The 72,089-nt window shown below is 45.9% G+C and overlaps 1 protein-coding gene and 1 long non-coding RNA gene across 2 annotated transcripts; one reads left to right on the top strand and one right to left on the bottom strand.

Annotated features, from left to right (window-relative positions):
• The first annotated feature begins 12,246 nt into the window (after positions 1-12,246).
• LOC132832726 (nuclear factor 7, brain-like) lies at positions 12,247-33,647 on the top strand. Its single transcript, XM_060850837.1, has 6 exons — positions 12,247-12,672; positions 12,759-12,854; positions 12,946-13,179; positions 14,873-14,895; positions 14,998-15,101; positions 32,953-33,647. Exons 1-6 carry the CDS (start codon positions 12,262-12,264, stop codon positions 33,477-33,479), a joined length of 1,395 nt encoding a protein of 464 aa, XP_060706820.1. The 5' UTR covers positions 12,247-12,261; the 3' UTR covers positions 33,480-33,647.
• Positions 33,648-38,559: 4,912 nt separating this feature from the next.
• Positions 38,560-54,275, bottom strand: LOC132832447 (uncharacterized). The gene is made up of 3 exons (XR_009646941.1): positions 54,214-54,275; positions 53,626-53,721; positions 38,560-40,977 (listed from the first exon to the last, which is right to left on the bottom strand). It is a non-coding gene; the product is annotated as an uncharacterized LOC132832447 (long non-coding RNA).
• Between the last annotated feature and the right edge of the window lie 17,814 nt (positions 54,276-72,089).

The following is a 72,089-nucleotide window of genomic DNA, read 5'->3' as shown; positions in this document are numbered from 1 at the left end:
TTCAAGTTTCACAACATCATTCTGATAGGAATTGCATGCAATATTCCAAAAGTGGCCTTACCCATTTCCTGTACAGCAACAAAACCTCCTCAATACTCTGACCAATAAAGGAAAGCATACCAAACCATGCCTTCACTATCCTGTCTACCTCCGACTCCACTTTCAAGGTGCTATGAGCCTGCACTCAAAGGTCTGTTTGTTCAGTGACATTCCGTAGGACCTTACCATTAAGTGTATAAGTCCTGCTAAGATTTGCTTTCCCAAAATGCAGCACCTCGAATTTATCTAATTTAATCTCCATCTGCCACTTCTCAGCCCATTGGTCCATCTGGTCAAGATCCCATTGTAATCTGAAGTAAACTTCTTTGCTGTCCACTACACCTCCAATTTTCTGAAATGATTCCTGTTTGACTTTTGTTTTATACTGCTCCTGTTGATGAGAACTGGCTGACTATGCAAGTGAAATATTCCCCATTTGGGAGCATTTCTCCATTGACCTTAACAGAGAATGAACTGGAACTTCCTTTGGAATTATATTAGAGGTCGTTGTACACAAAATACATTGCTGTTCTGGTCAGATATTAATTGTAAAGGAAATGTATAAAGTACACAGGATTTCACCGAAAATGATGCCACGTTCTGGTAAGTTCCAGTCTTATTTTCCATACATAGCGATATTCATCAATATTTAATTCTCACGAATAAGGTCATAAGACTGAAGAGGAGATTGTAGACCACTGAACTCCCAGAATCAGTGCCGCCATTTGATGAAATGAATAAATAATCTATCTGGAAAGATAGACTGAAACATGTTCTGTTGCCACAATCCGGTATCAATTTGAAAGAGTAAAAATAAAGTATAGTCATAGAGTCATGAAACATGGAAACAGATCTTTTGGTCCAACCAGTCCATGCCAGGCATAATCCCAAACTAAACTCACCACCCCTGCCTGCTCGTTATCCATATCCCACCAGTTTGTATTCATAAACTTATCTAAGGACTTAAACAGAGTTCATCTTCATTGGCTGAGTTCACAAACACAGCTTCAGGACTTAGACAAAGTCTCTGCAAGTTCCCCTTTCTAGATAGAATGCAGCCAGAAATCTTGTTCTGCCATCGCTACAGCTGCTGCTTCACCAACAATTCCAGGAGTCCATGTGTTGGGCCTACAATGCCAGGATACCCCACACAAGTCACTGATGACCCCACTCTGGCCTGCTTGCGATCTCAGGAAGAAGAAACAAAGTCACAAGGAGAGAGAGAGTTAAAGGAGGTGGCCGGTCTAGAGCAGTCAGGCCTACCTTGAAAAGCTGGGCTCGCTGTCCCCTCCATGCTGCCTGGCTCACCAGTACTTCCAGTGCTTTTGGAATACTGTGTTTTCAATTCTGGTCTCCCTGCTACAGAACAAATATTGTGAATCTTGAAAGGATTCAGAAAATATTTACAAGAATGTTGCCAGTTTGAGCTACTGGGAGAAGCTAAATAGCTGAGGCTATTTTCCCTGGACTGTCGGAGTCTGATGGGTGACCTTTTAGATGTTTGTAATATCATGAGTGACAAGGATACAACGAGTAGACAAGATCTTTTCCCCAGGATGGGAAGCCCAAAAGTAGAGGGCGTAGGTTCAAGGTGAGAGGGGAAATATTTAAAAGGGACCTAAGGGGCAACTGTTCCATGAAGAGAATGGTGTGTGTATGGAATGAGTTGCCAGAGGAACTGGAGGCTGGTACTCTTACAACATTTAGAAGGCATCTGGGATGGGTATATGAACAACAAGGGTTTAGAGGGAAATGGTGGAAAAAGCTGGCAAATGGGACTAGATTAATGTCAAATATCTCGTTGGCATGGACAAGTTGGATAGAAGGGTCTGAGCTGTACATGTTTCTGACAAACATCTGAAACAATAATTGACCATTCTTTGTGCGTTTCTTGGGTCCAGCTTCTCATTATAAGGCACAAATTCTCTTTGTTTCTCTAAATTGTGAATGTTCGGGATGTTCAGAAGTATACACTTATGATCTAAAAGTAAGTGAACAAGCAGTGATGGATTCTTTGTGAAACTGTTTTTTTTGCACTTTAATCTTCTATTACTGATACAATAATTTTCAGATTCACTCTTTTGCCACAACCCTGGATTCCCGTACTGACTAACAGTCTGCCTTTCATTTTACATGACTCAGACTTAAAAAGCACTTTGTGGGAAAGAATTTTACAGATTCAATTCTGTGTTCTCAATGATCCCCATTCACACTTGATCTGCTTGGCCCACCACATTTCCAAGAGTCTGGATGAAGATTGGATCCTTTCTTGTTGGACAGGATGCATACTCATGTCAAAAATTCTCATTCACACAGTCCAGGAATGCTTATCCTTCACATTACACACTGTTAGTGTCCCATGGGGCCGGGCTGGATCTGGGATGGGAACGGCTGAATTGGGGGTTGAGGCTGCGATTGTTTGCCACAATATTGTTTGGAATTGTTACTGCTGTAATTTGGTTTAATGCCTGTCCTGAGATATGTCTCAGTCCATTCTGGAGGTAAGAAATAGGAGCAGCAGTGGCCATTTGGTCCCCTGAGCCTGCTCCACCATGTAATAAGATTGTGGCTCATCTTTTTGTTGACTTAGCTTCTCTTTCCCTCTCTCACTCCATAACCCTCAATTACTTTACTATTCAAAATTCTATCTATCTTTGCCTTAAAAACATTCAAGGTCAGAGACAAAAACACTGCAGATATTTTCCAAGGAAAACAAGCAGGAGGCTGGAAGAACACAGCAAGCGGGGCAGCATCAGAACATGGAGAAGTCAGCATTTTGGATACTCGAAACGTTGACTTTTCAACGTCCTGATGCTGCCTGGCTTGCTGTGTTCTTCCAGTCTCCTGTTCGTCTACATTAAAAACAGTCAATGCTGTAGCTTCAACTGCTTCACTGGGCAGGGAATTGCACAGAGGTACCACTGAAGTATTAGAGGTGTCCTGGGAATAGAATATGCTACTTCATTGGTTAGTTGCATATTGCAGATAAAATCTCTAAAGTGCAGAGAAATTCACAGTAAAAAATGCCACATGATGTTTTGAAGTGTTGTTTGAGAGTAAGTTTTGGGAGTTTCATGCTTAATTTTTTGATATTGTGAAACCCATCAGCAGAAAACCCTCATTATTGAAACATCTTATTTCTCTGAGAAACATGGTGGTTGTCTTGTCTTTTTAAACAGCTGTAATTCCATGATGTTTAGTTACATCCACAGTGCTGTTAGGATGTTTTCAGTGAAAGTGAGAGAATTGTTAGATATTTCAAGGGAGTGTCATTGGAGGGTCTTCCACTGATTTACTTTCACCCCAAAGGTGAATGTTTGGCTGACTGTTTTCATAGAGTCCCTACATTGTGAAAACAGGCCAATTGGCCCAACAAGTCCACACTCATCCTCTGATGAGTAACCCACCCAGACCTATTCCCCTACCCTATTGCTCTACATTTACCATTGACTAATGCACCTAGCCTCGACATAGCTGAATATTATGGGCAATTTAGTTTGGCCAGTTCACCTAACCGAGCCACAGTGCTGTCCGAATGTTTTCAAGTAGTCCGAAAGTTGCATTCTAACCATTCACTGCAACCAAAGTTCAGCAAACATGTTCCCAGGATGGTGAGACTGACTAATGAAGAGAGTTTGGACAAGTTGATTTATGTCCTGTAACGTTTCAAGGATGAAGAGGGGGGCTTCTAGAAATGTATGTATTATTTAAAGGCGATAGACAGGTTAGATACAGGTAAGTTATTTCCACTGATTGGGGAGTCTAGAACCAGGGGGCACAGTTTAAAAATTAGGGGCTGTCACTCAGGTCTGAGGTTAAACCTTTACTTATTATTCAGAGATTTGTGAACCATTGGAATTGCCTACTGTAGAGAGCTTTGGAGACTTGGTTTTGGAGCATGTTTAGGGTTGGTAGATTTCCACACTCAAAACTGAATGCACATATTATGTGCAACAGAAATCAGGAGTTTACAAACAAATTTTATTCAAGCACAAATTACTTGATTTCCTTTTACATGTTATCATTTAAACAAATCCAAGGCTTACAGTCAATTAAGTTGCATATGTAATTAGGTCATGCAAATTCACAAATGGATATTATGATGTTTACTCCAAACCAGCCCTTGTAAATATTGAGCCTATTATTAATTTGGTGTTAATGGCACAATGTTGCTCTTTGACAAATTACACAACAAAAAGATGTGAGCAACAGAATGTCCAAGATGCAGCAGATCCCTGTGAAGGCGGTCATTGACAAATCCTGATGCACAAGGACTGAACAGGAACTGGACTTTCATCCTATCGAGCCCATTCAACACACTCCTGAGAACCTGATGTTTGCATTTTAAATCTCTAGTCACTTGGGACAAAATAGAATGTATTATCTGAATGTAAAATTATTTTATGGTGGGGGCAAAACTGTTTTTGCAGTAAAAGAAACAACTTGTCCAGGAATATTTTCAGTTAATTAACTGCTAATCACTATGGGAAACATAGCAGCCAATTCTCACACAGCAAGCTCCTATAAACAGCAATGTGAGAATGACTTATTAATTATTTAGTGTGACATTTGTTGTGGGATAGCTATTGACCAGGGAACTGGGAACTATCCAGGATCTCCTAACACTTCTTCATGCGTTCAGAATGATTGTCATTTCCAGCTCATTTCCCCATGGTGTGGAATATCTGATTTCCTCGTTTTCCTCTGGCCCTCCTGGGTAACACATCAGTTCCCAGTGATGAGCCATCATGCACAAACAGGCCATTCAGCCGATCAAGTCTGCACAAACCTCAGAAGAACATCCCACTCAGATGCAACCCATCGCCATGGGGTTTTTACCACGGCTAATCTATCTAACCTGCACATGTTTGGACTGCGGGAGGAAGCCAGAGCACCCAGGGCAACTCACATGCTGAAAGTGGGAAGGCCAGTGACCAGCATGCCCAAAGTAAGGACACCAGCAGCCTGGGTGAATGGGGGGGCAGCAGTCCAATGCAGAACCTGGCAGCTCCCATGAACAGACCACATGGAGTCCCCTGCATTGGTCTGCTATGGAGAGCCCTTGGGGAGTGTCTGTGATGTTTGTCCTTTTAACTTCTTGTTTTCTTGGCCTATGGTTATACTGTGTAAAGGTGTAATGTAACTTAATTTTCTTCATTTTTCAATTGTGTCACTCAGGATTGTACTGAGGTACTTTGTAGCTAAGATGGTGTGTGTGTTAGTGACATTGTTGCACTGTGATCATTTTTTTTATTTCAATAATATAAATATACATAAAATATTTTGATGATCGGTACAATTGGTGGTGCCATTCATAGGTGCACCTTGCATTTCTTTATATACAGAGATCGAAATTAATAATTTATATATACAGGTCTGTACGTTTATCATCCATATATTTAGCTGAGGCTTCAGTGGAGCCCACTTACTGAGTGGGCCCCCTGTTCTTCTTTTGCCAGGCAGACGTTACACGGTGGTCTTTCCCCACTGCGCCTTGGCAGCAGCTGACCCAAGTTTCAGCGCATTCCTCAACACGTAGTCCTGGACCTTGGAATGTGCCAGTCCGCAATATTCAGTCGGAGTCAGCTCATTCAGCTGCAAGATCAACAGGTTTTGGAGAGACCAAAGAGCGAGTTGATGATACAGTTGATGTTGGTCTCGGTGTGCGTCCCGGGGAACAGACCGTAGAGCACGGAGTCCCCTGTCAAGGAGCTGCTTGGGAGGAACCTCGATAAACACCACTGCATTCGTCTCCAGATTTCCTTTGTGTTGGCACATTCCAGAAGGAGGTGTATGACAGTCTTATCCCCTCCACAGCCGCTTCGAGAGCAGCGTGGGGTGTGGCAAAGAGTCCAGGTGTGCGTAAAGGATCTCACAGGCAGAGCCCTTCTCACCACCAGCCAAGCCAAGCCAAGCCATGTCCTGGTGCTTGTTGGAAAGTTCTGGCAATGAGGCATTTTGCCAAATGACTTTGACAGTCTGCCCAGGGAACCGCTCGACAGGATCCGCCCTCTTCTTTTCCCGAAGGGTCTCAAGGACACTTCGTGCTGACCACTTGCTGATGGACTTGTGGTCAAAGGTGTTTTTCTTCATAAATTTCTCCACGAAGAACAGGTGATACGGAACGGTCCAACTGAGTTTAAGAAGTAACAAAGAAGATTGCTGAGGGTAGAGCAGTAGATGTGATCTATTTGGACTTCAGTAAGGCGTTCAACAAGGTTCCCCATGGGAGACTGATTAACAAGGTTAGCTCTCATGGAATACAGGGAGAACTAGCCATTTGGATAAAGAACTGGCTCAAAGGTAGAAGACAGAAGGTGGTGGTGGAGGGTTGTTTTTTTAGACTGGAGCCCTGTGACCAGTGGAGTGCCACAAGAATCGGTGCTGGGTCCTCTACTTTTTGCCATTTACATAAATGATTTGGATGTGAGCATAAGAGGTACAGTTAGTAAATTTGCACATGACACCAAAATTGGTGGTGTAGTGGACAGCGAAGAGGGTTACCTCAGATTACAACAGGACCTGGACCAGATGGGCCAATGGGCTGAGAAGTGGCTGATGGAGTTTAATTCAGATAAATGCGTGGTGCTGCATTTTGGGAAAGCAAATCTTAGCAGGACTTTTACACTTAATGGTAAGGTCCTAGGGAGTGTTGCTGAACAAAGAGATCTTGGAGTGCAGGTTCATAGCTCCTTGAAAGTGGAGTCGCAGGTAGATAGGATAATGAAGAAGGCATTTGGTATGCTTTCATTTATTGGTCAGAGTATTGAATACAGGAGTTGGGAGGTCATGTCGCGGCTATACAGGACACTGGTTAGGCCACTAGTGGAATTTTGCATGCAATTCTGGTCTTCTTCCTATAGGAAAGATGTTGTGAAACTTGAAAGGATTCAGAAAAGATTTACAAGGATGTTGCCAGAGTTGGAGAATCTGAGCTACAGGGAGAGGCTGAACAGGCTGGGGCTGTTTTCCCTGCAGGCTGAGGGGTGACCTTATAGAGGTTTACAAAATTGAGGGGCATGGATAGGATAAATAGACAAAGTCTCTGGAGTGGGGGAGTCCAGAACTAGACGGCATAGGCTTAGGGTGAGAGGAGAAAGATAAAAAAGAGACCTCTGAGGCAACCTTTTCACGCAGCGGGTGGTACGTGTATGGAATGAGCTGCCAGAGGATGTAGTGGAGGCTGGTACAATTGCAACATTTAAGAGGCATTTGGATGGGTATATGAATAGAAAGGGTTTGGAGGGGTATGAGCCAGGTACTGGCAGGCGCGAGTAGATTGGGTTGGCATATCTGGTTGGCATGGACGGGTTGGACCGAAGGGTTTGTTTCCATGCTGTACATCTCTATGACTCTAACTACTTGGAACGTTCCGCGGCAGCGAGGCCAGGCCCATCCTTCGCAGCACCGGGCACAGGTAGAACCTCAGTACGTAGTGAAACTTGGTGTTTGCGTACCTGGGATCCACGTATAGCTTGATGCAGCCACACACAAAGGTGGCCGTCAGGGTGAGGGTTACATTGGGTGTGTTCTTTCTCCGGTTGCCCTCATCTTTATACATTGAGTCTCTTCGGACCCGGTCCATCTTTGATCTCCATATAAAATGGAAGATGGCCCAGGTGACTGCGACAGCACAGGTTCTGGGAGTAGGCAGGACCTGTGCCACATCTACCAATGCTGACAGTGCCTCATACCTGATGACCAGGTTTTTTTCCCGCGATGGAGAGCGACTGTAGCTTCCATCTGCCCAGTTTCTGCCTCACTTTCCTGATACGCTCCTCCCAAGACTTGGCACACCCTCCAAACCAAATACCCTGCACCTTCAGGTGGTCAGTCCTGATGGTGAAGGGGATGGAACATTGGTTGGCCCAGTTCTCCAAGAGCATGGCCTCGCTCTTGCCTCAATTTACCTTGGCCCCCGAGACCCTTTCGAACTGGTCACATAAGCACATGAGTCTGTGCACAGACAGTGGATCTGAGCAGAAAATGGCAGCGTCATCCATTTACAGGAAGCCTTAACCTGTAGTTCCCCACTGCCAGGAATAGTCACCCCTCGCATCCTTTCTGATGGACTCGGCAAATGGCTTTATGCAGCACACAAGCATGGCAGGAGAGAGGGGGCAGCCCTGCCTAACTCTAGATCTGACTGGGAAGCTATCTGATTCCTACCCATTGATTGAGACTGCACTGACAATATTGGTGTAGAGCAGTCTGATCCAATTGCAGATTCCCTCCCCAAAGCCCCTTTTGGAGAGAACATCTCTCATATATGTATGTGATATCCTGTCAAAGGCTTTCTCCTGGTCCAGGCTGATGAGGCAGGTGTCCAACCTCCTGTCCTGCACGTAGGCGATTGTATCCCTGAGGAATGTGAGACTCTCAGCGATCTTCCTGTCCAGTACAGCACAGGTTTGGTCAGGGTGGATCACTGATCCCAGAGCAGACCTGACCCAGTTGACGACGACAAGATTTTGTAATCCGCAATCAATAGTGAGATTGGTGTCCAATTTCTGATTTCCTCCCTCTCCCCTTCCATTGTTACACTGTAATCTTGTCAGTGAACTGTACCAAGGCACCTTTGTACCTAAAATGGTACTATCAGTGATGATTTTTAAACTTTTCACTGAACTTGTTTGAGTACATGTGATAATAAAACAAATTCAGTTCAACATGCAAACTTCTTACAGTCTCGCAAAGCTGGAATCGAACCTGGGTCCCTGACATTGTAATGCAGCAATGCTTATCACTGAGTCATCAGGTAATGGGACTCACTGGGGAATTGTTCCTCCAGGAAATGATTACATTTGAACCAACCAAATGCAACAGCGGAAAAGAGAACACCAATTCTCATCACTCACCGTCTCTGACCTTAAACCCAACCTGGAATTTGAGATCTAATCCTGAAAAAAGCCCCTAATTTGTTATGAACCAGACCAAAGCCCCTCAAAACATCTCAAGAAGATAGTTTACACCCTCACATTTTCTTATTTTAAAGGTCAGTGTATAGCATTGCTTTCTGGATGCAATTTGATTAGTCAAAACCAACTTTATTCTTACACTAAAGTTAACATACAGACAAAATAAAAGAATTGGCTTAACTTAACTCAATCAAAACACTTACCAAAATAATGTTTATATTAACTATTACTAATTGATTGTTCAACGTAACAGGTTACTATAAACATCCTTGGCAAAGACAAATTCAGGAGAACTCAGAAACACAATCCAAGCAGTATGACAGAACATCAGGTTTTGCAGAGAGAGAGAGCTGTGTCTTCATCCAAAATACCATCTTCAACTGAAAAGCAAAACCTGCAAAGCCCTGCATCTATGTGTTTTTAGCCCCTTCTGCTCATGTTTCTTTAGTCTGTGTAAAAAGAAAACAAAGCTATCTCGACTGCTGAACAGACAGTTTGACTCTTAAGTTTACAAGATTTGTTTTCAAAAGAAGCATAACAGAACAAAACCTTCTTGAAGACATATTTTGTCACCGTCGTTTTCACCTTATTTTCTCAAGAGGAAACTCTGCCATCAAGTGAAATATATTGATTCCCCCTTTTCTTCTTGCCCTCCAGGATCACACATCAGTTCCCAGTTGATGAGGCATCGTGCAAAAACTGACCCAGATAACAGCATCCCTCTCAGACCCAACCTTCTTTGCACATATAACTTTGTATTCCTCACTCTGTTCAATCACCCCATGATCTTTGCATCTTTGTTTGGCACGATACGCATGTACTGTGTGTAAATCAAAAGTTTACACTGTACTTAGGTACATGACAATAAATAAATCAAATCAAATCAAAATGATTGAAAGTGACTAATGTCTGGGAATGAGCTGAATTGCATTAGTCCTGTTTGATTTTGAATGATGTATTTACTTTCCTGTTGTGTAGCTCCATTTATTCATTGCACATTCAGTTCCAGGTCATGTCTAGTCCCTCCTCCACCCTCCTTTACTGTTTCCTTTAGACTTACACTGGGTTTCCATTTCACTTTTGACAGCTCCTTCCCACCAGATGAAATGAGTTGAATGTTGCCAGGTTCCATTCAGCTACCCCATTAAAGGAAGACCATATTGTCATCACACACAGTCTGGGTGATCTAAGGAATGACTTCTCTCCAAGCTGTAGGAATGTTTCTAGAGGACTGCTCCTAAGACACATCCAGCAGCTGCCAGGAAGATGTTGAGCAAGCTCAGCCACAGAGAACCAGTCACCCCCAGCACAGTCACTGGGAGACAGTTCCTTGGGATGGAAATCATAGTAATCTGTTTTTCTATTCAATCTAAATACCTCAAAACCAGAGGAAGTGGTGGAGGCTGGTACAAGTACAGCATTTAAAAGGCATCTGGATGGGTATATGCATAGGAAGTGTTTAGAGGGATATGGGCCAAGTGCTGGCAAAAGGGACTAGATTAGGTTAGGAAAACTAGTCAGCATGGACAAGTTGGAATGATAGGTCTGCTTCCGTGCTGTACATCTCTTTGATTCTATGACTCTCTCCATCTCAAGATCAGGAAAAGCTTGTGTCAAATCTGGCCAGTTTGTTGCAGGAATGGTGATCTGCTTCGGAAGCAATGCATAAAGTGATTTGATATTCTGACAAACTCATGGACAAGTGAAAAGAATCTTCTTTTCAGAAGGGGGTGGACTGGGATGTGGAATTCGCCTTCCAGCTCTGAGAACTGGATTGAATCTCACTCCAGGTAAATGGGAGATACATATTTCCTGGCTCCAAGGTAATGGGACTCCAATGAGGAGGATTAGTTTTGGGGCTGGAGCACAGCCAGCTCCCATCGTGGGCTGCTGGTTTTCTGAAAGGTTTCTCATGGGCCTATTCAGTGGGAGGAGAGTCAATAGGATCCACAGCACTAATCTCTTGGGAACTGAGCCCATGTCTGGGAAAAGCTGCTGTGCTGAATGGAGGGATTGAGACTGGGCTATCCTGGACTCTGAGATTTGATATTGGCTCGATGGTAAATTGAGGGGCAGCACGGTGGTTCAGCGGTTGCACTGCTGCCTGACAGTGCCAGGGATCCAGGTTCGGTTCCCACCTTGGGTGATTCTGCGTGGAGTTTGTACCTCCTCCCTCTGTCTGCATGGGTTTCCTCCGGCTGCTCCGGTTTCCTCTCACAATCCAAAGATGTGCAGGTTAGGTGAATTGGCCATGCTATATTGTCCATAGTGCTAGGTGTATTAGTGAGGGGTAAATATAGGGTAGGGGAATGAGCCTGGGTCACTCTTTAGAGGGTCGGTGTAGACTTGTTGGGCCGAAGGGCCTGTTTCAATAGTGTAGGTATTCTAATCAATCTAATCTAATCCTGGGTGATCATTGATCTATAAGTCTTTGCTGCTGAAACTGGATCCTCTTTCAGCCAGAGAACACAATTAGATGGCGAGGTGAGAATGCGGTGCCCACTGAAGTGAAGAAGACTGGGTCTGATGGAGAACTCATGTCCTCCGAAGTCCTCCTCCTGCCCCTTCTCTGAGAGGGGGACATACACTCTGAGGGAGAATTGCTGTTGTGGGTACAGTTTGGTTGGGGTTGAATGTTCTGGGGGGGGGGAGAAGCTATTCCCTGGACTGTCCGCTGTATTTAGTGGAAATCAGCAGCGAGCCCAATGACATGGTGGAAAGGGCACCAGCAAGATTCCCTCTGGCCTCCCGCCCAAGATGCAGCTAATTCTGAGCCCACCCTTTTGTAAGGGTGCCAAGGCTGAACGGCTGGTACAAGGGGAGATTTCCCATAACGGGACCAGGGATGAGGCTCTTCAGTTCTGTGCAGTGACTCCCAAAGTGAGGATTGAGAGGATCCTGGTGGATTGTAGGAGAGAGATGAGGAGGCGCTGGGCAATATGTTTCAGTTTGTGTTTCCCACAAAGTCAGCTTGGCCATTCGTGCCTGGGGCTGCATTTGGGACTGAAGGATATGAAGGAGAGCAGCAGGCTGCCAGTCACTCCCAGGAAAACATCCCCGCCCCCAAACTAACCCACGTTCCCCCTCATCTCCCGGCTTCAGTGCCGCTGCTCTAACACTGTTTATTCCTCCTTCTGCTCTGGGAGTTGTCTCCGCCTCTCAGAGTGGGCGGGAGAGAAACAAGAATTCACCAATGATATTTTGCAGCGAACGCGCTGAGGGAGTGACTGAGTTGAATGTCTTCAGCAGTGCGGGAACCCTGAAAGTGAAAGCGGTTCGAATCAGCCAGGTGCTGAGGGTGAAGATGGCTTCCAGACAGCAGGTGCACAGTTTGACCGAGGAGGTAATCTGTCCCATTTGTCTGGATTTCTTCACTGATCCGGTTATACTGGATTGTGAACACAACTTCTGCCGCTCCTGTATCACCCGGAGTTGGGGAGATAGAGAGAGAAACTCCTGCCCGGAATGTAGACAGGAGATTCCGGACAGAAACCTCAGAGGAAACCGGGCCTTAGCGAATCTGGCCGAGAAAGCTCGAAGATTAAGTCTGAATCCAGAAGAGAAGGAAAGTAAACATCACTGTGAGGAACATCAGGAAGAACTGAAGCTGTTTTGTGAAACTGACAAGAAATTGATGTGTGTGATTTGTGTAGTTTCACCGGAACACAAATCTCACAACTTCCTGCCGATTAAAGACGCTGTTGGAATCTACAAGGTAAAAGGAGATTTCACCCACTGATTATTTCATCACATTTTCATGGTCTCACACTTTTATTTTCTGACTTTCTCTCCCAATCCCAGGATCAGGTGAAATCTTCCTTGGATTCTCTGACAGGGAAGAAATGGGCGACTCTCAAAATGCAGCAGCAGCAGAAACAGAAGATTTCCCAAATTCGGGTAAAATCTCCCTGAGCTCAGCTTCAGCATTTGATTGGGTCATTTGTTGTCTTTTTGCAGAAACATATTGTGTTAACATTTCTCCTGATAGGAAGAATCCAGCCGTGTGCAGACCGACATCAAATCCGAGTTTGTCAAAATGCATCAGATGCTGACTGAGAGAGAGCAGAGTTTACTCCGAGATATCCGGGAACAAGAGGAAAACATTCTCAAAACAATGGAGCAAAACCTTTATGTAATTCAAAAGCATTTAAATTCTCTTCAGCAGAAACTTTCCAAGTTAGAAAAACAGTTGGAACAAAAGGATGGAGTGATATTTCTGAAGGTGAGAGATTATATTTCAGTTCAGTTCAGTGAAAGTATGACTGTGAACTGTCCTAACATGAGTAAAAAATGAGGTCTGCAGATGCTGGAGATCACAGCTGCAAATGTGTTGCTGGTCAAAGCACAGCAGGCCAGGCAGCATCTCAGGAATAGAGAATTCGACGTTTCGAGCATAAGCCCTTCATCAGGAATAAACGTCGAATTCTCTATTCCTGAGATGCTGCCTGGCCTGCTGTGCTTTGACCAGCAACACATTTGCAGCTGTCCTAACATGATGCAGAGACCCATCCTCCTTCATTCCCCCTGTCACTATCTCCCTCTGCTCCTTTCTCCATCATGGGATTCTCTACTTTCCTGTTCAGTATATTTTCCTCAAATTACAGTGCGAGACAGTGGATTGTACATTCTCATCACTTTCTTGATAATTGCCTTTTTCCTGAACTCCCCATTTTATTTATGTGTAACTGGATGATGTTCACAGACTCATTTTCAGATTCCTTGGAAGGACATTGGTAAGTCCTTTTCTGGAATACTGTGTCCAGTTCTGGTCAGCAAGTTTTTGGAAGCATTTTATTAAACTGGAGAGGGTCCAGAAGAGATTTACCATGCCGTTGCCGGGTATGGAAGCTTTGAGTTATAAAGGAAGGTTGGATAGGCTCGGACATTTGCCACGGGACTGTGGGAAGTTGAGAGACAGCCTGATAGAAACTTATAAAATAGTGAGATGTATAGAGTTAATGAAAGTTGTCTTTTCCCTAGGATGGGGGGATTTGAAGGCTGGGGGCACATTTTTAAGGTGAGAGGAGAGAGATGTAGAAAAGACGAGAGGCAATTTGCTACACGGGATGCGGAATGAACTTCCCGAAGAAATATTGAATGTGGGTCCAATGACAATGTCTAAAAACAATGACTAAGAAAGGTTTAGAGGGATATGTGCCAGGAGCAGGCAGGTGGGACTAATTTAGTTTGACAATAGACAATAGGTGCAGGAGTAGGCCATTCTGCCCTTCGAGCCTGCACCACCATTCATTATGATCATGGCTGATCATCCTCCATCAGTATCCTGTTCCTGCCTTATCTCCATAACCCTTGATTCCATTATCCTTGAAAACTCTATCCAACCCTTTCTTAAATGAATCCGGAGATTGGGCCTCCACTGCCTTCTGGGGCAGAGCATTCAACACAACCACCACTCTCTGGGTGCAGAAGTTTCTCCTCAGCTCTGTCCTAAATGGCCTACCCCTTATTTTTAAGCTGTGTCTTCTGGTTCGGGACTCACCCATCAGCGGAAACGTGTTTCCTGCCTCCAGAGTCTCCAATCCTTTATGTTCGGTATGGACTGGTTGGAAAAAAGGGTCTGTTTCCATGCTGGATGACTCTGTGACTCAAAACTATCTTTATCTTCATTGAATCTATCAGTTTGCCCTCTTACTTAAGTATAAACATCTTAGACAGATCTTTCCCCCAGTAAAATGTATTCATGTTTCCTTCAATCTTTTGCAGTAGCTGAGACATTTTTTATAGTAGCTACAGGTCTTTGAGGTCCTTTGTGACACATCCTCTTTCTATTCCATGTCTGCAACAATCAGAATTGGCAATTCTCAGCAGCCTGTAACAATGTGGGTGTAATTGCTGCTTTCTGGATGTAGACAGTCAGTCTCTGTCAACTCAGATTGGTGTTTTGTTTATTTCAGGAGGAAGCGTTTCAGAAGAGGAGGTAGGACATGCACTTTTACTGAAATTCAGTGCAAGTTTGTGGATTTACTCAGCTTATGGTGTTTATGGTGAATTTATAATTAATCAATGTTTATTATTTTAGGATTAATGACATGACTCACGAACTGTCAATTACAGATGGTATTCTGTCCACTGAAAAATTTGAAAACCTTTTCCCGTTTGCTGTGTGGAATACCACTAAACCTGGTAAAGTTCAGTTAAGTTCCTTTTTCCTGATCTATATTTTGAGCTGGTGTGTGTGCAAGTATCAAAGATGGTAGAATGAACCACGTAGCTATCAAGAAAACTGGTTAAGAGTGGCTGTGATTGTCCTTGACATTGACACAGCATTTGACTTAGTGTAGCATAAAGGAGCCCTCGCTAAATTGGAGTCAATAGGAACTGGGGGAAACTTTCCACTGGTTAGAGTCAAACCGAGCACAAAGGAAGATGGTTGTGATTGTTTAAGCTCAGTGATCTCAGCTCCAGGACATTTCTGTAGGAGCTTGTCAGAGTAGTGTCATTGGCCGAAAGGGGGTGATAGGGGTACATACTGATGATTGTGCAATATTCAGCACCATTTACAACTCCTCAGATACTGAAACATTGTGCGTATAGTTTCAGCAACTATCACCATCCTGGATGTTTCCAGAAACTGAGCTTACCAGCAGAGGCACTTTACAGCTACAAGAGGCTGAATGGTCTGCAGCCAGTAACTTACCCATGATTCCCCTCTGCTTATTCCCCATTTACAAAATGCAAATCAGAAGACTCTCCACTTGCCTGCATAAGTGCAGCCCCAACAATACTCAAACACAATCCAGGACAAGACAGATTGCTTCAATGGTACCCCATCTTTCAACTCTGAATTTCACTCCCTGCACCAGCAACACACAGTTACAGAAATGTGTACCAGTTACAAAAAATACAGAAACTCACCAAGGCTCCTTTGGTAACAACTTCCAAATCTGCAAGCTGAACCATCTAAAAGGGCAGGGATAGCAGATAGATATGGACACCACCACCTGCACATTGTTCTTTAAGCCATATACCATGCTGAATTGGGTCAAATGTTTGGAAATCATCCTCACCTCTGTCTTAAATGTGTAACTCCTTATTCTGAGATTATGCCCTTGATTGTCTCACAATGGGAAACAATCTTTCCACAAGTAATTTGTTGAGTTCTTCAAGAATCCTAATGAAGGGCTTATGCTCGAAACATCGCTTCTCTTGCTCCTTGGATGCTGCCTGACCTGCTGTGCTTTTCCAGCACCAAACTCTTGACTCTGTTCTCTAGCATTTGCAGTCCTCACTTTCTCCTCTTCAAGAATCTTTCATGGTTCAATAATGTCACGTCGAATTCTTCGATATTCCAACAAGTATCGGCTGAATCTACACAACCATACCTCATAACATAGTCTGTCCATCCCTGAAACAACCCTAGTGAACCTTCTCTGGACTCCCTCCAATGCCACTGTATCTTTCTCTTGATAAGGCATCAAAACTGCTCACAGTATTCCACCTGTGGTCTGAGTAGTGCCTTGTGCAATTTCAGCAAAAGCTTCCCACTTCTCCATTTCATTCCCTTTGAAATAAAGGCCAATATTCCATTAGCCTTCCATGTAACCCTCTGAACCTGGATGCTATTTTATTGTGATTCATGGATGAAGATTCCCAAATCCCTGAGTTCCATAGCCTCCTACAGTCTTTCTCCATTTAAATCATATCCAGATCCTCTATCCTTCCTGCCAAATTCCAACACCTCAAGTTCCTACATTAACCTGTCAAGACTTTGCCAGCATATTTAACCTGACTATATCCCTCTGCAGATTCTTTATGTCACTCTCTCCTACCCATCCAATTACTGCAAACTTGGAATTCACTTTCCTCAACTGAGTCATTCAGATATTTTGTGAATAATTGTGACCCACCTCTGATTCGTTTGGGCTCACTAATAGTTATTGCTGTCCTGAAAATGTCCATTCATCAAAATTCACAGTATTTTATTAGTTAGACAATCATCTCTCCATTTTAATAAACCATCTCCAGCCTCACAGGCTGTTATCGCACCTTGCCAAATGCCTTCAGAAAATCCAAATATATTCCATCCTCCACTTTCTCCTTCATCTATTCTTATTATCTTTTCAAATATTTTAAATAAATTTGTCAGACGTGATTTCTCCTTCCTGACTCTTCTTTGTAATATTAAACACTGTGCTATTGCATCCCTTGTAATGGATTTGAACATTTTCTCAAGAACTGACATTAACCGAATTGTCTGAGATTTCCTGTCTTCTTTTTTCTTTAGCATAGTCTTATTGAAAAAATATATTCTTTAATATTACAACCATTACAAAACAATACAATTCAAAACAGTACAAAAAAAAGAAAATAAAACCCTAACCCACCCTCATGTACACAATGTATAAACATATATAGAAAAATATAGAATATAAAAAAAAAACCAAACTAGCTATTGAACTAAATAAATAAATAATAATCAACAACAAACTAATAAATAGTAATAACCCAACTCATCCAGACAAGACACTCATACATTCACAGTTCCTCCTGTCTGGATATTGGACTTGTGAAACACAATCGTTATGGTTACATAAAAGCCCTTGTTAGTGTGGCAGCTAAATCTGTGTCCAGGTATTCCAAAAAGGGCTGCCATGTCTTATAAAAATTCTCAGCTTTGTGGTGTATCCTATTTGTGAGAAATTCCAAGGAAATATGTTTCATAACAATCTTCCACTAACCCGACAGGCCCGGGAGACATTTGGATACCCAACCTAGCAAGATATTCTTTCTTGTGCAGAAAGTGAGGATATTGAAAACTTTTTTCTTCTGCACATCTGCAGGGAACACAGTGGTCAGGCCCAGAAGTAGAGAGATAGGGTCCTTCTCCATCCTTAGTTGCAAAATCTTCTCTGTTGCACACGCCACAGCACTCCAATATGTTTGAAGCCTACCACAAGATCAGAGACAATGGGTAAGAGTGCTCGTACAGACCTTGAACTTGAGAGTTGTTGCAGATACCCCAGGTTTAAATTTTGAAGGTTTAAATTCTTATTTTGAAAGTTTAAATTCTGGAGCCAAGTGGACCCTATGGAGAATCTTCAACTAAGAAGCATGGGTCCTCTTGCAAATTGATATCTTTCTTGCATTTTCCCAAATATCTTCCCAGGCCTCTGAGGAAACTTCAACATCTTTGAATTTAACTTTTTTTACAGGGCGGCACGGTGGCACAGTGGTTAGCACTGTTGCCTCACAGCGCCAGAGACCCGGGTTCAATTCCCGACTCAGGCGACTGACTGTGTGGAGTTTGCACGCTCTCCCCGTGTCTGCGTGGGTTTCCTCCGGGTGCTCCGGTTTCCTCCCACAGTCCAAAGATGTGCAGGTCAGGTGAATTGGCCATGCTAAATTGCCCGTAGTGTTAGGTAAGGGGTAAATGTAAGGGTATGGGTGGGTTGCGCTTCGGTGGGTCGATGTGGACTTGTTGGGCCGAAGGGCCTGTTTCCACACTGTAAGTAATTTAATCACCTAGTTCTCTTTCCCATCCCCCAAATGCAAGTGCATTCTCAGCATTGAGCATTCCCCCTCTCTATGTCATATTAGTAGTCAAAAGTGAAGTCATTTTTTGAATAAAATCCCTAACTTGAAAAAAACAAAAGAGATAGCTCATATTTCTGTACTATCTGATCAAAGGACATCATTGTGTCTCCCTCAAATAAATTGCCCATGCAAGACACACCCCTAGCTGCCCAGCATTTAAATCCTGAATCTACCATCCCTGGTTGAAAACCCAGCATATCCACTAAAGCCCTAAAGGAAGATGTTTTGTCAATATTGCCTTCCCTCTGCTGAATTGCTCTCCATGCTTTAGCAGTGTTGATGACTATTGGGTTATGGCAGTATTCCCTATCTGTCCTCATTTTGTCCAAGAACAGCAAGCTGGTAAGGGGGCACCTTGCCTGGGAGGCTTTGATATCTAACCATACGGAAAGAGGATCCCCACAAGCCCAATCACGTCGGATAAAAGCGAGCTCAGTTGGTAATTTTCAATGTCCGGAAGGTCCACGCCCCCAATCTGTGAGGCAGTTGCAGTTTAGATAATTTAATGAGGGGCCGCGTATGATGCCAAATAAAGGAGCTGAACTAGCCGTTCAGTCTCCTGAATGTTTGCTTACTGAAAATCAGGGGGAAGAATTTGTACAGGGTGTAGCAAACGGGGGGAGAATATTCATCTTAATAAGCGCTATCCCACCCAGCCACGAGAGTGGAGGTGCTTCCCATCTTTGAAGGTCTTGTTTAATTTTTTCAAATAATTGAACAAAATTGGCTTTGAACAATCAATCCAGACTGGAGTAATGAATATGCCCAAATACATAAAACCCCCCCATTTGACCATCAAAATGGGAATCGATATTCACCCTCAAGATCTAGCTCCTTTGTAAGACCATCCATAGCCTCCGATTTCGCAAAATTCATCTTATACTGTGAAAAAGTGCCAAACACGCAGATGCATTGTATCAGGCGAGCCTGAAACTGCTGGATTTGATGAAAAAGTTAGGACATTATCCACATGCAATTAAATCTTATGCAATTTTGACCCCACTTCTGGAGCTAATATGTTGAGATCCCCACAAATTATCTCCGTCAATCGTTTAATCATCAGTCCCTGTATTGACTGTTGGTGACATGCTTAAATTACGTTAGGCAGCCTCCTAACATTATTGGAGGATCTGTGGTCCTTTATGAAGCTTGTCTGATACTCTTTAATGATAGAAGGTAACACAGTCTCCAGCCCTAATGCGAGAGTCTTAGAGAGGATTTTAAAGTCCACATTTAAGAATGAAATGGGCCTGTACAAAACACAGTCTTCCGTGATCTTCCCTTTTTTAAGAATAAGTGGAATATTGGCCTCTCTCAGAGATGGCGGGAACAATCATGACTATGAATCATCAAACATATTGAGCATTGGGCCTGACAGTATGCTTATACATCCCTTATAGAATTTGCTGGGAAGTCCATCAGGATTGGGTGCCTTTCCACTCGGAAACTGCATCACAGTTTTCTGCACTTGCTGCTCTGATAAATGAGCATTGGGAAAGGATTCTTGTTCAGGCATCTTGCCTGAGAGCTTCAGATCCTTAAAAAATTATTCAATTTTGACCTGCCCCTCTTCACAGTCCTCAGATTGGTATAACTTAGAGTAAAATCTCTGGAAAGCCAAATTAATCTTCTTAGAGTCACATGTTCAGTTGCCAGACCCTTCACTCATCACTGTAATGGCTTGTGGGGCACTCCTTTTCCCAGAAAGACATGCTAAGTATTTGCCTGGCCTGTCACAATGCTCATATAATCTTTGCTTTGCAAACGCAAGCTCCTTCTCTGCTGTCTGCGTGAGCACGGAATTCAATGCAGACGGCAGCACCGTAATCCTCTGTAGTTTGACCAAAGAGGGTCTGTCAAAGTTAGTTTTCTCGGCTGCCTTCAACCGTGCTTCATGGAGACGTTGCTGCTCACCTTTTTGCTGCTCCCTACTGGTGGAATAGGAAATAACAAACCCCCTAGCATAGGCTTTGGCAAGTTCCCAAAGGATGGATAGACTACCAACTGAGTGTAAGTTAATGTCTAGGAACGTCCAGAATTCCCTAGAGAAATACTCCACGAACTTATTATCCTTGGGGATAAAGGGATCCATTTGTCAGTGCCTCGAACACACTGTAACATCCTTAATCCTAACCAACGGGTACACTGGAGCATGATCAGAGATGGTAATATTACCAATCATACAAGATGCCTCCAAGTTCAGGGTTGCCACAGGGGTCAGCATAAAATCAATCCTGATGTGACATCTATATGGATTGGAGAAAAATGTAAAATCCCTGCCTGTAGGGTGGAGACGCCGCCAGGTGTCCACCAACCCTAACCCCCCACATAGATCCACTAACTGTTTAGCTTTTACAGTGGGTATCGAGGGACATTTGGGCAACATTTCTACTGTGGGATCCATGAGACAGTTAAAATCTCCCCCTATGATAATGTGCTGGGACTCGAGACTTATCAGTTTAGAAAACGTGAAGATCTCAACCCCTGGGAGGGATCTCTCGGTTCTGAGGTATTCAAATAAACAACAGGAGTATGGTCTGCTTAGGTAAGATTTCACACTTTATTTAATATCATCTGGGCACAGATTTGTCCAGCAACACAGAAGTTAAAAGCTTCTGTGTTCCTTGGAGAAACTGCGCAATTCATTTAGAAGAAAGGCAATTTTTATATGTTTCTTAAGAAATAGTACAGCCTTAATTGTAAAATATAACCAATAAAGTATAATAAAATGACATAATGGACAGCAGGTGAACCCAGTGATATTTCCTGGAAAACAGCACGGTGGCTCAGTGGTTAGCACTGCTGCCTCACAGCGCCTGAGGCCCGGGTTCAATTCCCAACTCAGGCGACTGACTGTGTGGAGTTTGCACGTTCTCCCCATGGCTGCATGGGTTTCCTCCGGGTGCTCTGGTTTCCTCCCACAGTCCAAAGATGTGCGGGTCAGGTGAATTGGCCAAGCTAAATTGCCCGTAGTGTTAGGTAAGGGGTAAATGTAAGGGTATGGGTGGGTTGCGCTTCGGCGGGTCGGTGTGGACTTGTTGGGCCGAAGGGCCTGTTTCCACACTGTAAGTAATCTAATCTAATATTGTTTTTCTTCACATCTCTCTGCACCTGCTTTTCAAGTTTAACTAGGATCGTTAGTGATATCCTATCTAGATTAGTTAATTCCATAATGTGGAGGCTCCATTTTCTGCTTTATCTTTTAATTCAGTTTGCTCAGCAAAGCAGAAATGCAACTTTTAGCGGAGTGAGAAGCCATTTTAAACACAGTGTAAATTTGCAGCCTGAAGCCATTTTGTTATGTTACTTTGTATTGGGAAGCCATTTTGTGATGCATAAAATGGTTGCTCCTGACAGCAGCCTCAATCCAGCTTTGCGATCCTCAAATGCATCTACCAAAAATTTAAGGGGATGAGCTGGAGGACATTAACATTTAAAACACCATATTCTTACCCATTTATCAAAACCTTAAGAGTTGCAAACCTCCGTGTGTGTCTTTAACACACGCTAGTAATTTAAAAGGGAGATTTGTTCCTAACCAATAGATCCACTCCCCTATTTCTAGTATTAAGTGATGAAAAATAAACTTGGTCAAAGACATTCTGCTGTAATTTCAAATGTTTCCTGTCATCCAAGTGTGGCTCCTTTAACAAAGCAATATCCACCTTCTCTTTTCTAAGATTCAAGAGTACCTTCTTCCTCTTAATTGGTGAATGACTTCCCTTGATATTCCAGGTACACCATTTGAGCAAGTCATTAGCCATAACTTTCTGCAGTAACTTTTAAATTCCAAAGAGGAGGAACACAAACCACAAATCGCTAAGCCTTAATGTTACATGATCTACCAAACATAAAAATGACACAAACTAAGACCACTACATTTACCAAACTATAAAACTATTAAAAATTAAAAACAACAAAAACCAAAGAACAAATCAACATATAAAGCGCCAATGGCGCTGAATAGGGCAACTCACCCCCTGCCCAGAGGGGGCAACTACCCATCCCAAACTGCCCATAAGTAGGCATCTAACCATCCCACCCATCTTCACTTCTCCCAGTTAGAGCCGCATTACGAACATAAGCAGGAAAGAAAGTAAACACACCAAAGAATACCAATATGAATAAAAAAGACATTTTTAAAGAAAAAAAGGGATAAATACCCCAACCGTTCTTTGGTATATCTTAACTTAGAAATTGAAAATATACAACGCAACCACCGCCAAACATAGTTTAAACCAAATTATCATCAATCGAAAAAAAATAGAAATATAAAGCTTCAACCGGACTTCCTGTGTTTCTTTTACAAAACGACAAAGACATACCCAAACAACACTACCATTTATACATCCTAAAATTGTTCAGATTAGGTTAATTTATCCACAAAGTCTCTTGCCTTCTCCAACATGTCAAAGAGACGTACGGATCCATCTAAGGTGACCCGAAGCACTGCCGGGTACCTCAGAGATACTGAATCCCAAGCTCCCTCAGTCTTCTCTTGACACCGTCATAAGATTTTCTTTTCTGGAACACCGCCGCTGAGATGTCCTGGAAAAACATGATCTTAGAACCCTCATAAATTAGAGCCATCGGATTCTTCCCCTAGACTCTGGAAGCTTCCATGATTCTCCCCTTATCCTGATAGTGATGGAACTGCATCAGGAGAGGACAAGGATGTGGACCCAGACCCGATCTCTGCTCTGTGACGCAGTGAGGCCTCTCGATCTTCAATGCTCTCATGCCAGACTCTAAGTTAAGGAAATTCAGCAGCAAGTCCTCAATAAATTCCACAGGCCACTCACCTTCCTTACTCTCAGGCAGACCGATGATCCGAATGTTTTTTCTCCTGCCCCTGTTTTCAAGATCATCCACTTGGTGGTGCAAATTACGGACCTGCATCTCCAGGGCTTGGATCCTATCCTTGGATGAACTGGCATCAGCTTCCACCACTGTGACTCTGTGGTCCACCTCATCCGTCCTCTTTTTCAGGTCTCCCAGCTGCTGCTCATGATTCTGCAGCATGAGAGAGTTTGGAGCCAGCTCCTATTCTATCTGTTTCCCCAAGATTTTGGGAAATTTCGTGAGCTCATTCACCAGGTCCTGAAAAGTGATCGAGTCTGAAGATCTTGCAGACTGGGCCGAAGGCCCAGCCTCGGATACCCCTCCTTCTTTTTTGGCATCTCTGGACAGCAGGTAAATTAACTTTTAAAAGTTTCTTGGGACTCCACGATCTTTCTGGAGTCCCAGGATCTCATGATGGTCGAGACTGAGCGGGTTGAAAGTTTGTCCCACTTGTGCTGTGATGCGGGGCTCTGCAATGCGATCTTCCGAGCTCACCGCCATCTTGGATTGCCCTCACCTGTCTTACTTCCTCTGCATTTCAGATAAAGCTGTCATATTATCAGTTTTCCAATACTCTGGGATGTTCCAGAATATAAGGATTCCTGGAAACTGCCTCTGCACCAACCATCTGTGTAGCTATTTCCATTAATATCTGGGATGCATTCCATCAGGTCCAGAGGGATCTCTTGGTCTTCATCCCCATTGTTTTCCCTGCTTTTCTTGTCTCAGAATAGTCACTAAGGTTATCTCCACTCCTCCTTTTGCTCCCTGAGTATTTAGTAATTGTTGGAATCCGATTTGTAGCTTTGTCTGTGAAGGCTGATGCAATGTTTTAATTGAGCTCGTTTTCCATTTCCTGATTCTGAATTATAATTTCGTCAGCCCCACTCTCTCAGGAATCAAAAACAGAAAGTGGTGGAGAGACTGAGCAGAGTTCCTATCTTGGGTCCAGTGTCCCTTGCTCAGAACTGACAGCAGCTGGGAAAGGGTGGTATTTTCTCTGATGGTGGGGATAGGTTGTGGCTCATGGAAAGGGGAACAAGTGAGTCAAATTGATGGAAATGGTACAGAGAGAGAGAGAGAGAGAGAGAGAGAAAGAAGAAACAGACAACGGGATTCCTGAAGCTAAGCTGAGAGGGAGATAAATGCTGAATGGATGCTAAAGGGAAATGTGAACCATTGAAAGTGGATTGGCTTTGCTGGGAACAACTGCTGTGGAGCAGACCAAACCCTCTCCAAATATTTTAAGAAGGCAGTCCAGACCCTAATGTTTTCTTAATTAAAGGTAAATATAAGGTGTTGTATGCCGGATGCAATTCGATTGGTCAAACTACCAGGCTTGGAACAAAACACAATTTATTCATACACTATGGGCAGCACGGTGGCACAGTGGTTAGCACTGCTGCCTCACAGCGCCAGGGACCTGGGTTCAATTCCCGCCTCAGGCGACTGACTGTGTGGAGTTTGCACATTCTCCCCGTGTCTGCGTGGGTTTCCTCCGGGTGCTCCGGTTTCCTCCCACAGTCCAAAGATGTGCGGGTCAGGTGAATTGGCCATGCTAAATTGCCCGTAGTGTTAGGTAAGGGGTATATGTAGGGGTCTGGGTGGGTTGCGCTTTGGCGAGTCGGTGTGGACTTGTTGGGCCGAAGGGCCTGTTTCCACACTGTAAGTAATCTAATCTAATCTATAATTAAAATACAGGCAAAACGTAAATGAAAGAGAACAGTTGGCCTCATTGCAACTCTCTAGTACTTAACAATATCACGTATATATTAACCATGACTAATTAACTTTTCCACTATTAACTACTACTATTTAACTGTTTTAATACAGTAACATCCCATAAACACACCCTTAGCAAAAGCAAATTCAGTAAGACAGATTGTTTCACATGTAATTCTATCAGCAGGAAGAGAACCCCAACTTTTTGCTGTAATGGAGAGAGGGATAAAAGCTTTCACATCTAGCTTCAAGACCCCAGCAACTGGTGAAAGCTAAAACTGAAAATCTTGGTTCACCTCACCCATTCAGGCTGCTTCTATTGTTCTAATGATAAGTAAAAGATTCAAGGCCTCACAAGCTGTTTACTTTTTTGGCTTAGGAGGCTGCTCAGAACCTATATCAAAACCTTTCTTCATAGAAATAAACCAGAACAAAATACACCTCTTAAAGCCATTGTATCACTACAACAACCAATATAGAACAGGACCTCGGGGTGTGGGGGTGGGGAACAAACATCGAGGAAGGTATTCATGCTCTGAAATTGTTGACTCATTACTGAGCCCTGTGGGCTGTAAGGTACTGAGGGGGGGAAGATGAGGTGTTGTGCCACCAGCTTGTGACTGACTTCACTGGAGCACTGCAGCAGGCCTGAGACTGAAATGTTGACACAGAAGCAGAGAGGGGTGTGGAAGTGGCAAGTAACTGGAAACACAGGGTCATTTTTACTGACAGAGCAGAGTGTTCAACAAAGCAGTCAACTCCAATCTGCATTTCATCTCCCAAATGTAAAGGAGACTGCATTGTGAGCCATGAATACAATAGACTGGATTCAGTGAAGTGGAAGTGAGTCACTGCTTCACATGGAGGGTGTGTCTTTGACTTTGGATAGTGAGGATGGAGGAGGGAAACGGACAATTTTTCCACCTCCTGTGGGAGCAATCCATTTTCACTTGTTCCCATTTCCTGTTTGTATCTCCCTTGTGGATTATCCCTTTGTCTGCTTCCCCATCTTCTCTCACTCTCTCTCTCCATCTATTTGATTCAATTCTTTACACACACACACACACACACACACACACACACACACAGTCCCAAATACACAGAAACACCCATCACACACAAATCACCCCCTCCCCCCCACCACACACACATTCTGTAACAAAGTTCTTCACCACACACCCCTTCCTCTCACATACGTACACCACAGACACCTCACCCACAACACATTCCCCAACAAACGCAGTGACACATGTATCCCCTCACACAGACACATCTCCCACTCATGCACATCCCTCCACACACACACATATTCCCCACACACACATCTATGTAGCTGGATTGAAAAATGGCCATGAATCCTTTCTGGGGAATTATTTAAGCTTCATATCACAGCACGTTCTTCAGTTTATTTGCTTTTTCTGTTTCCAGGGTAAAAGGGAGTTTGTGTGTGAAAGTAAGATCTTATTTTTAACACACAGGTAGGTAATAAACCCAAAAAGCTGACAACTTAAAACAATGTTGAAAAGTGTGGTGCTGGATGTGTTGGTGCCTGATGAAGGACTTATGCACAAAACGTCGATTCTGCTGCTCCTCGGATGCTGCCTGACCTGCTGTGCTTTTCCAGCACCACACTTCTCAACTCTGACTCTCCAGCACCTGCAGTCCTCACTTTCTCCAATTTAAAACAATGTCTGTGTGAAAATCCCATGTGAACATTGTACATCAGAAACAGGAGCAGGAGTGACCCCCTAGAGCTTGCTCTGTCATTCATAAAGATGGTGGCTGATCTGATTGTGACCATAACTCCATTTTCCTGCCTGACTCCCACAACCTTCGACTCCCTCGTTGATGAAAACCTGTTTAACTCAGCTTCGAGTCTATTCAATGAACTGGCCTCCACTGCTCTCGAGGGGTAGAGAATTCCAAAGATTAATGATCCCGAGACACAATATCCCTCCCCATCTCCATGTTAATTGGCAGGGCCCTTACTTTGAAACTCTGTCCCTGGTTCCATGTTCCTCCACAATGGGAAACAGCCTGTCAATGTTTACTCTGTCAACACCATTATCATCTTATACATTTCAATAAGATTCTCTCATTCCTCTAAACTCCAATGAGGACAGCCCCAGCCTGAAACCTTTCATCTCAAGGGAACTGCTTCATCCCAGGAACCAACTGAGTGAACATTCTCTGACCTGTCTCCACTGTTTCAATAAAGCTCTTTCCCAATGGCCCTGACTTCAGTCTACCCAGGGCCAGCTGAATTGCTTTCCATAGCATTGGATTTTAGGAGGTTTAATTGGTATTTTGAGATCAGATTGAGCATTCCAGTTTCAATTTTGTGAAAACACATTTCACTCCACCATGATATTGGAAAATAATGAAGGACAGTGAGAGACAGACAAACAGGAGCCTGTTCGCTGGTTTTGAGAAGATTTGTAGCTCAGGTTGAGGTTTTGGATATAGGTTTGCTCACTGAACTGGAAGGTTCATTTTCGTTACCCTATTAGGTAACATCTTCAGTGGGCCTCAGGCGAAGCACTGCTGAAAATTCCTGCTTTCCATTTATATGTTTGTGTTTCTTTGGGTTGGTGATGCCATTTCCTGTGGTGAAGTCACTTCCAGTTCTTTTTCTCAGGGGGCAGTAGATGGGGTCTAACTCGATGTGTTTGTTGATAGAGTTCGGATTGGAATGCCACACTTCTATGAATTCTCATGCATGTTTTTGTTTGGCTTGTCCTAGGATGGATGTATTGTCCCAGTCGAAGTGGTGTCCTTCCTCATCTGTATGTGAAGATACTAGTGAGAGAGTGGCTAGTTTTCTGCCTGTTGTCTAATGTAGTGTTTGTTAAAATCCTTGCACAGTATTTTGTAAATTACATTAGTTTTGCTTGTTGAATGTATCGGGTCTTTCAAGTTCATTAGCTGCTGTTTTAGTGTGTTGGTAGGTTTGTGGGCTACCATGATGCCAAGGGGTCTGAGTAGTCTGGCAGCCATTTCTGAGATGTCTTTGATGTAGGAGAGAGTAGCTAGGGTTTCTGGATGTGTTTGGTCAGCTTGTTTGGGTTTGTTACTGAGAAATCGGCAGACTGTGTTCATTGGGTACTCATTCTTTTTGAATATACGGTATAGATGATTTTCCTCTGCTCTGTGTAGTTCCTCTGTGCTGCAGTGTGCGTTAGCTCATTGAAATAATGTTCTGATGCAGCTTCGTTTGTGGGTGTTGGGATGAGCTTATTCTCACTGAGACAGCTGGAGCAATATTCCATTGGGTGTAAACTCAGAGAAAAAGCTTGAAAAAGGATGGAATAACAAAGGCAGTGAAGTTAGAAATGTTTGGATATGTGAATTTGAATAAATTATTTTCCATTTTTTTACATTTGCAGCTCTCAATATCCACATTAATTTGCCACCTCAAACTGCACTTCACAATATGGAGCTGACTCATGTTCCTGTGCTCAATGCACAATGTCCCACTCCTTCACACACACACACACACATCCGCACCCACTCACACTCACATCCCCACTCACACACAATTACCATACATCCACCCCACCAACTCACATCCTCACCCTTATCACACATCCACCCCCCCACACACATCTCACCCACACTCACATCCCCACCCACACTCACATCCCCATCCACAGACACACCCCACCCACACTCACGTCCCCATCCACACACACACCCCACCCACACTCACATCCCCATCCACACACACACCCCACCCACACTCACATCCTCATCCACACTCCACACCCCACCCACACTCACATCCTCATCCACAGACACACCCCACCCACACTCACATCCCCATCCACACACACACCCCACCCATACTCACATCCCCATCCACACACACACCCCACCCACACTCACATACCCATCCACACACACACCCCACCCATACTCACATCCTCATCCACACACACACCCCACCCACACTCACATCCCCATCCACACACACACCTCACCCACACTCACATCCCCATCCACACACACACCTCACCCACACTCACATCCCCATCCACACACACACCCCACCCATACTCACATCCCCATCCACACACACACCCCACCCACACTCACATCCCCATCCACACACACACCCCACCCACACTCACATCCTCATCCACACACACCCCACCCACACTCACATCCTCATCCATACACACACCCCACCCACACTCACATACCCATCCACACACACACCCCACCCATACTCACATCCTCATCCACACACACCCCACCCACACTCACATCCTCATCCATACACACACCCCACCCACACTCACATCCTCATCCACACACACACACACACCCCACCCACACTCACATCCTCATCCACACACACACACACACACACCCCACCCACACTCACATCCTCATCCACACACACCCCACCCACACTCACATCCTCATCCACACACACACACCCCACCCACACTCACATCCCCATCCACACACACACACCCCACCCACACTCACATCCTCATCCACACACACACCCCATCCACACACCGCACCCCATCCACACTCACATCCCCACCCACACACACACCCCACCCACACTCACATCCTCATCCACATACACCCCACCCACACTCACATCCCCATCCACACACACACCCCACCCACATTCTCATCCTCATCCACACACACACACCCCACCCACACTCACATCCCCATCCACACATACACCCCACCCACACACACACCCCACCCACACTCACATCCTCACCCACACCCACACCCCACCCACACTCACATACCCATCCGCACACACCCCACCCACACTCACATACCCATCCACACACACACCCCACCCACACTCACATCCCCATCCACACACACACCCCACCCACACTCACATCCTCATCCACACACACACCCCACCCACACTCACATCCCCATCCACACACACACCCCACCCACACTCACATCCTCATCCATACACACACCCCACCCACACTCACATCCTCATCCACACACACACACACACCCCACCCACACTCACATCCCCATCCACATACACACCTCACCCACACTCACATCCCCACCCACACACACACCTCACCCACACTCACATCCCCATCCACACACACACCCCACCCACACTCACATCCCCATCCACACTCCACACCCCACCCACACTCACATCCCCATCCACACTCACACCCCACCCACACTCACATCCCCATCCACACTCACACCCCACCCACACTCACATCCCCATCCACACTCACACCCCACCCACACTCACATCCCCATCCACACACACACCCCACCCACACTCACATCCCCATCCACATACACACCTCACCCACACTCACATCCCCACCCACACACACACCTCACCCACACTCACATCCCCATCCACACACACACCCCACCCACACTCACATCCCCACCCACACACACACCTCACCCACACTCACATCCCCATCCACACTCACACCCCACCCACACTCACATCCCCATCCACACACACACCTCACCCACACTCACATCCCCATCCACACACACACCCCATCCACACACCACACCCCACCCACACTCACATCCCCATCCACACACACACCTCACCCACACTCACATCCCCATCCACACTCACACCCCACCCACACTCACATCCTCATCCACACACACACCCCACCCACACTCACATCCCCATCCACACACACACCCCATCCACACACTGCACCCCACCCACACACATCCTCATCCACACACACACCCCACCCACATTCTCATCCTCATCCACACACACACCCCACCCACACTCACATCCTCATCCACACACACACACCCCACCCACACTCACATCCCCATCCACACACACACGCACGCACACACACACACACCCACCCACACTCACATCCCCATCCACACACACACCCCACCCACACTCACATTCCCATCCACACACCACACCCCACCCACACACATCCCCATCCACACACACACCTCACCCACACTCACATCCTCATCCACACTCCACACCCCAACCACACTCACATCCCCATCCACACTCACACCCCACCCACACTCACATTCCCATCCACACACCACACCCCACCCACACACACATCCTCATCCGCACACACCCCCCCCCCACACTCATGTCCCCATCCACACACACACCTCACCCACACTCACATCCCCATCCACACTCACACCCCACCCACACTCACATTCCCATCCACACACCACACCCCACCCACACACACATCCTCATCCGCACACACACCCCCCCCACACTCATGTCCCCATCCACACACACACCTCACCCACACTCACATCCCCATCCACACTCACACCCCACCCACACTCACATTCCCATCCACACACCACACCCCACCCACACACACATCCTCATCCGCACACACACCCCACCCACACTCATGTCCCCATCCACACACACACCTCACCCACACTCACATCCCCATCCACACACCACACCCCACCCACACACACATCCTCATCCACACACCACACCCCACCCACACTCACATCCCCATCCACACTTCACATCCCCATCCACACTCACATCCCCATCCACACCCACACCCCACCCACACTCACATCCCCATCCACACACACACCCCACCCACACTCACATCCCCATCCACACACCACACCCCACCCACACACACACCTCACCCACACTCACACCTCACCCACACTCACATCCTCATCCACACACACACCCCACCCACACTCACATACCCATCCGCACACACACCCCACCCACACTCACATCCCCATCCACACTCCACACCCCACCCACACTCACATCTCCATCCACACACACACTCCACCCACACTCACATCTCCATCCACACACACACCCCACCCACACTCACATCCTCATCCATATACACACCCCACCCACACTCACATCCTCATCCACACACACCCCACCCACACACCACACCCCACCCACACTCACATCCTCATCCACACACACACCTCACCCACACTCACATCCTCATCCACACACACACCCCACCCACACTCACATCCTCATCCACACACACCCCACCCACACTCACATCCCCATCCACACACACACCCCACCCACACTCACATCCCCATCCACACACACACACCCCACCCACACTCACATCCCCATCCACACCCACACCCCACCCACACTCACATCCTCATCCACACACACCCCACCCACACTCACATCCTCATCCACACACACACCCCACCCACACACACATCCTCATCCACACACACACCTCACCCACACTCACATCCTCATCCACACACACACCTCACCCACACTCACATCCTTATCCACACACACACCCCACCCACACTCACATCCCCATCCACACACACACACCACCCACACTCACATCCCCATCCACACACACACCCCACCCACACTCACATCCCCATCCACACACACCCCACCCTCACTCACATCCCCATCCACACACATTTACCACACATCCACTTACACACATACATACACATCCTGTACACACACATACATCCCCACCTCCACACATATGCCCACGCATATACCCCCTCACCCAAACATACACGTCCCCCCACACACACATTCCCTCCCATCTCATACACACAAATTTCTCACACTCCCACACCTGCACTCTCCCCCACAGACACACATTCCCTTCTCTCTCTCTCTCACACACACACACATACACTTGCCCCACACTCTCACACAGTGCCCCCTCCATATACACGTTCTCCCCAACACACACGTGCACACTCCACATAGAAACACACACAGCACATACTCATCCTACCTCCCCCCACCAACCTGCACACATCTTCCCTACATTCACACATTCCTCTCCACTGTCTCTAAATCTCTTTTTTTCCCTATCAGTCTCTGTGACCGTGGATGTGGAAACAGCGAGTCCCTATTTCGAGGTGTCTGAGGATCTGATGAGGTTGAGAAGGACTGGGACCCAGAGGAGTCTCCCTTACACCAAGAAGAGATTTACATACTGGGCTTCTGCCCTGGGATCAGAGGGATTCACATCGGGGAGACATTACTGGGAGGTGGAGGTGCCGGAGGCTCCGGGCTGGAGTCTGGGAGTAGCCTCAGAGTCTGTGGAGAGGAAGACATGCGTCAGTCTGATCCCGGGGAATGGATTCTGGATTGTGGGGCGGGATTGGGATAATTGTTATATAAATTTGCCATCCTTTCTCTGTGCACGTCAGATACTCAGGAAGGTGGGAGTTTGTCTCAGTTATGAATCTGGGACAGTTTCATTTTACAACGCGGACACCAAGTCCCATCTCCGCACCTTCACTAGGAATAGATTCACTGAGAAACTTTATCCTTTCTTTGGGATTTGGAATAAAGACCAGTTTCTGAGAATCTGTCATGCAAGGGACGGTGCCTTGTAACCTACCTAACATTGCAACGCTACCCTGGGGTTAGGGTCTGGGTCAGGGATTGGCGTCAGGCACCCCCATTGACAACAGGTTGTTGTAAAATGTGTTGTTGAATTTTGAGATTATATTTTGTAAAATCACAACCGAAATGTAAATAAAGCATTTCCAAGTATAAATGTCAGATGGTGTAAATAAAAAAAAGTTCATTAAATGTCTTGTATCTCTCCTTCCTTCATTTACTCCCTGCTTCAGTCAAACCCCCACAGTCCCATACTCCATCTCTTCACCTGTTTCCCAGATTTCTCTGAGTTTTCATTCCTCACTCTACACCCGGAACATGAAATCCTGAGGGGGATATCCAAACACTGTAGCAGCATTTTCATAGCATATTCAATTGAACTCCTTATATTTTTGGTGAGGGGAGAATAAAACCCATCCTGTCCCAGGATTTCCAGCATTCCCAGTATTTAACTCCAGCTCTCTCTCCACAGTGTTGCCTGACTTACTGAAGATTGGCAGCATTTTCTGATTTTATTTCAGATTTCCAGCATTCCTCCAGGGTTTGATCGTGTGACACCGCCATCTGGTGGATGTGATCGTCACTGAATGGCATTGGGCCGCAGTACCGTCTCTTGCCAGACAGTGGCGGTGCTGATACCGTGTCTTAATCAGTGATCAATTTGTAAATTCTCTGAAAAGTAAACGTTTCTAGGGTCCAGATGGTGTTCCTGAAGTAGTTTCCGCTGGGGATGTCTTTCCGACAACGAATATCTTTATTTATTTATAGACTGGTGAGCCTGACCTCAGTAGGGGGCAAGTTGTTGGGGGTATTGGTCCATGCTAACCAGATATCCTAAATCGAGTCCCATTTGCCAGTATTTGGCCCATATCCCTCTAAACCTGTCCTATTCATATACCCATCCAGGAGCCTTTTAAATGTTGTCATTGTACCAGCCTCTACCATTTCCTCTGGCAACTCATTCCATGCACTCACCATTTACTGTGTGAAAAAACTGCTCCTTAGGTCTCTTTCAAATCTTTCTCCTCTCACCTTGAACCTATGCTTCCGGTTCTCCCACCCAAGGGAAAAGACCTTGTCTATTTATCTGCCATTCATATCTCATTCACATACAAAAGAAGACATAATCATTACAGTTGTAGAGTCAGAGATATATACAGCACAGAAACAGACTCTTCGGTCTAATCTGTCTATGCTGACCAGATAGAGGTCGACCTGATGCTCCTGACCGTGACTTCAAATAGCTTCCACTGAGGACGTCCTGCAGGCAACAATTCTTTTTATTTCAAAAGTACTGTTTATTCACAAAATGCATCTAATACATAATCCCTGAAGCAGCTCTGATCTGTACAGTTGACTTCCCCACCTCCTGGTGCTGCCTGGCTTGCTCCAGCTTCCTGGATCTGCAGTTTTTTTTTGTTTCTCATCTGTTCTGTGCAGGAGCATATGAACAAACAAACAAACATTAGAGTTTGACTCTACCCAACAATCAAACCAAAGACTTTTCTTCCCTGTGAAAGACCACATTGACATATATGTGAGACACTGTGAGGGCCCTATAACTGAACGGACCCCCAATTACCTTCAGCAGAAAATACCTCAGACAGTGGTCTTTCCCCACTGCCCCTTGGCAGCAGCTGCCCCAAGCTTTAGTGCATCCCTCAGCACGTAGTCCCATACCTTGGAATGTGCCAGTCTGTAACACTCAGTTGGGGTTCACTCCTTGTTCTGAGTCAGAAGTCACACAACACTAATTTATAGTCCAACAGGTTTATTTAAAATCACAAGCTTTCAGGGCACTGCTCCTTTGTCAGGTGAAGTGCAGGGAAGCGCGTAGGCACAGGAAGTAGAAATGGAGAGATCATTTCAAGATAATTCCAGTTAATTAAGATTACATGTCAGAAGATCATACAAATGCTGAGAGTGGAACATGGACAGGCTGAATAACAAGTCTTTGCAGATCAAAACTGTCAGATGGTGGGAGTAAAGTGTCAGCAGCTGAATAACAAGTGAAGGGGTGACCTATAATATGATGAATGGAGGCAAGAGATAATTGCAAAGAAATCAAATATAAGGTGGTGCTGGAGACAAACAAAATCGCTGGAATAACAGTGATAGGTATAAGACTCTAACTTTAAGGGTTTATCCAAAGTAATAAGTCATCCAGACTGTACAAACTAATTAAGGTAGGGAGATCATAACAGGTTATGAAGGTGATAGTGTCAGGACAGAACAGTGAGGAAGGTTTTACAGATGTGGTGGGGTTACAAATCATGTGACATGAACCCAAAATCATGGTTGAGATTGTTTTCATGGGTATGGCTATCAGTTTCTGCTTGGCGATTCTGTGTTGTTGTGTATCTCGAAAGCTGCCTTGGAGGATGCTTACCAGAAGATCGAAGTCTGAATGTCCTTGACCACTGAAGTGTTCCCGACTGGGATGGAATGCTCCTGCCTGGAGAAAGTTGGGTGGTGTCCATTCACCCGTTGTCATAGCGACACTGCCAGTGTGCCAGGGGTGGGCTGGATCTGGGATGGGAATGGCTGGTGATGGTATCTGCGATATCAGGGGTCGGAGTTGCCACCATCTGCCACAATATCATCTTGAATGGTCCCTGCTCTAATTCTGTTTAATACCAGCCCTGAGAAACCTCTCGGTATGTTCTGATCAGAAGAACACAAGAAGCAGAAGCAGGAGAGGCCATCTGGCCCCTCAAAGATGCTCCACCAGAAGGTATGGATTCCACTCCACTTACCTTCCTACTCACCATAACTCTTCATTCTTGCACTGTTTAAAAATCTAACCATGTTTGCCTTAAAAAACATTCAATGCAGTACGCTCGACTACTTCACTGGGCTGAGAATCCACAGAGGGACGACTGAAATATTAGCTATATCCTTTTTTTCAATCAATTGTGGAATGTGTGCGTTGCTGTCTGGGCCCTGAATTTATTGCCCATCTGAAGTTGCTCCTCTTCTGACAGTGGGAATAAGCTGCCTTCCTGAATTGTTGCAGTCCACCTGCTGTAGTTAGACTCACAATGCTCTGAAGCAGAGAATTCCAGGATTTTGACCCAGTGACACTGAAGGAATTGTGGCATATTTCCAAGTCAGGATGGGGAGTGGCTCGGAGGGGAACTTGTAGGGAGTGGTGTTCCCTTGTAGCTACTGCCCATGTCTTTCAAGATAGAAGTGGTAATGGGTTTGGAAGATGGTGACTGAGGATTTTTCATGCATTTCTGCAGTGCATCTTGTAGATGCTGCTACTGATTGTCGGTGGTGGAGGGAGTGGATATTTATGGATGTGGCCCCAACCAAGTGGTCTGCTTTGTCCATGAACTCATTTCAATGACAATGAGTTCATGTGCAGGCTAAAGATAGCACACTGATCACTTTTAGACTCAATTGTTATTGCTATTGAGTAAATACTGAAGGAATTGGGACTGTTTATGTTGTCTTTGATATGTATGATAATACTGAGTTAATTACTTTAAAAAGTTTTGAGTTGTAACTAACGCTGTGATCACATTACGAGACAGTTTTATTACTGCACTCTAATCACTGTGCTCAGTTTATCACTTGGAATTGATCAAAGTTTATTTTCAGTAACGTTAACTGTTTCTGAAGATATTGTAACAAGGGAAGTTGAATTCTGCTTAGTTCTTGGAAAATGAAGGGGAGATTTATCAGAGGGTTTCTGAATTATGGTGGGGTTCTCACAGAATGACCAGGGAGAAAGCATTTCTTCTGGATGTAGAATCAGTAACCCGAGGATGCAGGATTAAGAACATTGAGGTTTCAGAGTGGTGTTGTTGTGATCTGGAATGTAATGCTTGTAACAATGTCCCAAAGAGAGAACGACACAAAGTGGAAACGCATCCAGAACAATGAGGGGGGAGAAAACAAATTAAAAATCTCTGTCAAAGAGCTGTCATAGGCACGGAAGGCCAAATGGCCTCCTTTCCTGCATCAGGCCATGAATGTACTTGCTTTTAGCTTGAATCACTTCCTTTCTCCCGTTCTCCCCTTCCCCACCCCCCACATGATTGGGATTCACTCTCAGTGAGAGAGGGTTACAGGACCTTGGGGATGCAATGGGATCCCTGATACATTTAGGGAATGTGAAATCTACACCAGGAATACTTGCTCCACTATCACCCCAACACAGATGCACAGCACTAACTATATCAGTTAATCAATAATGAGGGGCCTTGTGCTGGTAACTTTGTTGTGAATAATGAGCTGGTAGATAAGGAAGACTTTAACTCAATACCTTAGGCTGGAATAAAGCTGGTGATGTGGTGAAGACATTGTATAAAATTTGCCCTCGATGTAATGGACAAGCAATTTGAGATCTGCACGCTTTGCATACATATGCAGAAGAGGTTTAAATCCACACTCTCATTTGCCTGCCTAAATCACACATCATCCGAAACCAGGAAAACGTGTGGGAACTGATTTAAGTTCATCCATCATTACATTAATGCACCAACAAACACTGCGCCATTAATGCAACAAGAACCAGCAATAATTCAAAATCGAACCAGTCTGTTAATTGAAGGACCAGGCCACATACCAATACCCTAACAGGAACATTTTCACAAACTGCCTGGTATTCTGATAGCTTGTACAGCATGGGAAAGCTAACCCAAGGATATACAGCCACCACTGGTCCAGTTGTTCACTTTTACATTTGCAGTTAGCGTATGTTGTCCACGAAGCACTAAACGTTGACCATTGACGGCAACAGTTTGAAAGCTGCCAGTGAGACCATGTTGAGGGATCACTTTATGTTGGGCTGTATCCATCCTCCATATCGTAGCTGGTCAGGGCACACTGAACACCAGCAACAACCACCAAGTAAATCCCATCTCATTAATGTTCAATTACCCTCTGTGTACTTCAACTCTTCGGGGTCTCTGAGTGAATGGAGATTACAGAATGTGCTGAATGAGCATCGCTGGCAGTTTAAACAAAGCTGTAGGTCAGACAGAGGCTGGGAACAACTGAATAAGTGACTCAGGAGGAGGGGTCCTGTTACAAAGAATGGTGCTACCACATTTATACTGGCTAGCACGCATTGTGAGGAACTGGAGTAACCAGACACATCTGCCCCCTGTAAACAGTGGAGGAATTGTATAAAATGCTGTTGATTTATCTATATCTCCAATCATGAAATAACAATTCAGCGGACACGTTTTGCTACACCTGGACAACTGTATTCCCTCGGTGACACTGACAAGGAAGGTCTAAAAGGTGCAGTGAGGATGTGGGACGTTTCAATGATGTGAATAATAGAAGTATTTAAGGGGAAAGAGATCGGGGTAAATGACTGGAAGGTTATAAGAATACACCAACAGAATGAGGAAAAGTAGTGTGCGCTGAGTGTTAGCCTTGGCAAAGTCCAGGAGGTTCAAATGGTCAGCTTTGTTGTTGTAAAACACAATGTTATTGGATTAGTTTTGTGAGCTGAGAGGCCTGGTCTGGTCTGCCCCTCCATATTGTTTGGAACCGAGAGGGGGGAGCAGGGGAACTGGGAGGGGTTTAAATTGGTTGCAGTTTCATTGTCAAGAGAAAAGGAAATCTGTTATCTCCCAGTACACCCCAACCAACCAGGCCTCTCACCTTCCATAACCCTCTTGGCATTTTGTTAGAAACTTTCTCTCCTGAAAAATGAAACACCACCTGCTCTGCTGACAGAGTCTTGTTTGTGTGCTGCATAGAGCCATTTGCTGAGGCCATCAGGAAGGATGGGAGCCTGAGAGGGGTGACTATTCCGGGCAGCGGGGGCCTGCAGGTTAAGGCCTCCCTGTAGATGGATGACGTCGCCGTTCTCTGCTCGGATCCGCTGTGTGCACAGACTCCTGTGCATCTGTGACCAGTTCGAACGGGCCTCGGGGGCCAAGGTAAACCGAGGCAAGAGCGAGGCCATGCTCTTCGGGAACTGGGCCGACCAATCCTCGATCCCCTTCACCGTCAGGACCGACCACCTGAAGGTGCTGGGGATTTGGATCGGGGGGGCTGGGGCGTGCGCCAAGTCTTGGGAGGAGCGTATCAGTAAAGTGAGGCAGAAACTGGGCAGATGGAGGCTACGGTCGCTCTCCATCGCGGGAAAAAAACCTGGTCATCAGGTTTGAAGCACTGTCAGTGTTGTTATATGTGGCACAGGTCTGGCCTATTCCCAGAACCTGTGCCTCTGCAGTCTGGAGAGGGATGCAGTGGTGTTTGTCGAGGTTCATCCCAAGCAGCGCCGTGACGCGAGACTCCGTGCTCTACGGCCTGTTCCCCGGGACGCACACCGAGACGAACATCAACTGCGCCTGGAGGACCATCAACTCGGTGAAGGACGCTCTCTGGGTGGTCCGAAACATGTTGATCTTCCAGCTGAAGGAGTTGACCCTGACTGAGTGTTGCGGACTGACACATTCCAAGGCCCAGGACTACGTGTTGAGGGACGCGCTGAAGCTTGGGGCAGGTGCTACCAAGGCGCAGTGGGGAAAGACCACCGTGTAATGTCTGCCCGCCTAAGAAGAACAGGGGGCCCATGCAGTAAGTGGGCTCCGCTGACACCTCAGGTAAATATGTGGATAGTAAATGAATATAGGAATGATTAATTCTGATCTCTGTATGCAAAGAAATAGAATGTTTACGTATGTAAGGCATGACCAATTGTACAGATCATCCAAATATTTTATGAATAAAGTATATTTTTGAAATAAAAAACAGTTTGCAAATATTCTCCCTGAAACTGCAGCGAGAGTCCCCTTTGGGCAGGGTCACTGGATATTTCCAGGACCTCACCCCCTCCCTCCACAGGCAGCATTGACACTTTAGCAGAGGTTTCTGGGACACAAGCCCTGACAGTGGTTGGTGATGGTAGTTGGGGGGGTGCGCAATGGGAGGAACAATATCAAATATCCAACTGAGAAGCTGCAGGCCCTCCCTCCCCCCACACAAAGTCCAGGTGCTGGATTCTCAGCACACCGTGATTGCTCTTGGTCACCTTCAAGCCTGGGGAAGAGAAAGGAGACACTTTCTCCCTGAAGTTGGCGTGGAAAGTGAACAGATGGGAAAAGAGATCTGCATCATAAAAGGAAACTCTTCCTCCTTCGTAGCCCAGGTAGATCCCAATCTGGGTAGGGTTACCTCTCACATCGATCACCTTCGGATGATATAGGAAAGCCCTGAAGCTGTCATTCTCCCTATGTATGGTCCAGTAGCCAGGCTTGGGAGACTGACGCAGTTCCCCTTGCAGTTGATGGACTCCTTGGTGACACCCAGGTTCCAGTCTTTGCCATCCCCCCACGTCAACCTGCCAGTGGTGCCTTCCTGATGTGAAGCCATCGGAGCCCAGGATGAAGGCCGCGACGGTGAACATCTCCGGATTGTCAGGAACCACCTTCGGCTTCCCCTTGGACCTTCCTCTGGTTGGGCCACAGAGAGAGAGCTGGGAGCAGGCAGTGGCAGGGTTGAAGGTTAGATTTGACAGTCCTGTAAAAATTACTCAACATTAGAACAAGTTAAGACAAACATGAATTAAAAAAATAATTGTTCCTCTACTGTCAGTTATATATCTTTACAGAAAAATTAGACTGCTCTGTTTGCCTTTACCTGCATTTATATAGCACCCATCAAAAATTTAGGTCAAAGCAAACTGCCTTTTCAGCCAATGGAATGCTTTCCTCACTGCACCCCAATCCCCAATGAAGCAAAGGGGATAGGAAGGAAAATTGGATTTGCACATCAAAAGGTTCAGTGTCTGCATTGCCCGGTCTGAACATACAATAAAACCAGGTTCAAACAAAGCTCTTGAAAGAGAATGTGATCACTATCTGCAAAGGGAAAGATTGTTGGGCTCAGGGGTAATGATGGGGATGTGACATTAGGCGAGATGTCCTTGAAGGATGGGCTGAACGATCTCCCTTCTGTGCTGGAACCATTCAATGATCCTTTGAGGCGTTGTACAGTGTAGGAAAGGTTGCAGTTAATGTGTACACAACAACCTCCCAAAAACAGCAATGCTACAGTTACCAGCACACCCAGGAGATCTCAGATGATTTCACGTCCCCCCTCCCCCACTGCCTGGCCAATAGGGTAGACCGGGCCATAGCTTCAGTTCACCCTGAAAGGTGATGCCTCCAACATGGCAGCACTCCCTCAGAATGGGACCAGGAGAGCCAGCCGAGCTCATGCTCCAGGCTCTGGAATTACAGATGGAACCCACAGAGACTGAGGCAAAGGCACTCCCCACTCAGCTACTGCTGAAGGGCAAAGTGCTGTTGTTGGAGTGCAGTTCCAACAGCCCCAGGCAGTCTCCATTCCAATTCTGAGAGAGTGTGGCCCTCAGTTGAGGCAGGGCTGACTGTAGAGAGGTTAGGTGCCGGCGCATTGGTGCAAGTGTGGAGCGGAGGATCTCCATTCCCCTCAACTCTCCACAGACCAGCAACGGATTATCCCAAAGTGGGGGCAGGACAAACAACTTCACAGCCCCAGCCGGATCAAACCCTCAATGCACTTACACCGAGTCCGAGAGATGTACAGCATGGGAACAGACCCTTCGGCCCAACCAGTCCATGCTGACCAGATTTCCCAACTCAATCTAGTCCCACCTGCCAGCACCCGGCCCATATCCCTCCAAACCCTTCCTATCCATATACCCATCCAAATGCCTTTTAAATGTTACAATTGCACCAGCCTCCACCACATCCTCTGGTAGCTCATTCCATACACGTACCACCCTCTGGGTGAAAAGGTTGTCCCACAGGCAGTTAAAGAGTCACACGTGTTGCTGTGCATCGAGAGTCTCACACACACACGCCAAATGAGCCAATAATCACTGATTTCCTTCTCGAAATGATATTAATCAGACTGTGCTATTTTTTGTTAAAAAGATCATGTGGTTTTCATGGTCATAACTACTTACACTAGATTTTTAGTTTTTATTCCAGATTTAGTTCACTAATTGAATTTAAATTTCCTAGTTGCCCTGGTGTGAACTCCCGTCGCTGTATCATTGCTCTCTTACTCACCCAGTGACCGAACTGTTCCCCAGATCCCAGTTCTGACACTATGCAAGCCTCCAGCTGCAGCTGAGTTATACAGCGTGTACAACACTGTAACAGGATATGCAGCAAAACAGCTCCAAGCTCTTGTTAATGTTCCACCTGCAATTCCTCGTTCCCTTCATCCAGTCCTACCAGCATATCCTTCAATGGCTCCTTTCTGTTCAGAGTCCCCTCAAACCCATTCACCTCCACCAATTCTTTGTACTGACAGGTTCCACCTTCTCCCACTCTCTGCCTTCCTAAGAATTCCCGAAATTCTTCCAACGACATTTATTCATGTCCACCTGACCATCCAAAGCCTCTGGTTCTACTCTCACCTCCAAGCTCCACTCTGGCTCTATGGAGATGACTTTCTGGTCGTCTGTCCACCTCCTCTTTGACAAAGAGCAAAATTAAGAACTGCCTCACCCTGGCCAAAGTTTCCTGACAAGTGTAACCTCCGAATCCACACCGAACAGCAGAGTTAGTGCAAGGTGAACTGACCGATAAGATTGGGATGTGTTTTAATGCAGACATAGTGGCTCCAGTGGTAGTTTACAGCTGTGGCAATTAGCCAGCATCACTCTCGGCCTAGCTTGCCGCCCTTAGTGCTGGAGACCAGTCAAATTCCCCTGGACTGAGTACCCAGCTGTAAAACCGTGCAGAATTCACAGCACAGGACCAGCTCACATGGTCCATTCCATTAAATCAACCCCTCCTGAATTCCTTGAATGGATTATTTCCTGGCCACCCTGGATTACTAACCCCCAATTCTCTATCAGTTACCAGGGGGAGAAAACCTGAACACCAGACCCCATTGCCATGAGACGGAGAGGGGATGTCTATGGGCCACTGGTCTTTATATTTTGGCTGACAGTTTGCAGGCCGCTAACAACCCCAACTGGAATCTGTCCCCGGAAAGGTGAGAGAATGCAGGTTGGTTTCCCAACAGGAAGGTAAGGTGTCCTGCTGTCTTATCTCCTCCTCCATCGTCTTGGTGCTGACATCCAGTGACAACAGGTCTCTGGGGATCTGATCGATCTCCTGCTGTAACTGATGACTCTGTAGGTTCACCTCCTCCTTTAGCTGCTGAAGCAGGGTAGATTCCTCCTTCTAAAGGAAGTTGTGCAGCTTCTCAAAGGTTTTCTTGATGATATTCTGAGTCACATTCAAGGTCCATACAAACGAATGCAGGTGGTACGTTTCACATGCACACAGACTTCATGCTGGATTCACAGCTAATAACCTGACCATGTCTGGGTGTGAATGACGTCCCCCTACCTCACCAAAGATGGCTTTGTTATCAATTTATCGAATCGTAGAGTCATACAGCACAGAAACAGATCCCTTGGTCGAACTCATCCAAACGCCTTAAGATCTAAGCCAGTGACCTCAGACCCAGCCACGGACCCCATTCCGCAGCCACTGAATTAACTCCTTGAGTTTCTCGTTGCCTATGACTTCAACAGATCACCGTGTTGCCATGTCAACATTTCTGTCTCCATCCTGCTGTAATATCCAGAAAGGCTCCATGCCAGCTGGGACAGCAACACCCCATCATCCACTTGGGGATCTTATAACCTTCAGGGTTCAACACGGAGTTTAACAATTTGTACCAAGAACACCTCTTTCTTGTCTATTATCTACCCCAACAATCCCAGGGGCTCTCATGAAATGGGAGAAAGTGGGGACTGCAGATGCTGGAGATCAGAGCTTAAAAATGTGTTGCTGGAAAAGTGCAGCAGGTCAGGCAGCATCAAAGGAGCAGGAGAATTGACATTTCGGGCATAAGCCCTTCTTCAGGAATGAATTGAAGGACTTTTGCCCGAAACGTTGATTCTCCTGCTCCTTTGGTGCTGCCTGACTTGCTGCACTTTTCCAGCAACACATTCTTAAGCTCTCATGAAATGGGTTGCTTTCAGTACAACTATCCAAATTACGTCCACTCACAGCCCCCATTGTCAGCTATCGTGCTTGTCATCTGCTCTATCCTCTTATCAACAATCCCTTTGCTGTCTGCTATTTCCTTTCTCTCTCTCTCTCTCTCTCTCTCTCTCTCTCTCTCTCTCTCTAAGCTCCCTCTCCAACTATCTGCTCACTCTTTTACTCTCACACCTCTGGCCCCATCATCAGCATAAACACCACCTTCTCTGAGCTGCTTCTAGTTCTGGACAAGAGTCACTGGCCCTGCCAGACCTGCTGAGTTTCTCCAGCCATTTCTGTTTTTTGTCAGAACTGTTTCCTCTCCCTGGGAAATGTCTGAGTCTGAATCAGGCGGTTACCTCTGCTGGCAGCAAGTCCCTGGTTGAGCCTAAGCCGAGCTTCCAACGACATTCCCAAGGCAGAGTACTTCCACCTTAAACACAATCACCAATCTCCATCTGCTGCTGAAACCCTCAGGCAGGATGATATTAAATCGCCAGACCCGATTATCCCGAATCTTTCCAGTCTTCAGCTCTCCGTACTCCTACAGCTCATACAAACCGTTTTGGCCCATGAACTAATCTGCATCAAATTTAGTTTTCCCATCCCCCCTGTTGGGGATAATCTGTTATCGGGGTACCCACACTGGGGCTAGGGAGGGAAGCACCATTACTAGAACAGACATTGTCAGGTAATAGCTAAACCACAGCCATGTGGGATAAACCCAGCAGCTGCAGGACTGTCTGCCTGAGGCCACATTCCTCAGTGATTAGATCATGTCCGTCAGTTTCAGACCATCCTGTTAAGAACTCATTGCTAATAAAGGAAACCGGTAACTATCGGATAGTGTAAATTGCACCGATACAACACTTAATCGATAAAGTACCTGTTAATGTCTTTTGCTGACGTAAAACTCCATCGGAACTTATGTTAAATGATAATACCTGTTGATTCAACTATGGAGAACTATTGAAAACGCCTAGACTGTCAGACGCATAGCAATGAGGAAACTCTTCCAAACAGTGGACTATTGAATTGTAAGATTGGAAACTGCCAAGCCCAGGATGCCTGCCCATTGTCCAGCACAGCAGGAGCTGGACAGGTATCTCGGTGCAACCAATAGAGACACTGATCCCTTCACAGACAGGTGAACAGACCAATGGGAGAACCGAACGAGGGGAACCTGACCGGGAACTCGAGGAAGCGTGAAGTATAACTGCACCAGATCCGAAGAGGAAGACAGAACGTCTTCTCCAACGAATTGCATGCTGTAGAATTCGTTGTATAGTTTGCCAGTCTTGATTCTGTAATAAACGGTGTTTTGCTCCAAACTTTAGAAGCCGGTGTGATCTCTCCTTCCAAAGAACACATGGAGACGAGACCCTGCGGGGCCGTCCCAACACCCCCCTGGTACTTGCTGAGTTCTAGTCCATTGACAGTTCCATTTCAAATTTCTTATCGAGGTCAAATCTCTCATCCCTCCATCAACTCAGTCACTGCCTCCAACTCTGGCCAACTTGTCCATCACTAATTTTGTTCACTCCACCACTGACAAATGTAGATATGGTAAATAGCAAAGGTCTTTTTTCCAGGGAAGGGGAGTTCAAAATTAGAGGGCGTAGATTTACGATGTGGGGAAAGATAGAAAAGGGTCCTAAGGGGCAACTTTTTTCACACAGAGGGTGGTCCGTGTATGGAATGAGCTGCCAGAGGAAGTGGTGGAGGCTGGTACAGTTACAAGTTTAAAAGGCATTTGTACAGGAGATTGGTTCCACTTTAGGATGGATCCTATGAAAACGGAAAGGTATCAGAGAAGATCTCCAAGGATGTTCCACAGTTGGAGAATGAGAGCTACAGAGAGAGGCTGAGTAGGCTGGGGCTGTTTTCCCAGCAGCATCCGAGACGGAGAGGTGATCTTAGCAAAGTTCATAAAATCATGAGGGGCATGGATAGGTGAATAGTCAAGGTCTTTTCCCCAGGGTTGGAGAATCCAAAACTACAGGACAGTGGCTTTAGATGAAAGGGGAAAGACTTTCACACAGAGGGTGGTGCGAGTATGAAATGAGCTTCCAAAGTAAGTACAATTACAACATTTATAAGGTACCTGGATGGGTACATGAATAAGTAGGGATTAAGAGGGACAAATGCAGGCAGATGAGACGAGAGTAATTCAGGATACCTAGGCAGCATGGATGAGTTGGATCGAAGGGTCCGTTTCTCTGCTGTACAGCTCTGTGGCTAAGTGAGTCAAGTCAATATTGTTTTCAATAATTGAAAGTTCCATAACCAGACAGCACAGATTTAAGCTGTGACAACCATAGGGGACCTGAGGTAGGAATCAGGATCAGTCTGCCTGAGATAATTGTGATGATAGTTTCAACTAGGAGAAAGTGAGGTCTGCAGATGCTGGAGATCAGAGCTGGAAAATGTGTTGCTGGAAAAGCGCAGCAGGTCAGGCAGCATCCAAGGAGCAGGAGAATCGACGTTTTGGGCATAAGCCCTTCTTCAGGAGGGCTTATGCCCGAAACATCGATTCTCCTGCTCCTTGCTTGATGCCTGATGTGCTGCGCTTTTCCAGCAACACATTTTTCAGCTCTGATAGTTTCAACAAACAGTCTTTATGTAATTCAGGTCAGGAGGTTCTATCACAGCAGGAGGCTGTACTGGGATGGGAGCAGATGGTCACGTTGCAGTGGTTGGGGGTGTTGGAGTGTAGGGGCAGGGGGGTGGTGCAGGGTCACCCATGGGAGAGGCTAATGCTCCCAGTGACTCATGAGAGAAGTGGGAAACCTTGCAGGATACCAGGCAACGCACATCCCTGGCTATCTTTGGGAAGAAGACCTGCAAGAGACATGACAGGTTTCAGGCTAAAGTAACTGAGATGACCACTATCGTTGAAGCCAAGCATGTCGCCCTAGCTGAGTACAAGGGTCAGCTAGGGGGGTACTCTGCAGATTCTCAGGGCTGCCAGGAGCAAGGTTCAGCAGACTGCCAGGCATTGTGTTAATGAGTACCAGACAGTGATAAGTGAGGAAACTCAGACAGCCGTTATAATGGGGAACATTAGGGGAACGTACAAAAGCATTAAAGCGGCACTAGGACCAGCTCAGAGCAAGAAACCCCCCTTCAAATCCTCTACTGAGGAAGTAATCACAAAAAAAGGCCAGCAGATGGAGAGGTAGGTTGAACACTATTCTGATCTCTATCCCAAAGAGTATACTGCGTCCGCTTCAGCACTTGATGCCATCATGTGCCTGCCAACCATGGAGAAGCTAGACGCAGAGCCATCAGCAGAAGAGCTCAGCAAGGCCATTGAGAGCCTGGCCTCAGTTAAGGGCCCAGGTTGCGATGGGATTCCTCCTGATCTGATCGAGTACTGCACGACTAGCTTATTAGTCCCATTGCATGAAGTCCTCTGTCAGGGCTGGCAAGAGGAGCTGTACCGCAGGCCATGAGGAATGCTAAGATCATTGCCATTGACAAGAACAAGGGCGAGAGACGTTACTGCAACAACTACAGAGGCATCTCTCTCCTCAACACTGTCGGCAAAGCCTTTGCTCGGGTCATTTTGACTCGCCTGCAGAAACTGGCAAAACATGTGCTCTCAGAGTCACAGTGTGGCTCCTGAGCTAAAAGGTCAACATTAGACATGATCTTCTCCCTTCGCCAGCTGCAAGAGAGGTGCAGAGAACAGACAATGCCCCTGAATGTCACTTTCATTGACCTCACCAAGGTGTTTGACCTGGTTTTTCCAAGGTTCTCCTGAGGATCAGCTGCCCCCTGAAACTGTTGAGCATGATGAAATCCTTCCACAGGAACATGAAGGGGACAGTGCAGTTCAACGGCAGCCGTCTCAGTCCTTCAACATCCGCAGCAGCGGTACGTGCGGCACTCATCAGGGACATTTATTTGCCAATGATGCTGCAGTTGCTACAAACACCCAGCAGGAACTCCAGTCACTGATTGTTATGGCATGGGGTAAACCCACCTGCTAAATTTAAAACCAGCAACACAGAAAAGATTTATCCCATGCAGTAATCTGTAAAAATCTGAGTGGCTGGCAATGCGACAAATACCTCACCAGCTCTGCTTACCAACTTAGACTAAACTAGCATTACCCATACATTCTGACCACTCTATCTGCCAAGCCAATTTTTCAAATGAAATAAAGAAAGCTTCAACATTTTTTTCATTAAAATGTGCCAGAGTCTTGACATATTTATATATATCACTACCTTCTCCTTTAATCTCCATCCTGTCAACTTGACTTTGCTGACTAAGTTGCAACTTCTCAAGTTCAAATCGCTCTCTCTTCCTCTCTCCCTTTCCTTTCTCTCTCTTTGCTCAGCAAAGCACCTTTTCTCTCTTTTTCTTCTCTCTCCCTCGTTCGCTTTCTCTTTCCCTCTCTTTTTCCTATCTCTCCCTTTATCTTCTAACTCCATTTTCCTCAATTGTTATTTAAGTTTTTCTACCTCTACTACACTTGTCTGTTTCTCTGACACACCTAGTGTTTGAGTAATTCCCTGATGATTTCAGTTTTACTTTTGTCCTGGGTTAAACCCAAATCTAACTTCTTTGCTAATTCCAAAAGTATGGCCTTTTTGTTTTCCTTCTAAACTTCCTTGGCAAATCTGAGAATCATCTTCAAATCCCAGAACCTCTTTAGCAATTTTAAGAGCCATTTGTCTCACTTTTAATTTAATCAACCACAAGGCCATACAGAGAGTCACAGAGATGTACATCACGGAAACAGACCCTTCGGTCCAACCTGTCCAGGCCGACCAGATATCCCAACCCAATCTAGTCCTACCTGCCAGCACCCGGCCCAGATCCCTACAAATCCTTCCTATCCATATACCCATCCAAATGCCTCTTAAATGTTGCAATTGTACCAGCCTCCACCACTTCCTCTGGCAGCTCACTCCATACCCGTACAACCCTCTGTGTTAAAAAGTTGACCCAGAGGTCTCTTTTATATCTTTCCCCTCTCATCCTAAACCTATGCCCTCTAGTTCTGGACTCCGTAGGAAGTTTTGCTGAACAAAGAGACCTTGGAGTGCAGGTTCATAGCTCCTTGAAAGTCAAGTCATAGGTAGATAGGATAGTGAAGAAGGCGTTTGGTATGATTTCCTTTATTGGTCAGAGTATTGAGTACAAATGTTGGGAGGTCATGTTGCAACTGTACAGGACTTTGGTTCGGGCCACTTTTGGAATATTGCGTACAATTCTGGTCTTCTTCCTATCCGAAAGATGTTGTGAAACTTGAAAGGGTTCAGAAAAGATTTACAAGGATGTTGCCAGGGTTGGAGGATTTGAGCTATAGGGAGAGGCTGAACAGGCTGGGGTTGTTTTCCCTGGAGTGTCGGAGGCTGAGGGGTGACCTTATAGAGATTTACAAAATTATGAGGGACATGGCTAGGATAAATAGGCAAAGAGTTTTCCCTGGGGTTGAGGAGTCCAGAACTAGAGGGGATAGGTTTAGGGCGAGAGGGGAAAGACATAAAAGAGACCTAAGGGGCTACTTTTTCACACAGAGGGTGGTAAGGGTATGGAATGAGAGGTCCTGGACCTCCTTCACTGCCGCTCCCTCACCACCAGACACCTGGAGGAAGAACGCCTCATCTTCTGCCTCGGAACACTTCAACCCCAGAGCATCAATGTGGACTTCAACAGCTTCCTCATTTCCCCTTCCCCCACCTCACCCTAGTTTCAAACTTCCAGCTCAGCACTGTCCCCATGACTTGTCCGGACTTGTCCGACCTGCCTATCTCCTTTTCCACCTATCCACTCCACCCTCTCCTCCCTGATCTCTCACCTTCATCCCCTCCCCCACTCACCCATTGCACTCGATGCTACTTTCTCCCCACCCCCACCCTCCTCTCGCTTATCTCTCCACGCTTCAGGCTCACTGCCTTTATTCCTGATGAAGGGCTTTTGCCCGAAACGTCGATTTCGCTGCACTTTGGATGCTGCCGGAACTGCTGTGCTCTTCCAGCACCCCTAATCCAAAATATGAAATGAGCTGCCAGAGGAAGTGGTGGAGGCTGGTAAAATTGCAACATTTAAGAGGCATTTGGATGGGTATATGAATAGGAAGGGTTTGGAGGGATATGGGCCGGGTGCTGGCAGGTGGGTCTAGATTGGGTTGGGATATCTGGTCGGCATGGACGGGTTGGACTGAAGGGTCTATTTCTGTGCTGTAAGGACGTCTGCATGAGGGACTTGAAGGTACTTGTTATCATTACAGAGTCCTGGGAAAGGCTTGCAGCTGACCACACGAGATGTAGCAGCACCCTGAACCAACACCTCAAAACAGGGGAAAAGCAGCTGATGAGCACTGCAGCAGACAAACGGTCACCAAGGAAGGAGTGCAGCAGATCAACGACCACATATAGATGTGACCTGTGTGACTGGGACTGTCACCCCAGGATGAGGTTTTTCAGTCACAAGCGACATTGCTTCAGGGAAGCAGAAAGCCAGAACAACGAGGGTGTGACCCTAGGTCAGCTGCAAATGTGTTGCTGGTCAAAGCACAGCAGGCCAGGCAGCATCTCAGGAATAGAGAATTCGACGTTTCGAGCATAAGCCCTTCATCAGGAATAAGAGAGAGAGAGCCAAGCCGGCTGAGATAAAAGGTAGGGAGGAGGGACTAGGGGGAGGGGCGATGGAGGTGGGATAGGTGGAAGGAGGTCAAGGTGAGGGTGATAGGCCGGAGTGGGGTGGGGGCGGAGAGGTCAGGAAGAGGATTGCAGGTTAGGAGGGCGGTGCTGAGTTGAGGGAACCGACTGAGACAAGGTGGGGGGAGGGGAAATGAGGAAGCTGGAGAAATCTGAATTCATACCTTGTGGTTGGAGGGTTCCCAGGCGGAAGATGAGGCGCTCCTCCTCCAGCCGTCGTGTAGTTGTGTTCTGCCGGTGGAGGAGTCCAAGGACCTGCATGTCCTCGGTGGAGTGGGAGGGGGAGTTAAAGTGTTGAGCCACGGGGTGATTGGGTTGGTTGGTTCGGGCGGCCCAGAGGTGTTCTCTGAAGCGTTCCGCAAGTAAGCGGCCTGTCTCACCAATATAGAGGAGGCCACATCGGGTGCAGCGGATGCAATAGATGATGTGTGTGGAGGTACAGGTGAACTTGTGGCGGATATGGAAGGATCCCTTGGGGCCTTGGAGGGAAGTGAGTGTGGAGGTGTGGGCGCAAGTTTTACATTTCCTGCGGTTGCAGGGGAAGGTGCCGGGGGTGGAGGTTGGGTTGGTGGGGGGTGTGGATCTGACAAGGGAGTCACGAAGGGAGTGGTCCTTGCGGAACGCTGATAGGGGAGGGGAGGGAAATATATCCTTGGTGGTGGGGTCTGTTTGGAGGTGGCGGAAATGGCGGCGGATAATACGTTGTATGCGCAGGTTGGTGGGGTGGTAGGTGAGAACCAGTGGGGTTCTGTCTTGGTGGCGGTTGGAGGAGCGGGGCTCAAGGGCGGAGGAGCGGGAAGTGGAGGAGATGCGGTGGAGGGCATCGTCGATCACGTCTGGGGGGAATCTGCGGTCCTTGAAGAAGGAGGCCATCTGGGTTGTGCGGTGTTGGAATTGGTCCTCCTGGGAGCAGATGCGGCGGAGACGAAGGAATTGGGAATATGGGATGGCGTTTTTACAGGGGGCAGGGTGGGAGGAGGTGTAGTCCAGGTAGCTGTGGGAGTCAGTCGGTTTATAATAGATGTCTGTGTTGAGTCGGTCGCCCGAGATAGAAATGGAAAGGTCTAGGAAGGGGAGGGAGGAGTCTGAGACAGTCCAGGTGAATTTCAGGTCGGGATGGAAGGTGTTAGTAAAGTTGATGAACTGTTCAACCTCCTCGTGGGAGCACGAGGCAGCGCCGATACAGTCATCGATGTAGCGGAGGAAAAGGTGGGGGGTGGTGCCAGTGTAGTTGCGGAAGATGGACTGTTCCACATATCCTACGAAGAGGCAGGCATAGCTGGGGCCCATGCGGGTGCCCATGGCAACTCCTTTAGTTTGGAGGAAGTGGGAGGATTGAAAAGAGAAGTTATTCAGGGTGAGGACCAGTTCAGTCAGTCGAAGGAGGGTGTCAGTGGAAGGGTACTGGTTAGTGCGGCGGGAAAGGAAGAAGCGGAGGGCTTTGAGTCCTTCGTGATGGGGGATGGAGGTGTACAGGGACTGGATGTCCATAGTGAAAATAAGGCGTTGGGGACCGGGGAAGCGAAAATCCTGGAGGAGGTGGAGGGCGTGGGTGGTGTCCCGAACGTAGGTGGGGAGTTCTTGGACTAAAGGGGACAGGACCGTGTCGAGGTATTGGGAGATGAGTTCGGTGGGGCAGGAGCAGGCTGAGACAATGGGTCGGCCGGGGCAGGCAGGTTTGTGGATTTTGGGCAGGAGGTAGAAACGGGCGGTGCGGGGTTGTGGGACTATGAGGTTGGAGGCGGTGGATGGGAGATCCCCTGAGGTGATGAGGTCCTGGATGGTCTGGGAGATGATGGTTTGGTGGTGGGAGGTGGGGTCGTGGTCAAGGGGGCGATAAGAGGAGGCGTCCGCGAGCTGGCGTTTGGCTTCAGCGGTGTACAGGTCAGTGCGCCAAACTACCACCGCGCCTCCCTTGTCTGCGGGTTTGATGGTGAGGTTGGGATTGGAGCGGAGGGAGTGGAGGGCTGCACGTTCTGAGGGTGAGAGGTTGGAGTGGGTGAGAGGGGTGGACAGGTTGAGTCGGTTGATGTCACGGCGGCAGTTGGCTATAAAGAGGTCGAGGGCGGGTAGGAGGCCTGCACGGGGTGTCCAGGTGGATGGGGTGTGTTGGAGGCGGGAGAAGGGGTCGTCAGAGGGTGGGCGGGAGTCTTGGTTGTGAAAGTAGGCACGGAGGCGAAGGCGGCGGAAGAATTGTTCAATATCTCGCCGCGTGTTGAACTCATTAATCCGAGGGCGTAGGGGAACGAAGGTGAGGCCCCTGCTGAGGACTGATTTTTCATCCTAGGTCAGCCAGGACCAAAAGAAGCCTCACAAATATTTAATGGGGGGGAGTATATTCAGGGTATGGGGAAAAGGGCCAGTACAGATACACTGGTTCTCCTCTACTATATAATCCAGCCATTCTGAATCATCACACACACAAACAGAGTTTAAGACTTCAACATAACTAAGCAGTGTCAGATCGCAAGGTAGAAAAAGGGGACCTGCCTTACCAAGGTGTCCTCCAACAGACCTTCAAGTTTCCTTTTCGCCACGTTGCGCTTTTCAAGCAAGGTTTACAGTTTGATCACAGACTTCTGAAGTTGTGCCTAAGGGGGGAAAAAGAATCAAATGACAGCATACTAAGGTTCTGAAGGAGAAGATGCAACAGGAACTTAGAACGTGATTTTTATGGTCACAGAACAGGACTTTTAAATTCAGAAGTAAGTATGTCTAGTCAGAAACAGTCAAGAAACTGTCATCCTCAGAGATTTCAACACTGACTCCAATGCCATGAAATGCCAGGTCACATGTGAGCGAGGAAACTTCCTCAGGATTACACCTCACCAGCTCTCCCAGATGAGGGATTGCCACTTTGTGTTTACCACCACTTAGAGGACGCACTGAATGTGGCAAGGACACAGAATGTACTTGGTTGAGGGTGGGGGTCACACACATGCCAATGACCATCACCAAGAATGGTTCAACAGTAAAACTACTGACTAGGTTGGCCAAGTCCTAAAGGATAATGTCGCTAAACTGAGACTCTGTGGCAAATTGTGATCAACAGGAGGGAAAAACATACTCGACCTCATCCTCACCAATGTGCCAGCTGCAGATGGATCTGTCTATGGCAGTATCGGGAGCACTGACCACTACACAGTCTTTCTGGAGATGGAGCCGTTTGATGAGGAACTGGAACATCAGCTTAGGTCCGGTCAATCACACGGGCAAGTCTCAAACTCCGGATTTTGAGTGTGACCTCCAGCGATACCAGGTTGAGACTTGAAACAGAGATGGGCAGGTGCCTGCTGGTGTGCAACAAATGCAAACCCAATGTGAAGCAGGATACGTGTGTGTCCGGGGAAGGGCATGTTCTGGTGATATTAGTGTCACGGAGAGCCTGGTGTGCACTGAAAGGGGTGTAGTGTCACCCTTGGTACCTTGAATTCCTCTGCAGCCTCCTGCACATTGAGGACATCGTGATGGAAGGGTTTCCGGTAGGCCTGGCAGTCCAGGCAGATAACTTCGCTGTCGGACATGCAAAAGGTGTTCCAGTGTCTTCCGGTGCTCAGGGCAGGTGTGGTGGCTGGGGAAGGTCTCCCCCAGCCGGCGCGTGCTCCTTGCAGGCGGTCGCCACGACATTCGAGAGCTTGTGGTTACTCTTCAAAGTACTCGACACTGAGATCTCGGAGCAAACTGTGCAAATCAACTGGCTCCGCTGCTCCCGGTGTTTGGTAGTACAATCCCTGTGAAGAAAGATTGGAGATTATTTCGCTGGGTACTATAAAACCGAGGAGACCAATCAGCCCATTGAGTCTGCTCCGTCCTTCAGTTAGGCTCATCTGATGGTCCTTAACTCCACTTTCCTGCCTTTCCCCATCCCCTTTGATTCCATTACTGATGAAAAATCTGTTGTCACTCTCAAACAGGAGAAATTCCTCCTCCTCTCTGTCTGAAATGTGTGAACCTTCACTCGGAACTCTGCTTTCTGGTGCTGAACTTTCCCACAAGGGGAAACCTTTCCGCATCACCCCTAAGAATTCTCTACGTTTCAACGAGGCCATCATTCATTCTTCTATATTTGAAGAAGTACGGGTGAAACCTACTCCAGATAAGGCAGTTCCTCGATTCCTGGGATCAGCCCGAGTGAACCTTCTCTGGACTGTCTCCAACACCAGTCTATCTTTCCTTAGATAGGGGACCTAAAACTGTTCACAGTGTTCCAGTTGTGGTCTAACTAGTGCCTAATGTAGTTTTACCAAAACCTCCCCACTCTTGTACATCACCCTCATTGAAATAAAGGCCAGCATTCCATTGGTCTCCTGATTAACTGCTGAAACTAGCTTTTTGTGACTCATGGGCGAGGACTCCCGAATCTCTCTGTTATGTAGCTTTCTGTGATCTTTCTCCATGTAGACAATATTCAGCACCTCTATTCCTCCTGCCAAAGTGCATAACCTCACATTTTCCCCACATTATATTCAATCTGCCAAGGTTGTGGCCCCTCCCTTGACCTGTCTTCATTCCTCTCCAGACTCTGCGACATCCTCACCACATGCCTTTGCACCTATCATTTGTTTAGATGAGGGTAATCTTTCAGGCAACCTTTAGGGACTTAAGTACATCCAAGGAGCTTTAGGAAAGGACAGAGGTGCAGTTATATAGCACCTTTCACAACTTGAAATGTAGGACACGTAACTCCAGCATGTACACAACATGTTTCTACAAACAACAATCAAAATTTCAGTGAGATTAGTTTTTGTGGGATAAAGATTAACTCAGGACACCAGGAAATATGGGATGTTCACATCAACCCAAGAGTGCAGGTGACACCATTCATCATTAAAGGTTTTCAGGATTTAAGTTCTACTTATGTCAATGATGATGGGCTACCTTCTTGAACCATCACAGTAATGGGGTTGAATTGAACTGAACTGAATTTAGTGTCACATGTACTGAGGCACAGCGAAAATCTTTGTCCTGCAAGCAACACAGGCAGATCCCAGAGTTAAGTAGCACAGATACTAAATAATAGGTAAACAGCAGCAAATACAAAAACACAGGTACAGGCGAATGTTAAGAGTTTGTGAGTCCATTCAGTATTCTAACACAGTAGGGTAGAAACTGTTTCGAAACCGGCTGGTGCGTGTGTTCAGGCTTCTGTACCTTCTCCCCGATGGTAGAGGCTGTAGAAAAACATTGTCAGGGTGGGATGGATTTGTGAGAATGCTGGTGGGCCTGGTAGATGGATTCTATAGATGGGAGGTTGGCCTTTGTAATTGTCCGGGCCAAGTTCACCACGTTCTGTAACCATCTCCGATCTTGAATGGTACAGTTGCCATACCAGGTAGTGATACACCCAGACAGAATGCTCTCTATGGTGCTCCTACGAAAGTTGGAAAGGGTATTCCCAAAGGTGGCAAAACTGTAGGGATACGAGCAATGCTGTTGGGAGGATGTTTCAGGATTTTATTCCAATGGCAGTTAAGGCGATTACAGATGTATGACTTCAAAGTGGTGATGTTCCTATGTGTCCATGGCCTTTTGGGATCCAAGGTCTGTTAGCTCAGTGAGTTAGATGCTTGTTGGCAATGCATTGTGATGCCAGTGTGAGTTCATGCCCAGCATGGGTTGAAGTGATCTTAAAGGCCTCTTCTTCTCAGTCTTGCCCCTCAACTGAGGCATGGTGACCCTCAGATTAAATCTCTCTCGCTCTAATGACAGAGCAGCCCTATGGCTTGATAAAAGTATGGCAACTTTAACTTTACTGCCCTGTTCTTATGGGTGGTAGGGGTCATAGGTTTGAAAAGTGCTATCAAAGAAGCCTTGGTGATGCTGCTGTGCATTTTATAAACATTGATATGAAACATGATAACCACTTTACAGGAAGTATCAGTGGTGGAAAGGGTGAATATTGGTGGATATGGTACTGCTCAAACAACCTGGATGTTACAGAGTGGACCAATCTAAGCATGTGGGGAACATTCCATCGTACTCCTGACCTCCAGCAGGACCACACTCCCTCAGCATGATACTGACCCTGGGTTGGTTCTCAGCCAACAACCTTAAGAGGATGCCACTATGGAACCAAGACTTACAACTATGTAAGTTACATTCTCATCGACATGCATATCCATGAGTGGAAATACAAACATGCCTGAGAAATCTACAGGAGTTTTAACGAGTGGTGCTGGGAAGCACAGTCAGTTTGGCAGCATCGAGGAGCCAGAGAGTCAATGTTTCGAGCATAAGCTATTCATGAGGAATCAGGATTCTTCTGCACCTTGGGTGGTGGCAGACCGGCTGTACTTTTCCAGCACCGTACTCTTCAACTCTGATCTCCAGCATCTGCAGTCCTCACTTTCTCCCAGGAATTTTAAAGAGGTAAACCTACATTTTATAACATCTGTCACTATCACAGCAAATGCCAGAGTTTATGTTACGAACGGAGTACTATTTGAAGATCAATCCCTGCTGTAATATAGGAAATGCAGCAGCCAGTTTCTGCAGAACAAACTCTCAGAAACAGCAAATAGCACATTTTTAACATGTTTTATTGAATAACAAACATTGGTCAGACTCTGGGGAACTGCCATTGCATCCACAAGATGGCAGACTCAGATTTAGTTTAAAATTTTACTACAAAAACCACACTCCAAACATTCAGCAATACCCATCAGAGTTAAGAGTGCGATGCTGGAAAAGCACAGCAGGCTAGGCAGCATCCGAGGAGCAGAAAAATCAACTCTTCTGGCAAAAGCCCTTCAACAGGAATGGCTGCATGGCATCAGCCTAGATTTTTCTGTTTATGTCTTTTGACTGAAACTTGGAATCACACTCAAACACCACAGTGCTAACAATTGAGCTGTGGTTGATCTTCATAAAAAAGACAAAACCACAAACAGAAACATCCATTCCAAATTTCCTGGCACTCATAATTTCTGCAGGATTAACATGAAGTATAAGGATAATTAGTTAACAGTATTGCTGAGTTTTCATGAGCCAGTTGTCAGAAGCTACACATAAACCACATCCTGCCTTTAAATAATATAAACTTTTTTTAAAAAAAAACTCTTAGGATGATTTTCCTTATAGCTGACTGTGAATGCAGCCTTACTCACCATTAAAAATTCAAATATCTTCATTTATGCTCACTGGCAAGGGAGCTTTGTGCATCCTATGTCTTGTTACAAAAGGGAAATAGAACTGGTTTACAAATTGCTTAATTTTGATTTGCAACAGACATGACCATTTCACAATTTCTGGCTCATGAACAACCTTGAAACAAAGTCAGTCAGTAACAAAAAACAGCACTTACTAGTTTTTTTTAGAAAATGCCTGCTCTCCAATTCAAAAACTTTAATATAATTTTCCCAGTGAATATTTCTACAATAGAGGTGTTGGTGTTGGACTGGACTGGACAAAGTTAAAAAGCATATAATACCAGGTTATAGTCCAACAAGGTTACTTGGAAGTACTAGCTTTTGAGTCAGGTCAGGAGCAGAACTGCAAAAGCTAGTACTTTCAGATAAACCTATTGGACTATAACCTGGTATTGTGTGATTTTTTAAAAACTACTTTCCTAATGAACGAGCAACATCAGTCCAAGCTTATTTTTAATAAAATAAAGTTTTCAAAGTGTGAGTACTGCAACTGTGAGTTCTTTGGTTAACAGACAAAACTGCATCAACCCTGCATGATCATCCAGCTAGACACAAGATCCACAGTTTTGAAGAGGAGTACAGGGATTCTCCCAGGTGTCCATGGGGGTTTCCTGCATGCAACTTGGCAGGCACATTTCCCACATTACAACAGTTCAATCTGAACTTTTGAATGTACAGAGATTGTGCAAGAGGCTGTTCTATTTTGCAATAACCTGTCAGAAACTGTTGTTAATTTCTGACATAAACCCATAGTACATACAATCCATTGCTTATCTCAATTTCCCAACCTCTGCATTGCTAATCCAGGACTAAATCCAAACTTAGTTTCATACTCCTCTCTAGCCCCTGATACCAAATCCAAGCCATGACAAATTCGTTCCCCATTCAAGCCCATTAACATCCATCCAGCCCCACTCCAATAACAGTCCCTCCACCAGCCAAGTGATGGCACCCCCTTCTCCCAGACTAGTGACAGTTGCTCCCAGCTTAGTGTTAGCACTTTGCTTCTCTTAGCCCACTGACAGCTCCAGCGTTACTCACAGTCCAGTGACAGCAACCTCCTTTCACTCACCAGCACAGTGACAGGTTTACCCCTTCTCCCACCAGCCTAGTAACGGCTCCCACTCTACTTCCAACCAGCTCTGTCAGCTCCCTTCATTACTCCAAGCCTAGAGTCAGCTGCCCCCATCCGCCCCCAGCTGACTGACAGTACCCTACATCTCCCAACTCAGCTCCTGCATTACTCTCAGGCCAGTGACAGCATCCCTCCTCTCCCACCACCTTACTGTGAGCTTCCCATGCAGATTCCAACAGAATGGCAGCTGCGCCACCAAGCCTCCTCATTCCTCCCCCCCCCTTTTCAACCAATGAGTTCTCCCCTCTCTCATCCCAGTGATCTTCCCTCTCTCTCAGCCCAGTGATCTTCCCTCTCTCTCAGCCCAGTGATCTTCCCTCTCTCTCATCCCAGGGATCTTCCCTCTCTCATATCCCAGGGATCTTCCCTCTCTCTCATCCCAGGGATCTTCCCTCTCTCTCAGCCCAGGGATCTTCCCTCTCTCTCATCCCAGTGATCTTCCCTCTCTCTCAGCCCAGTGATCTTTCCTCTCTCTCATCCCAGTGATCTTCCCTCTCTCTCAGCCCAGTGATCTTCCCTCTCTCTCAGCCCAGTGGATCCTCTTTGTTAGAAATGAAAATTCACTTCTAAATAATCGCTCTGGACAAATTCAAGAGAACAAAGATTTTATTAACAAATTCTGCAGAATTGGACGCCTTCCCAAAGAAAAACGTACCCAAGCATTACAGCGATCTTTCTTATATAGCAATTTAGAGCCTCCCCTATGGCCCCTAGAGGTCACGAGGGTCATTGCTTTACAATGATCTCATTTCTTACAGAGAAAGCATATGATCATGTCCTCATTGTCTCGAACTCCAGCCGCATAACCCACTTCCCTGTCTAATGATATTTTCAGCCCTTGAACTTAGCAACCGTCTCGCACCTTGTACTCTTAGCTGGTTGTTTTTGCACCATATTAGCAGAAGTATTGTCTCGCTCAAGGTTTCGTTATTTTGCAAAGCTGACCCCTTGCCCCCAGCTAGCTTGTTTTTCTTACTAACTGCTTACATTGCAATACTGATCGTTAGAAGATCAATCTTTACGTAAATTAGCCCAAACGTTAACATTTCCTTAAAATAAAACAGCCAGTATATATAAAATAAAGTAGCAAGACATACCACATATTTAGTTTGGTTGTATATTAAATGTCTAGGGTACCATGCACATCTTGATAGCTTCTTGTTGCATAATAAAGCAAATCTAAATCTCACACTCTTCTCTCACCACACTGAGCTCTATGGCCTTCCCTATTCCAGCTAATTACACCCTCCAGTTGAATAATCCCCATCCAAGCCTAAAGTCCTTCCTTTTCGAGACCAATGTCCCTCTCCACCGTCTTTCGGTCACATTGCGAGATTACTCAAGGCCCTGATCAGGAACTGCAACAGACATGGACCTACAGAAGTAATGTTCACATTGCAGCTCCACAGGGTTGGTGTCATAGGAAGGACAGCTCATGTCCAGGACTCTCCATCAGCGCCATCTTGGATCTAGTCTCCGCCCATTGAAGCGCCCACGTCACCAACGGCCAATTTGAGTGACACAGGGGGCGGATCCCAGTAGCAGCCAATTGGGAAGAACCGCAGCCGTCCCGCAGCGGGCTGGCCACTCCCACCGTCACAGCCTCGATCAGCTTTCGTCGAAGCCAATCACTGGCGTCAAGATCGTGGTCGTGCAGCGCACAGCCAATCAGCGGAGAGGGTGGCTGGTTCCGGCCATGGGCGGAGGCTGACCAATCAGCGTGTCGGTTGGGCCGCGGTCCGGCCAATGGTTGCCACGGAGATGCGCGGAACGTCACAAAGAGTGGGCCACGCGCCTCGCCCACCGCGAGGAAGGGGCCGTAAACCAATCATCAGGCCCGCCGGGAGGGAGCCCGCGACGGAACTGGCCAATCATGTCGTCGAACCGGCCTCCGAAGACCGTCCGGTCCATCATCAAGGCCGCGACCGCCATCCACAGGTTCTGGCCGAGCCGCCACAACAGCTTCAAGGCGGCTCAGCAGGCCGGCCACCGGCGCTGCCGCTGCGCCGGACTCGCGTGTCGTTCCGGCCGCGCCGCCAGCAAGGTCTCCCGCCTGCGGCAGCTGAAGGTCTACTGGGGCACGCTGTTGAACCACCTCGTGGTACAGCCGCTCGCCCCCGGGGCCGGGGCCGGGAAACGCCGCCGGCGCAAGAGGACTGCAACCCGGAAGCGGCTGGGCCGCCGGAGGCGAGGGAGGCTCAGCGGGGGGACAGCCCGCAGCAAGAGAACGGTCCGGAAACGATTCGGGCGTCGGCCCGGATTGTCACAGCACTCCGTCAGCTGAGCGACATGACGGCCAGCCGGATCCTTTCCCCATCCTAGCGCCCATCGTTTGCCTTTGCGGCTGATGATAAAGTGAACCTGATCAGGAACCCGGCTCTTGGGATTAATTAATTAATTTTATTCTTAAGCTAACAGATGGGAGCAGTAGCGTTTTCGGGGCCGAATGTCTTATCAAGTTGCAGATCGAAACATTTGTTCAGACAGTGCAAAAATGCATGGGAAGCCAGGTTGTTAGAAGGATGCATACAATTCATAGACAGCACGATAGGTCAACTGAGTTGACAAATTGAGTATAATATGGGAAAAAAAACGTGCACCAGGGTCCCAGGTTCGAGTCCAGCCTCGGGTGAGTGTCTGAGCTGAAAATGTGTTGCTGGTTAAAGCACAGCAGGTCAGGCAGCATCCAAGGAACAGGAGACTCGACGTTTCGGGCATAAGCCCTTCATCAGGAAAAGTGAGTGTCTGTGGAGTTTGCACGCTCTCCCCATAGTGCTAGGTGCATTAGTCAGAGGGAAATGGAGGTGGGTTACTCTTGGAGGATCGGTGTGGATTAGTTGGGCCAAAGGGCCTGTTTCCACACTGATTAGATTAGACTTACAGTGTGGAAACAGGCCCTTCGGCCCAACAAGTCCACACCGACCCGCCGAAGCGCAACCCACCCATACCCCTACATTTACCCCTTACCTAACACTACGGGGAATCTAATCTAATAATCTTTATATAGACAAGAACAGCAAGAAGCTGCAACAATGGGGTGTTAAGGGTAATTCTGCATGAAACATAACCAGCTCAGGTGTAGCAGATAATCAGGAATGCTAATTGAATGTTGATTCTTATTTTGAGGGGGTTGGAGTATAACAGTAGGGCAGTCTTGCTGCCAATCTACAAGGTACTGCTGAGACAACATCTGGAGTACTGAGAGCAGTTTTGGTCCCCTTAAGAAAAGATTCATGGAAAGCAGTTCAGAAAAGGCTCATGAGGATGATCTCTGGTATGGGAGACATTGTCTTATGAGAAAAGGTCAAATTGGTTTAGATTCTACTCCCTAGGGTTTAGAAGAATGAAGTGACCTCCATGAAATATATACTCTTAGGGAACTTGATATGGTAAGTTCAAATAGAATGTTTCCCTTCATGGGAGAGGGCATACATTCAGAATAAAAGGATGCCAGTTTAAGAGCTGGATAAGGAGGAATTTCCTGAGAGTTGTGAGCCTTTGAAACCCATAGAGACCGCTGTGGGGTAAGACATCTTGTGTAGTTGTGGTTCTGTTCTCTGAGCTGGGAGTTTTTGTTGCAAACGTTTTGTCCCCTTTCTAGGTGACGTCTTCAATGCTTGGGAGCCTCCTGTGAAGCGTTTCTGTGCTGATTTCCTCCGGCATTTATACTGGTTTGAATCTGCCACTTCTGGTTGTCAGTTGCTGTCCGCTGCAATGGCTGGTATGTAGGGTCTAGGTCGATGTGTCTGTTGATAGAATTTGTGGATGAGTGCCATGCCTCTAGGAATTCCCTGGCTGTTCTCTGTTTGGCCTGCCCTATAATAGTGGTGTTGTCTCAATCGAATTCGTGTTGTTTATCATCCGAGTGTATGGCTACTAGGGATAGCTGGTCGTGTCGTTTTGTGGCTAGTTGGTGTTCATGGATGCGGGTTGTTAGCTGTCTTCCTGTTTGTCCTATGTAGTGTTTTGTGCAGTCCTTGCATAGGATTTTTGTACACTGTTATACCCAGCAGGAACAAAACCAACGTAGTGTACAAAAATCCCATGCAAGGACTGCACAAAACACTACATAGGACAAACAGGAAAACAGCTAACAACCCGCATCCATGAACACCAACTAGCCACGAAACGACACGACCAGCTATCCCTAGTAGCCATACACTCAGATGACAAACAACACAAATTCGATTAGGACAACACCACTATTATAGGGCAGGCCGAACAGAGAACAGCCAGGGAATTCCTAGAGGCATGGCAGTCATCCACAAATTCTATCAACAGACACATCGACCTAGACCCTATATACCGGCTACTGCAGCGGACAGCAACTGACAACCGGAAGCGGCAGATTCAAACCAGTATAAATGCCGGAGGAATCAGCACAGAAGTGCTTCACAGGAGGCTCCCAAGCACTGAAGATGTCACCTAGAAAGGGGACAAAACATTTGCAACAAAAACTCCCAGCTCAGTGAACAGAACCACAACAACGAGCACCCGAGCTACAAATCTTCTCTCAAACTTTGAACATCTTGTGTATATTTATGGCTGAACTAGATTGCTTGATCAGTATTCTTGTATTCATTTGTGGGACTTAGAGCATCACTGGGGGTTGGCCAGCATTGATAGCCCAACCCTATTTGCCCCTGGGAAGGTGGTAGTGAGCTGCCTTCTTGAATCACTGCAGTCCACTTGATGTGGGTTGACCCATGATGCTGGTACAGAGGGAGTTCCAGGATTTTGACTTGATGACTGTGAAGTAATAGCACTATATTTCCATGTCAGTTGTGATTGGCTTGGAGAGGAACTTGCAGGTGGTGGTGTTACCAAACACCTATTGCCCTTGTCCTTTAGATGGAAGTGATTGGGAGTTTGGAAGGTGCTGTCTAAGGATCTTTGGTGAATTTCTGCACTGCATCTTGTAGATAATACTCACTACTGATGGAGGGATAGAATGTTTGTAAATATTGTGCCAATCCAGTGGGTTGATTTGTCTTGGATGGTGTCAAGCTTTTTGTGTTGTTGGAGCTGCAACCATCCAAGCAAGTGGGTAATATTCTGTCACAATCCTGACTTGTGCCTTGTAGATGGTGGATGGACTTTGGGGTATCAGGAGGTGAGTTACTTGCTACAGTATCCTGAGTCTCTGGCTATAAGAGCAGTTCAATGTGTTTATGTGGTGAGCCCATTGAGGTTATGGTCAATGGTAATACAGAGGATGTTGATGGTGGAGGATTCAGTGATAATACCATTGAATGTCAAGGGGTGGTGGTTAGAGTGTCTCTTAGAGATGATCATTGTCTAGAATTTGTGACGTAAATGTTACTTGCCACTTGTTGGATATTGACCAGGTCTTGTTGCATTTGAGCATGGACTGTGTCAGTATCTGAGGAGTCTCGAATGGTGCTGAGCACTTTGCAATCACTGGCGAGCATTCCCACTTCTGACCTTCTGACAGAGGGAAGGTCACTAATGTACCAGCTAAAGATTGTTGGGCCTAGGGAACTACCCTGAGGGACTCGTGCAGAGATGTCCTGGAACTGAGATGACTGATCCTCCACAACCACGAGCTTTCCTTTTGTGACAGTTATGACTCTAATCAGCAGAGTGTTTGTCCCCTGATGCCATCAATTCTGGTTTTGCCAGGACCCAATTATGCCATACTTGGTCAAATGCAGCCTTGATGGCAAGGACTGCCACACTTATCTCCCCTGTGGAATTCAGATTTCTTGTCCATATTTGAACCAAGTAATGAGATCAGGAGCTAAGTGATCCTGGCAAAACCCAAACTAGGTGTCACTGAGCAAGTTGTTGTGGAGCAGGTGCTGCTTGATAGTACAGTAGAAGACCCCTTCCATCATAATGGAGAGTAGACTGGGCAGCAATTGGCCAGGTTGGAGTTGTCCTGCTTTTTGTGTACAGGATGTACCTGGGCAACTTTCCACAATGTCAGGTAGTTGCCAGTGTTTTTAATGTACTGGAAGAGCTTGGCTAGGGAGTAGCACACTCTGGAGCATACATCTTCAGTGCAATTGCTGGAGTGTTATCAGAGCCCATTACCTTTGCAGATTTCAGTGCCACCAGTGTTTTTTTTTGATATCACGTGGAGTGAATAGAGTTGGGTGGAGACTGGTATCTGTGATGCTGGGGACCACTGAAGGAGCCTGAGATGGATCATTTAATTGGCATTTCTGACTGAAGCTTGTCACAAATGCATCAGCATTATCTTTTGCACTACTGTGCTAGGCTCTTCCATCATTGAGGATGGGGATATTTGTGGAGCCTCCTCCAATGAGTTGTTTAATTGACCCCACCATTTGCAGCTGGGTATGGAAGGACTGCAGAGCTTTGATCTGATCAATTTGTTGTGGGATCACTTAACTCTATTGCTTAGTGTTTATGCCATTTGGCATGCAAGTAGTCCTGATTGGTACTTTCGCCAGGTTGACGCCTCATTTTTAGGTATGCTTAAGGCTGCTCCTGACATGCCCTCCTGACATGCCCTCCTGCACTCTCCTTTCAACCAAAGTTGATCCCCTGGCTTGATGACTGAATGGGGGTTGTGCCAGGCCATGAGGCTGCAGATTGTGCTGGAGTACAGTTTTGCTGCTGTTGGCCCACAGCACCTCACGTTGCCCAGTCTTCAGCTGCCACATTATTTTGAAGTCTGTCTCATTTAGCATGGTGATAGTGCCACACAATATGATTGAGGTTATTCTCAATGTGAAGGTGGGACTTAGTCTCCACAAGGACAGTGTGGTGGTCACTTTTACCTATACTGTCATAGATGCTTCTGCAGTCAGCAGATTAGTAAGGAGGAGGTCAAGTTTTTTTTCCCCCTAGTGTTGGTTCCTTCACCACGAGCATACCTAGTTGAGCAGTCATCTCCAATAGGACCCAACCAGCTTGGTCAACAAGGCTGTTGAGCCATTCTTGATGGTGGACATTGAAATCCCCCACCCAGAGTACATATTGCACCCTTGCCACATACAAGTGCTTCTTTCAAGAGTAGCTCGACATTGAGTAATGCTTCATCAGCTGAAGGAGGATGGTACATGGTAACCAGTAAAAGGTTTTCTTCCCATGTTTAACCTGAAGCCATGAGATTTCATGACATCTGGAACTGATGTCAAGGACTCCTGGGGCAACACCTGAGTGTGTACCACTGTGCCACCACCTCTGCTGGGTCTGTCCTGCTGGTGGGACTGGAGACATCCAAGGATGGTAATGGTGGTGTCTAGGGCATTATCTGTAAGGTATGATTCTAGATGAATGAATGTCGGGCTGTTGCTTGATTAGTCTGAGACAGCTCTCCCAATTTCAGCACTAGCCCCCAGATGTTAGTAAGGAGGACTTTGCATGGTTGACAGGGCTTTGTGTTTTTGTCATTCTTTTCCAGTTCCAGGGTCAATGCCAGATGGTCTGTCCAGTTTTGTTTCTTTGTCGTGATTTTCCAGTGATTGATACAATGGAGTGGCTTGCTCGCCCATTTCGGAGGGCAGTTGAGTCAACCACATTGCTGTGGCTCTGGAGTCACATGTACACCACACCAGTTAAGGATGGCAGATTTTCTTCTGTAAAGGACATTAGTGAACCAGATGGGTTTTTCTGACAATTGACAAGGGTTTAATGGCTATCAGTTGACCCTTTAATTCCCAATTTTTTTTTTTATTGAATTCAAATTCCACCATCTGCCATGGTGGGATTCAAACCCAGATCCCCAGAACATTATTCTGGATTTCTAATCCAATGACGATACCACCAGTTCGTCACCTTCCATCCCCTACTGGAAAAAGTAGGAAAACCGACATGAGGAATGTTGGATTAGCTATGATCTCATTCAATGGCAGAACCGGCATTGGGGACAATGTTCTACTCCTGTTCCTGGTTCCTATGATCTAACTACTTGTGTATTGTATCACAAAGCTGGTCTTTTTATATCTAAAAGCTGTTCCTTTTCTCTAGGAAGCAGAGGGGTCATAAAACCCTCCTGGTCAGGTGACTAATTTGGTGCAGAGATGAAAGAATGTTGAGACCTTTTTTAAATGTAAACAGATGAGACTTCAGGCCATGTTTTAGAAGTAACGAAAGGGGTGTAGTCAGCTCTCCAGCTGAGCAGTTAGTTCCAAATTAGTTAGTTCAGCTGTGTGGAAACAAGCTGCAAAACTTTCCTTCTGCCCTTCCAACTTCAACCTGCAAGCATTTGTTCCATTTTTACTGTTTTTAAGTGGGTTTGCTTATTGGGACTGTTCTGTATATTCAGAACAGCATAATTAAGTTTAGTTTGAATAGATTGAGTTCTCTAGGGTTTCTTTATGCTGTTCTTTGTTTCATTATATAATTTTGTGAATAAATTTGTTTTAAAACCTAGTAGTTAACCTTGCTAACTTAATTGGAGTGATTTTTCACTGTACACTTACTGAAACAAATTGCAAAATTGACCTGGGCTGCCTGCTAAAGAATGTTTTGAGTTGTCTGGCCTAGTCCATAACAATTGTAAATATTGGCTTTGTGTTGTCAAGTTCTGGGCACCACTCTAGGAAGGATGTGAAAGGAAGCTAAGTCTTTATAAGTGGCTAGTTTGGAAACAACTGGAGAACTGTCAAAATCTGAGTACATCACTTTAGGTAGGACGTGAAGAGCTTACAGCACATACTAAAAAGATTAATGATACTGGTACCCAGGAGAGAGATTTTTGGTAACATTGATAGATTGGAGAAGATGGAGTGGTTTACAAAATCAGGAAGGGTCTGATCTGTGTAGATAGAAACAAACTATTCCTATTTGTTGGCAGGGCCAAGTATCTGAGCACCATTTTAAAGGTGAATGGCAAAAGCATTAAATACAGCTGGAGGAAAACATTTACATGGACTAGAAATCCAAAATTTTAGACCTTTTTTCTTTAAAAAGGTGGGAGAGGCATTTCAATTCTGACTTTGATTCTAGTCATCTGCTCAATACCTTTTCAAAGGGCAGTAGTATGGGATTAGCTAAATTTCACTTGGAGTGTGCAATTAGCATCTGATGGACTGTGGGTCCTTTCCTAAACATCTATGATCCAGACTGGAGTAAATTAACACTTCTGGAAATGCTTATGTTTAATTTCAAGGTAACATGCAAACATTAGGATTTCTTATACATGATATTGCTTTTTTCAAACAAAAGCCATTGTTCAAATGAATTAATGAAGTAATAAGTAAGCCAGAGTAGGGTAAGGGATGGAGAATAAATTTTAACATTTAAGAGATGAGTACTGCTGGGGAGTGTGTTGCACAGCTTGTGGTATGTAGGGAAAGGTTAGACACTCCTGACGCTCTGGATGACTGAATCTGCAGGAAGTACCTCCAGTTTGATCTGGTTCAGTACCAGATTAAGTTTGTTGGCTGGTGAATACATTCATGGAGTTCAGTGTTACATGGATAGCATGTTTTTAGATGTGGTCAGCCTGCAGCTTACAGAACTGTACTCAAGGAAGGAATGGGTGATGACCAATCAGAGGAAGAAAGACAGGTAGGTAGTCACAAAAGCTTCAGAGTGCATCTCACGTGAGCACTGTTTTGTTGTGCTGGAAAATGTGGTTCATCTGGGCAGTGCAGCTGTAGCCTAGGGTAATGCCTCCCTGCAGTTAAGGTTAAGGACATCATGGAAATACTGCAGTACATTCTGAAGTGGGAGGGCAAGCAGTCAGATTGATTTTACATTGGGATTGAGCACTTAGCTAGAAAGAGTGATTTAGGTACTGTAAAAAGAATTTGGGGAGTGAAGTAGAAGATTTATAAAGCAGGACCTCCAGGTTTTAATCTCTGGATTATTCCTGATGCTAGTTGTTTAGTGACTATAGGAATAGTGGAAAGAATAGATGAATGCCTGGCTGGAGAGTTGAAGCACGAGGGAGGGCTTTAGATTCCTGGATCATTTCTTGGGAAGGTGGGACCTGTTCAAATTCAGAATTCCATTATGGTTCAGGTGCAATCATCATTCAGGGAGGCTTACTAGTGTCGTTGATGGGGATTTAAGTAAATTTGGGGTGGGATAAAAGTGGACATACACCAGGAATGATGCACAGACGAGTAAAGAACCACCAAGTCAGACTAGAAGGCCATGCAAATACATCAGATGGGTGCATCACAAGGCTGAGTGGCATTTTAATGTCAGGAAAGCAGATACATTGAGGGTGCTGTTTAACACGTGGGATGTGATATCATTTGCTATCTGTCATGTTTGAGGGACAGGACTAGTAGGTCAATATTCAGAATCTTTAGGTGATATCTGGTGCAGGGAGGGGGATAAAATATTAATCACAAAATTGATCAAGAAGTCAATTACTGCTGTAAACATGGATAAAACCTAAATGTTTTTAGGAGGTCCTAAATGTAGAACATAAGGGGGTGATCAGTTTTCTGGGGTATATTAGAGATCCCCCACCAGGGGGAGATAGATAGATGGATGTATGGACAAATCAGAATTATTAAAACAAATGTTAGGGGATTTCAATTTTCCCCAATATTGGGTAAATTGTGCAAGCATTTAAAGTGTCCATATGGGCTTTTTAAGCCAACACACAAAGTTCAATGAGGGACTGATGCTGGACCTAATGTGGAGACCAAAGTCATGCTTGTGGAAGATGTGGCAGTTGGGATTGCTTTGTGGATAGTGACACTAATTCAAGACTTAAGACAATTATGGATAAGGACAAAGGTGTACCAAAAATAAGTTTCTCATTTGTGGGAAGTCTGATTTTAATGAGAGGATCTGGTCAGATTGGATTGCAAGTAGCTATTTGCAAGAAAATCCACATCCGAGTCATTGAAAAGTAAGAGTGTAGGGCCAACATTTTCTGTAACGGTGAAGTGTGGAAGCAACAAATCCAGAGAATCCTGAACATTGAGGGACACGCTGAAATAGGACCAAGATTTGAAATTTGAGATTTGTGTAAAGATCTTTATCATCTTTCTATCTATTATATAATAAATCTTTATTTTGTTTAAAGAACATCTGCCTGAGTGACTAATTTATACATTAACCAACTGCAAAACTTAAATATTTGATTTGTGAACCTAAACTTCCTTCTGGGAACTGACTTGTCCATTATTACCATCAGCTGGGATTATAATATTGTATATATGTTCTATTCAGAATGACCTATCCATGTAGCGTAGGCACAAATGTCTCTGTTCAGGCTGCATTGGAAGGAAGTGACAATGGAAATTGCAAAGACTCTAGCCAAACTCTCTCTTTTTTTAAATCTGGGAGCTGCAAGAGGACTTCAGGCATTATGTTTTGTTTTTTTAAAAAAAAAGTTGTAAAGGTAAACCCCAACAATTGAGAGATCAGCCAATTTAACTCTAGCATTGGGAAAATTCTAGAAACAAATATTCTGGATAGAGGATAGATTTAGTTTTAAGAGCCACTATGGATTTCTAAAAGGAGAAATTTTGTTTTTGTTAGAGTTTATTGAAGACTTAACAGAAGAGACAATAAGGGAAGTGCTGTTGACATGGTGTTTGTAGACTTTTCAGAAAGCATTTGATTAACTGCACAACAAACTTGCAGCTGAAGGCATAAATGGAACAGTATCAATATTAATATAAATGAGCTCTTTTAAAAGGGATAATGGATATTTTTCAGTTGAAGGGTTTTTTTTGCTAGAAATTCACATTAAGTGGAATTGGGACTGTTTTTGCTTTTTGGATATCTACTAATGATGTAGGTGTAGAAATGCAGGGGATATTTTTAATATCTATAGATAACAGTTTAGAAGCATCATTAAACTGAGGAGGTCAGTGTCAAATTCCAAAACTACATAGACTGTCCAGCCCATCCACTGTCTGTGACAGGAGTGATAAATTAATCTCCTTTTTGCCTGGATGAGCATAGCTCCAACAACACCCAAAGCTTGGTAACAGCTCGGGCAAAGCATCCTGCTTCAGGGTTTCCACATCCACAAATATCCTATGGAAGTTTATAAAATTATGAGACATAGAGAGGAAGAATAGCCATGGTCTTTTCCTCAGGTTTGTGGAGTCTAAAACTAGATGCCATAGGTATAAGGTGAGAAGGGAATGATTTGAAAGGGATCTAAGGGGCAACTTTTTCATGCAGAGCTGATGCATGTACAGGATGCACTGTTGGACGGGGTGGTGGAAGCTAGTACAAATATAACATAAAGAAGGCATCTGCATGAGCATATGAATAGCAATGGGGCTAGATTAATTTAGGATATCTGGTCAGCGTAGACCACTTGGACCAAAGTGTCTACGTCCATACTTGACAGCCTCAATGACTCCATTCACTCACCACCACTGGCATTCAGTAGTAGTGTATTGCATCTACAAGTTGCACCAGAGCAATTCACTGAGGCTCTTCCAACAACACTTTCCAAATAGATGACCACTTTCTTCTCTAAGGACAAATGCAGCAAACATACCACCTGCACGTTCGCCTCCATGTCACTCATTCTGATTTTCCTGCTCCTCGGATGCTGCTTGAACTGCTGTGCTTTTCCAGCACCACTCTAATCGAGACTCTGGTTTCCAGCATCTGCAGTCATTGTTTTTTACCCTGATGTGGAAACGTACAGTCATTCCCAGTGTTGTTGGGTCAACACTCTGCTTCCCTCACCAAACAAATTATGGGTTTACATCCACCCGAAGGACATTTACAAGCAGCCTAAGTGTGT

Source organism: Hemiscyllium ocellatum, chromosome 35 (genome assembly GCF_020745735.1).
Source record: "Hemiscyllium ocellatum isolate sHemOce1 chromosome 35, sHemOce1.pat.X.cur, whole genome shotgun sequence".
Classification (NCBI taxonomy): domain Eukaryota; kingdom Metazoa; phylum Chordata; class Chondrichthyes; order Orectolobiformes; family Hemiscylliidae; genus Hemiscyllium; species Hemiscyllium ocellatum.
This window is presented reverse-complemented; position numbering and strand designations above follow the sequence as displayed.

Bases quoted from the DNA above. Each gene is read 5' to 3' on its own strand.
- LOC132832726 (XM_060850837.1), top strand. From the start codon at position 12,262: ATGGCTTCCAGACAGCAGGTGCACAGTTTGACCGAGGAGGTAATCTGT. The intron at 12,673-12,758 runs GTAAAAGGAGAT...TCCCAATCCCAG, and splicing joins ACGCTGTTGGAATCTACAAG to GATCAGGTGAAATCTTCCTT. The intron at 13,180-14,872 runs GTGAGAGATTAT...TGTTTATTTCAG, and splicing joins ATGGAGTGATATTTCTGAAG to GAGGAAGCGTTTCAGAAGAG.